This window comes from Lynx canadensis, chromosome B3 (assembly GCF_007474595.2).
Source record: "Lynx canadensis isolate LIC74 chromosome B3, mLynCan4.pri.v2, whole genome shotgun sequence".
Taxonomy (NCBI): domain Eukaryota; kingdom Metazoa; phylum Chordata; class Mammalia; order Carnivora; family Felidae; genus Lynx; species Lynx canadensis.
In genome coordinates, this window is record NC_044308.2 from 70924583 (window position 1) to 70988094 (window position 63512).

General features: G+C 37.2%; 4 protein-coding genes and 2 pseudogenes across 4 annotated transcripts in view; 3 read left to right on the top strand and 3 right to left on the bottom strand.

Annotated features, from left to right (window-relative positions):
* Positions 1 to 137, top strand: part of LOC115517033 (olfactory receptor 11G2-like) — a 954-nt gene extending 817 nt beyond the window's left edge. Inside the window, exon 1 of the mRNA XM_030320209.1 lies at positions 1 to 137. This exon is cut by the window's left edge and continues 817 nt beyond it. Within this exon, the coding sequence (XP_030176069.1) occupies positions 1 to 137 (137 nt within the window).
* A 21300-nt stretch (positions 138 to 21437) lies between these two features.
* Positions 21438 to 22406, top strand: LOC115517188 (olfactory receptor 11G2-like). The gene has a single exon (XM_030320309.1). It carries the CDS (start codon positions 21438 to 21440, stop codon positions 22404 to 22406), a length of 969 nt encoding a protein of 322 aa, XP_030176169.1.
* A 7858-nt stretch (positions 22407 to 30264) lies between these two features.
* On the bottom strand, positions 30265 to 32435 carry LOC115517034 (annotated as a pseudogene).
* A 7822-nt stretch (positions 32436 to 40257) lies between these two features.
* On the bottom strand, positions 40258 to 41196 carry LOC115517035 (olfactory receptor 11H6-like). Its single transcript, XM_030320211.1, has one exon. The coding sequence runs from the start codon at positions 41194 to 41196 to the stop codon at positions 40258 to 40260; it is 939 nt and encodes a 312-aa protein (XP_030176071.1).
* Positions 41197 to 56986: 15790 nt separating this feature from the next.
* LOC115517036 (olfactory receptor 11H6-like) lies at positions 56987 to 57928 on the top strand. The gene has a single exon (XM_030320212.1). The coding sequence runs from the start codon at positions 56987 to 56989 to the stop codon at positions 57926 to 57928; it is 942 nt and encodes a 313-aa protein (XP_030176072.1).
* Positions 57929 to 62498: 4570 nt separating this feature from the next.
* Positions 62499 to 62657, bottom strand: LOC115517306 (annotated as a pseudogene).
* Positions 62658 to 63512: the final 855 nt, after the last annotated feature.

The following is a 63512-nucleotide window of genomic DNA, read 5'->3' on the forward strand; positions in this document are numbered from 1 at the left end:
TGCAGAAAATTGTGACCTTGTTTTATTCTGTGATAACACCCCTCTGTAATCCTCTAATTTACAGCCTAAGGAACAAGGAAATGAAGACTGCCCTAAGGAAAGTCTTTAGGACTGAAATACCTGCTCATAAAATATAAATCAGAAGTCACAGTGAACTATGTTCCTACTGCAACCTATCTTAATAAGATATTAACAAGATACTTTTCTAGAGAATTCATTAATTTTGGTTAGGGAATTGTTACAATAAAGCCCACCATGATCTTTTTTTTAACTTTTTAAAAAAATTATTATTTTGAGAGAGGCAGAGACAGGTGAGTAGGGGAGGAGCAGAGAGAAAGGGAGAGAGAGAATCCCAAGCAAGCTCCACACAGTGAGCACAGAGCCTGAAGGGGGACTTGAACTTATGAAACTGTAAGATCATTACCTGAGCCAAAACCAAGAGTCAGATGCTTAACCAATTGAGCCACCCAGGTACCCCAAGCCCATCATCATCATAAATAACCCTCACTACATCATGGGATAGTTTTAAGAAATTAAATTGTTTTAGAAAAAACTGAACTCTTTTTATATAACTGAGTTTCTTAGGAAGTATAAATCTACTTTGTACTTCAGAACTGCAGCACAATAAAAGGGTATAACATGGTCATAAATTTCTTTGGGAGTTAACACTATAAACAAATTCTTCTCCACTGGTAGTTACTGAATAAAAGGAAGGATATCTGTATGAGAAAGTCAAACTTTGCAGGTGTGATCTTATCACTCCACCTCCAAAGAATTATGCATGCTTTTACTTAAGGATTTTTTTCTAAGATTTAATTTAAATTCAAGTTAGTTAACATATATGTAGTATTGGTATCAGGAGTAGACCCTAGTGAGTCATCACTTACATATAACACTCAGGGATCATCCCAACACGTGCCCTCCTTAATGCCCATCACCCATTTATCCCATCTCGCCACCCACCTCCCCCCCAGCAACTCTTAGTTTGTTCTCTATCATTAAGAGTCTCTTATGGTTTGCCTCCCTCTCTGTTTATATCTTATTGTATTTTTCCTTCCCTTCCCCTATGTTCATCTGTTTCATTTCGTAAATTCCACATATAAGTGACATCATATATTTCTTTCTCTGACTTATTTTCCATAACAATATACTCTAGCTTCATCCATGTAATTTCAAATAGCAAGATTTTATTCTTTTTGATGGCTGAGTAATATTCCATTCCACACACATTCCACACACACATATACACCACCTCTTTATATATTCATCATTCTATGGGAATTTGGTTTCTTTCCATAATTTGGCTATTGTTGATAGTGCTGCTATAAACATTGGGGTGCATATGCGCCTTTGAATCAGTATTTTTGTATCCTTTGGAAAATACCTAGTAGTGCAATTGCTGGGACATTGGGTAGTTCCATCTTTAACTTTCTGAGGCACCTCTACACTGTTTTCCAGTGTGGCTGCATCAGTTTTCCTTCCCACCAACAGTGTAGGAAGGTTCCCCTTTCTCCACATCCTCCCCACATCTTTTGTTTCTTGAATTGCTCATTTTATCCATTCTGACAGGTGTGAGGTGATATCTCACTGTGGTTTTGATTTGTATTATCTGATGATGAATGATGTTGAGCAACTCTTCATGTGTTTGTTGGCCATTTGTATGTCTTCTTTGGAGAAGTATCTATTCATGTCTTCTGCCAGTCTCTTAACTGGATTATTTATTTTCTGCGTGTTGTGTTTGATAAGTTCTTTATAGATTTTCGATATTAACCCTTTATCCAATGTATCATTTGCACATATCTTCATCCATCCCATAGGCTGCCTTAAAGTTTTGTTGATTGTTTCCTTCACTGTGCAGAAGATGTTTATCTTGATGAAGTCCCAATAGTCCATATTTGTTTTTATTTCCCTTGCCTCTGGAGAGAAGTCTAATAAGAAGTTGCTATAGCCAAGGTCAGGAGGTTGCTGCTATGTTCTCCTCTAGGATTCTGATGGCTTCCTGCCTCATATTTAGGTGTATCACCAATTTTTGAATTTATTTTTGTGTATGGTGTAAGAAAGTGGTCCAGTTTCATTCTTCTGCATGTTGCTTTCCAGTTCTCTCAACACGATTTGTTGAAGAGACTGTCTTTTTACTATTGGATATGCTTTCCTTCTTTGTCAAAGATTAGTTGGCCATATAGTTGTGGGCCCATTTCTGGGTTCTCTATTCTGTTCCATTGATGTGTCTGTTTTTGTGCCAGTACCATACTGTCTTGATGAAGTCCAGAATTGTGGCACCTCCCACTTTGCTTTTCTTTTTCAACATTACTTTGGCCTTTTGGGATCTCTTCTGGTTCCATACAAACTTTTGAATTATTTGTTCTAGTTCTCTGAAAAATCCTAGTGTTATTTTGATAGGGATTACATTGAATGTGTAGATTGCTTTCAGTAATATAGACATTTTAACATTATTTGTTCCTCCAATCCATGAGCATGGAATGCTTTTCCATTTGCGTCTTCTTCAATTTCTTTCACAAGTGTTCTATAGTTCACACAGTACAAATCTTTTACCTCTTTGGTTAGGTTTATTCCTAGGTATATTATGGGTTTTGGTGCAATTGTAAATGGGATCGATTCCTTGATTTCTTTTTCTGCTGCTTCATTATTGGTATATAGAAATGCAATCGATTTTTGTATATTGATTTTACATCCTGTGGCTTTTCTGAGTTTATGTATCATTCTAGCAATTTTTTGCTAGTGTCTTTCGGGTTTTCCATGTAGAGTATCATGTCATCTGAGAAGAGTGAAAATTTGATTTCTTCCTTACCAATTTGGATGCCTTTTATTTCTTTTGTTGTGTGATTGCTGAGGCTAAGACTTCCAGCATTATGTTGGACAACAGTGGTGAGAATGAACATCCATGTCATCTTCCTTAGGGGAAAATCTCTCAGTTTTTTCCCATTGAGGAAGATATTAGCTATGGGTCTTTCATATATGGCTTTATTTTGTTGAGGTATGTTCCTTTTACCCCTACTTTCTTGAGGGTTCTTAACAAGAAAGGATAATACTCTTTTTCAAATGCTTCTTCTACACCTGTTGAGAGGATCGTATGGTTCTTATCCTTTCTTTTATTAATGTGGTGTATCCCATTGATTGATTTGCAGAAACTGAACCACCCCTGCAGCCCAGGAATAAATTCCACTTGATCATGGTGAATAATTCTTTTAAAGTACTATTGGATTCAATTTGCTAGTATCTTTCTTGTTGAGAATTTTTTGCATCCATGTTCATCTGGGATACTGGTCTGTAATTCTTTTTAGTGGGACCTTTGGTCATGACACAATAGCCTTAGCTGGGTAGTAAGTAGTCAATCAGAGAACACTTAAAATAAGAATTAGGAATTTTGTGACTATTGCTTATCTCTGGTAGGATTAATATAGATGCTAAATGTAAAGAGCCAGGCAGTAGCCAGGATTTAACTTCCTTTCCTGAAAATCTAGTGTGAATTGACTATTTTTAGAACCACATTTTATTTCACTATTTTTTCTGTGTGACATATTTAAGTATTACCCAAAATGCCTCTAAAGATCATCTAGTCTTTAAAATATATAATCACAATTGTTGGTTTTAATATACATTTTATTTTAACCATTAGCCATCTATTTTTTTTTCTGGTGTAACTCTCTAAAATGTAATAAAAGGCAATAGGAAAATAAGATGCAATATACAGAGCCACATTTACAACCTTCAGAAAGAGATCCCTTCCACAACGTGAAAATGTAACTGTAACTGGATGTCCTTTAGGAAAGAACCGAGGATTTGAGGTTGTCTGGACCTAGAGCAGGAGGATTTCTGAGGGTTTAATAACAAAAGAGAGGTTTTCTTTGTTCTATTTCACAAAAGCAAAGTGAGTTGAATGACTGACAGTTGCCTGGACATATTACTAATATAAGCAATAAACCTTAATTAAGAACTCATTCTAAAATATCTTTAATATAGTTCTATGATGGTAATACTTTTTTGATTATTTTAATTATGATTCCCCTCCAGGGCTTATGGTTTATTCACTCTACGGTCATCAACATTTCTTAGCAGATTGAAAAAGAGATGAAACTGTGTGGTAATTAATAAAATGTGCTGTTGGTTCTTTCTAAATGTGTGTGGTTTGTGCACTTATAACCAACTTTGATGTAATAATTAACTAAGCTTTACAATCAGACTTCCCAAATCCCAGGAACACTTTCACCTAATATTTCAAGTTGCTGCCACTTATGGAATGAAATCCAACTTATTTAGTAAATTTTGCTGAATTTAGGATTTTATAAATTAAGAACATAGAGATAAAAAATTTGAAATTTTTGTCTAATTTTTCTAATTTAGTTTAATAGATGAACTATTTATAAAGAGACAAAGTCTATCCTACTCAATATATGATTTCTTGTCTTCATAATTTCCCTCACACACCTCAACCACTACCAAAGAGTTGCATTATTTTCAAACCATACAATAAATTCTTACCTCCTCAAATACAGAGGATAACCTTGCAGCCTCCTTCATTTATTTCAATAATACGCACTAATATTTGAGCATTTATAGCTGCTAATCACAGAGATAAACCACATATATATTATCTTCAAATTTTCCAAAATATATTTTTTTTGGTCCCAGAACCTCTTTTTTTTTTAGTATGAAATTTATTGTCAAATTGGTTTCCATACAACACCCAGTGTTCATCCTAACAGGTGCCCTCCTCAATGCCCATCACCCACCCCCCCACCCTCCCACCCCCTACCAACCCTCAGTTTAGTCTCAGTTTTTAAGAGTCTCTTATGGTTTGACTCCCTCCCTTTTTTTTCATCCAAAATATTTTAAGCGAATAATCCATGTGAAATTAATAGAAAAGAGTGGGAAGGAGTCTTCTCAATTAAAAAAAAAAGTCCTATATTTAAATAAAGCAAATAATGGCTTACAACAAACTAAGCCAATCTGTGAAGTCTTCAAGAACATCATAAGTATTATAAATCCCCAAAATAAATATTTTAGGATGGAGCTATATCCACTTGTGACAGGATAACTTCCTTTCCCCCCAAATCACTCATTAGACTATTTCACTAATTATTTTTGAAAACAGTCACTTTACCTATTATATGCAACAACCCTCTAGAGCAGGTTATGCTCTATGCTTTGGCAGGTTATCCATGCCAAATTTTAAAGATTGGAAAACTGCAAATGTAAAGACATACCATGTTCATGGATTGGAAGAATTAATATTGTTAAAATGCCCATGCTATCCAAAGTAATCTAAAAATTCAGTGCAAATCCTGTCAACATCACAACAGCATTTTTCACAAAACTAGAGCAAATAATTCTAAAATTTGCATGAAATCATAAAATACTTTGAATAACCAAAGAAATCTTAAAAATAACAAAAGTGGTGGTATCACAATCCCAGACTTCAAAATATACTACAAAACTATAGTAATCAAAACAGTATGGTACTGGCACAAAAATAGACACTTAAATCGATGGAATAGAATAAACAGAAAAGAAAATGAACCCACACTTATGGGGTCAATCTATAAGAAAGGAGGCACAAAAATACAGTGAGAAAAACAGCTTTTTCTATAAGCGGTGCTGGGAAAACTGGACAGTTACATCCAAAAAAATGAAACTGGACCACTTTCTTGCACCATACACAAAATCAAAATGTATTAAAGACCTAAATGTGAGAGCTAAATCCATAAAACTCCTAAAAGAAAATATAGGCAGTAATTTCTTTGACATCAGCGTTAGCAACATTTTTCTAGATAGGTCTCCACAAGCAAGGGAAACAAAAACAAAAATAAACTTCTGGGCCTAGACCAAAATAAAAATCTTATTCACAGCACCAGAAACCATCAGCAAAGTGAAAAGGCAACCTAGTCAACTGAAGATATTTGCAAATGATACATTCAATAAGGAGTTAATATCCAAAATAAAGAACTCATACAACTCATACCAAAAAAAAAATCCAATTTAAAAATGGACATAGACCTAAGTAGACATTTTTCCAAAGAAGACATACAAATGGCCACTAGAAACATGAAAACATGCTCAGCATCACTATCAGGGAAATGCAAATCAAAATCACAATTAGATTTCACCTTACACCTGTCAGAGTGGCTAAAATCAAAAAGTGTTGGTGAGGATGTGGAGAAAAAGGAACACTCATTCAGTGTTAGTACAGGCACTGTGAAAAATAATATGTATTTTCCTCAGAAAAGTAATAATAGAAATACCATATGATTCAGTAATTCCACTACTGGGTATTTATCCAAAGAAAGTGAAAATGCTAATTCAAAAAGTATATGTACCCCTATATCTATTGCAGCATTATTTACAGAAGCCAAGATATAGAAGCAACTTATGTGTCCAACGATAGACAAATGGAAAAGGAAGATGTGGTATAACAATGGAGTATTATGTAGCCATAAACAGAATGAGATCGTGCCATTTCTGATGACAACATGGATGGACCTAGAGGGTATTATGCTAGCTAAAATAAGTCAGAATGAAAAAGACAAATGCCATATGATTTCATTTATATGTGGAATCTAAAATAAACAAAAAAACAAAAAACCAAATGAGACCTATAAATACAGTGAACGAGCTGATGGTTGCCAGAGTGGGGTGGGATGATGGGAAAAATTGGTGAAGGGAAGTGGGATATACAGGCTTCCAGTTATGTAATGAAAAAGTCACAGGACTCAAAGGCACAGCATAAGAAATACAGTCAAGAGTATTGTAATAGTGTTGCATGGTGACAGATGTTAGCTACATTTCTGGTGAGCACAGAATCACATATAGACTTGTCAAATCACTATGTTGTATATCCCAAACTAATGTAATAATGGGTGTCATCTATACTCAAATTTAAAAAAAGAAAAAGAAAAAAACTAATTCAATTATGAAATTACCAAGTGTGTATATTTGGCCACTTCTCTCTCTTTCACCCAAATTTCACAGGGAACATAGCACTGTTCAGAGTCTTTACATATGGCCTCTGGAAGGCTGACAAAGATAGGAACCTAAATATCCTGGGCCATACTGCCTAAAGTAGAGTCCATCCAACAGCCATTGGGGTTTAGCTACCATACCTTTAACAACATCTTGGCTAACAAAAAGAGGGCCTGAGAAGATCAGATTTAACCCAGGTACACCACTTCCTGACAATACCTTTCAGGTCTAGAGCTGATTGCTTTCCAGAGTTTGAATCCACACACCTAATCAGGACCTGGTGTCCCTTGGGTACTCATAACTTAAGCAATTACTTTCAGGCCCAAAGTATATTTTCTCTTCAGCAGCAAAATGGCCTGTTCGGCTTCTGTTTAGCTTTATCCTGGGATATCCAAACTGGTATTACAGCTCTGAGATATCCAAACCCTGGGCTTTACTGTATGGGCTCAGCTACATACTGATAGGCTAAATAAGACAAGTGAGGCAATGGAGCTCACTGGCAATATCACAGAACCTCAGTTGCCTTGGCACCAATTCTAGGAAGAAAACACAAAGAAAGGAAAGCAGAAAACAAAAAGAAGGGTGCCTGGGTGGCTCAGTTGGTTAAGCATCTGAATTTGGTTCAGGTCATGATCTCATGATTCATGAGCTCGAGCCCCACATCAGGCTCTGTGCTGACAGCTCAGAACCTGGAGCCTGCTTTGGATTCTGTGTCTCTCTCTCTCCCTCTGACAATCCCACCCCCACCCCACTTGCACTCTGTCTCTCAGAAATGAATAAACATTAAAAAAAAAAAAAGAAAATGGAAAGAGTCAAAAGCATAATAATAGAAAAACATATGGGTTCAAGAGTGATAGAAAAACATATGGGTTCAAGTTTACATTTGAAGAATTTATCTAAAATTGAAACATCTAGAAAATTTCAGTTTTTTTTTTCAGAATGGCTGTCTCTTTTGGGGGAAGTGACATATCAGAGAAGACTGGTTTATGAGGTACTTCTGAAATTAAAAAGGGAAAGAACTAATTTGGAAAGTTACATACTAATGGGATACAACACAAATATTACTAATCACAAAATATTTTTAAAAGATTGTACCAAAAATTACATACTGTATTATTCCATTTATATAATATTCTTGAAATGACAAAGTTCTGGAAATGGAGAACAGCTTAGTGGTTGCCCAGGGATTAAGAAGGAGATGGGACCAGAGGGAAGTGAGTATGGCCATACAAGGAAAACACCAGGGATCCTCGTAGTGATAGAAATGTTTTTATCTTTCCTCTTACCAATGTCAATATCTTGTCTATGATATAGTACTATAGTTTTGCAAGCTGTTGCTATTGGTGAAAACTGGATAAAGGGTGCATTGATTTCTCTGTGTTATTTCTTACAACTGAATGTGAGTCTACAATTACCTCCAAATAAAAAGTTTAATTAAAAAAATTAAACAGATGAACATGGGGGACATAAAAGAGAGGTAAATAGAAAACAGACTCAACTATGGAGAACAAACTGAGGCTTGCTGGGCAGGAGATCAGTGGGTATTAAGGAGTGCATTTGTCATGATGAGCACTAGAAGTTGTAAGTGATGAATCACTAAATTCTACACCTGAAACTAGTATTACACTGTATGTTAATCAACTGGAATTTAAATAAAAACTTTAAAAAGGTGGGGGCGGGGAGAGAAGAGTTAAAATGGCAGAGTAGGAGGAGGATCCTGGCTAGTCTCACTCCTCCAACACAGCTAGATCAACATCAAATCATTTTGAACACCTGGGAAATTGATGAGGCTTAAGAGAACAATCTGCATAATTTGAGGGAGAGAACGTGGCAGGCATGTGGTGCAGAGAGGGAAACTGGGGGAGAGAAAAGCTGTGGTGCTGAGGGGTGGGAGCCTCTTCATGGAGAGAAAAAGACAGGGAGAGAGAGAGCAGTGTGTTGGGTTCGTGCAAGAAAAGTACTCCCCCAAAACCACTGACGAGTAACGGACTATAGAAAATTTTTGCAAACAATTGAGCTGAAATTCTGAGTTTTGGGAAATCTGGAGTAGGGCCGGCAACAATGCACCTGGGGAGAAGGGGGGTGGGGGCCTGAATGGACAGCCAACAGTGTAGGGCATCCCCTGGGCCACACTGGTAGAGAATGTTCCTCTCCCTGGAATGCATTGGGAAGAAAGTATATTGCCTCTCCAAGGACAAAAGCACCCAGTTGGTGCCTTTGAGCAGCCAATTAACAGCAGGGGACAGAAGCACATGTAGAGGGCAGCTATAGTGGTCGCAGCTTTTCCCTGTGCATCACCATAAGCTCTAGGCACCTGCACTGCTGTGCGACTACTTTTCTGGGACAGAACAGTGCCAGGCATAGCACTGCAGGGCTCTCTTCTGGAGGAGGGAAGCAGGTATGCCTGTTACCCAGTCCTGTAAGATTTGCACCGGAGATAAAACACAGGAGAGCTGTGGCACCCGGCACAGAAAGGTTGAGAGGAGGGATCTGACAGAAGCCTGGGACAGAGGAGGGAAGAGTGTTTGCCTGTCTGTGAGGGCTACCTGAAGAGAGGTGCCAGCTCCCTTACCTGGGACCAGAGAGCGGTGTGATGCCATCTTGCCCGGCACACCAGCTTAGTCGGCCTTCAGCGAGCAACACAGCGCCCCCAGTGGAGGGGGAGCTGCTTACACCAATCCCCACTCCCCTGCATCTTAAAGGGGCTACGCGAGGTCAGGTCTGGCTGTGAGCCAGCACAGCAGGCCTTTTTCCCTCAGAGGATGAGCATAACCTCCCTGTCCCCGACTCCCCCACATGCACCAAATTAACTGATCATAGAGTGCTCCAAAGCATCAGCTTCAGTTTTTCAGTTTTGATGGAAATACGAACAGGTTTTTTTTTGTGTTTTTTTTTTAAATCAGGCTGATATTTTTTGTCTATTTGCTTTTTATTTTCTTTTCCCGTTTTATGGGTCAGGCTTCTTTTTCTTTCGTTCTTTTTCTTCTTTTTTTCTTTATTTTTCTTTGGAATCAGGCTTATAGTCTTCTGTTTGTCTATTTGGAGATTTTTGTTCTTTTCCTTTTATTTTGCTTCAGATCTTTTGTTGTTGTTTTAAACCAGGCTTATTTTAACAAACAAATCAAAACATACCAGTTGAAGGTCCAAACACTCCCCACTACAAGCAAAGGGGAACTCTGCAGGGGACTGACCTGGGGAAAAGAGCAGCCAAATCACAACAGCAGAGTGCACACAGCATGTACCAGAAACACTTCCTGAAGCACCAGGCTCTGGGAAGTGTATAACCCCTTCTTCATATAGCATTACCCTCAGGAGCAGGAAACAGAACACGCTTTCATAACACACACAAACCAGAAATCTAGACGAAATGACAAGATGGAGGAATTCTCCCCCAAAGAAAGATCACAAAGAAACCACAGCCAGGGATTTGCTCAAAAGAGATATAACTAATATATAAGAACAAGAATTTAGAACAACAGTCATAAAAATACTAGCTGGGCTTGAAAATAAAAAGCAAAAAGACACCAGAGAAATCCTTCCTGCAGAGATAAAAGTCTTAAAAACTAGTCAGGCTGAAATTAAAAAATACTATAATGGAGATGCAAAACCAACTGGATGTAATCACAATGAGGATGGAAAAAGCAGAGGATTGAGTAAGTGATATAGTAGATAAAACTGTGGAAAATAATGAAGCTAAAAAGTAAAGGGAAAGAAAACTATTAGATCATGAATATAGACTTAGGGAAATCCACAATTCCAGAAAGTACAATAATATCCATATCATCAGAGTCCCAGGAGAAAAGCAGGAAAAAGGAACAGAAGGTTTATTTAGACAAATTATAGCTGAAAGCATCACTAATCTGGGGAAGATAACAGACATCCAAGTCCAAGAGGCACAGAGAACTCCCCTAAAAATCAACAAAAACAGATCAATACCAAGACATACCATAGTGAAACTCGCAAAATACAAAGATAAAGAGAATTCTGAAAGCAGCTAGGGACAAAAGGACCTTAATATACAAGGGTAGACACACAAGGTTAGCAGCAGACACTTGGCAGGCCAGAAGGGAGTGGCATGATATATTCAATGTGCTAAACATGAAAAATACACAAGCAAAAATACTTTATCCAACAAGGCTGTCATTCAGAACATAAGGAGAGAGAAAGAGTTTCCAAGACAAGCAAAAACTGAGAGTTTGTGAACACTAAACCAGCTCTGCAAGAATTATTAAAGGGTACACTTTGAGTTGGAAAGAGAGACCAAAAGCAACAAAGACTGGAAAGGAACAGAGACAATCTACAAGAACAGTGATTTTACAGGCAATACAATGGCATTAAATTCATATTGATCAATAATTACTCTGAATGTAAATGGACTAAATGTGCCAATGAAAAGACAGAAGGTATCAGAATAGCTTTAAAAAAAAATGAGACCCATAATATGTTGCTTACAAGAGACTCATTTTAGAACCCAAAGACACTTCTGGGTAGAAACTGAGGGGGCGGAGACCCATCATGCTAACAGACATCAAAAGAAACTTGGAGTAGCCATACACATATCAGATAAACTAGATTTTAAAACAAAGACTTTAATAAGAGATGAAGAAGAGCACTGTATCATAATAAAGGGGTCTATCCAACAATATCTGACAATTATAAATATTTATGTCCCAAATTTGGAACGCCCAAACATATAAATCAACTAATAACAAACTTAAAGAAATGCATTTGATAATAATACATTAATAGTAGGGAACTTTAACACCCCACTTATAGCAATGGACAGATCATGTAAGCAGAAGATCAACAACGAAACAATGGCTTTGAATGACACATTGGACCCAATGGAATTAACAGATATATTTAGAGCATTTCACCCTAAAGCAACAGAATAAACATTCTTTTTGAGTGCACATAGAACATTCTCCAGAAAAGACCACATACAGGGTCACAAATAAGGCCTCGGCCAGTAAAAAAAAAAAAAAAAAAAAAAAAAAAAAAAAAAAAAAAAGATTGAGATAAGGCCATGCATATTTTCGGACCACAACATCACGAAACTTGAAGTCAACCACAAAAAGAAAGACTGCAAATAATGGAAGTTCAATAACACCCTATTAAAGAATTAAAGGGTTAACTAGTAAACTAAAGAATAAATTAAAAATACATGGAAGTCAATGAAAATGAAAACATGACAGTCCAAAACTTTTGGCATGCAGTAAAAGCAGTCATAAGAGGGAGTATATGGCAATCTGGGTTTTCCTCAAGAAGTAAGAAAATTCTAAAATACACAACCTAACACTAAACTTAAAGGAGCTGGAAAAATAACAGCAAATAAAGCCTAAAACCAGCATATGGAGGGAAATAATAAAGATTAGACCAGAAATAAATGATATAGAAATTTAAAAAACAGAACAGATCAACAAAACTAGGAGCTGATTCTTTGAAAGATTAACAAAACTGATAAACTCCTACCCAGACTTATCATAAAGAAAAGAGAAATGACCCAAGTAAATAAAAACACAAATGAAAGAGGAGAGATCACAATCTCTCCTGAAATGGAGAGATTCCAATCTACTGAAATGGAATCAGTAATCAGAAATTTCCCAACAACAAAAGTCCAGGGCCAGATGGCTTCCCTGGGGAATTCTACCAAACATTTAAAAAAGAATTAATACCTATTCTTCTTAAACTGTTCCAAAAAATAGAAATGGAAGGAAAACTTCCAAACTCATCTATGAGGACAACATTACCTTGATTCCAAAAACAGACAAAGAACCCCTAAGAAGGAGAATTACACACCAATTGTCAGAGTGGTTCAATATTCACAAATCAATCAACATGATACACCACACTTGGTGGATAAGAACCATGTGATCCTCTCAATAGATGCAAAAAAAGCATTTACAAAATACAACATCCTTTCTTGATAAAAACCCTCAAGAAAGTGGGATAGAAGGAATCTACCTCAACATCATAAAATCCATATATGAAAGACCCACAGCTAATACCATTCTCAATGGGGAAAAATTGAGAGCTTTTCTCCTAAGGTCAGGAACATGACACCACTGTTGTTCAACATAGTACTGGAAGTCCTAGCCTCACAATCACACAACAAAAAGAAATAGAAGGCATACAGATTGGCAGGGAAGAAGTCAAACTTTCACTCTTCTCAGATGACATGATACTCTTCATGGAAAATCTAGGAGACTCCACCAGTATATTGCTGGAACAGATACATGAGTTGAGTAAAATTGCAGAATACATAAACAACATACAGAAACATCTTGCATTTCTACACACCAATAATGAAGCAGTAGAAAAGTAATCAAAGAATCGATCCTATATACAATTGCACAAAATCCATAAGATACTTATGAATAAACCTAACAAAAGAGGTAAAAGATCTATACTCTGTAAACTCTAGAACACTTATGAAACAAATTAAAAAAGACACAAAGAAATGAAAAAATATTCCATGCTCCTGGACTAGAAGAACAAATATTGTTGAAATGTCTATACCACCCAAAGCAATCTGCATATTCAATGTAATCCGTATCAAAATACCACGAGCATTTTTGCACAGCTAGAACAAACAGTTCTAAAATTTGTGTGGAACCAGAAAAGACCCCAAAAGGCCAAAGTAATGTTGAAAACCAAAACCAAAGCTGGAGGCGTCACAATTCTGGACTTCAAGCTGTATTACAAAGCTGTAATCATCCAGAGAGTATGGTATTGGCACAAAAACAGACACATACATCAATGGAATAGAATAGAGAACACAGAAGTAGACCCACAACTATATGGCCAACTAATCTTTGACAAAGCAGGAAAGCATATCCAATGGAAAAAAAAAAGTCTCTTCAACAAATGGTTCTGGGAAAACTGGAAAGCAACATGCAGAAGAATGAAACTGGACCACTTTCTTACACCATACACAAAATAAATTCAAAATTGGTGAGACACCTAATTATGAGGCATAAATCATCAAGATCTAGAGGAGAACACAGGCAGCAGCCTCCTGACCTTGTCTGTAGCAACTTATTAGACACATCTCCAGAGGCAAGGGAAATAAAAACAAATATGAACTATTGGGACTTAATCAAGATAAAAATCTTCTGCACAGTGAGGGAAACAATCGACAAAACTAAAAGGCAGCCTATGGAATGAATGAAGATATGTGCAAATGATACATTGGGTAAAGGGTTAGTATCGAAAATCTATAAGGAACTTATCAAACTGAACATGCAAAAAATAAATAATCCAGGGGCGCCTGGGTGGCTCAGTCGGTTAAGCGTCCGACTTTGGCTCAGGTCATGATCTCACAATCCGTGGGTTCGAGCCCCGCGTCGGGCTCTGTGCTGGCAGCTCAGAGCCTGGAGCCTGTTTCAGATTCTGTGTCTCCCTCTTTCTCTGACCCTCCCCTGTTCATGCTCTGTTTCTCTCTGTCTCAAAAATAAATAAATGTTAAAAAAATTTTTTTAAATAAATAATCCAGTTAAGAAACTGGCAGAAGACATGAATAGACACTTCTCCAAAGAAGACATGCAAATGGCCAACAAACACATGAAAAGATGCTCAAAATCATTCATCATCAGAAAATACAAATCAAAACCACAGTGAGATATCACCTCACACCTGTCAGAATGGATAAAATGAATAACTCAAGAAACAAAAATGTGGGGAGGATGTGGAGAAAGGGGAACCTTCCTACACTGTTGGTGGGAAGGAAAACTGATGCAGCCACACTGGAAAACAGTGTAGAGGTGCCTCAGAAAATTAAAGATGGAACTACCCAATGTCCCAGCAATTGCACTACTAGGTATTTTCCAGAGGATTCAAAAATACTGATTCAAAGGGGCATATGCACCCCAATGTTTATAGCAGCATTATCAACAGTAGCCAAATTATGGAAAGAGCACAACTGTTCATCAACTGATGAATGGATAAAGAAGTGGTATGCATATACTATGGAATATTACTCAGCCACCAAAACAATAAAATCTGGCCATTTACAATGATGTGGATAGAACTAGAGTGTATTATGCTAAGCAAAATAAGTCAGAGAAAGACAAATACCATATGATTTCACTCATGTGGAATTTAAGAAATAAAACAGATGAACATAGGGGAAGGCACAGAAAAATAAAACAAGACATAGACAGAGAAGGAGGCAAACCATAAGAGACTCTTAAAGATAGAGAACAAACTGAGGGTTGCTGGAGGGGAGGTGGGTGGGAACATGGGCTAAACGGGTGATGGACATTAAGAAGAGCAGTTGTTGTGATGAGCCCGAGGTGTTGTATATAGGGGATGAATCACTAAATTCCTCCTGAAACCAATACTACACGATATGTTAAACTGGAGGGATCACTAAATTCTACTCCTGAAACCAATACTATACTATATGTTAAATGAAATCTTGGAGGGAAAAAAAAGAAAAAATTTCTCAGATTGGTATGCTGGTGTAATGAACTGATTGTGGGTCAGGCTGGCCTCTTGTGTCAATAAAACATTTCTCTCTTCTCTTTTTTCCTTTATCTCATTAGCTCTTTAATAAATACCTATTGAGGGGCGCCTGGGTGGCGCAGTCGGTTAAGCGTCCGACTTCAGCCAGGTCACGATCTCGCGGTCCGCGAGTTCGAGCCCCGCGTCGGGCTCTGGGCTGATGGCTCAGAGCCTGGAGCCTGTTTCCGATTCTGTGTCTCCCTCTCTCTCTGCCCCTTCCCCGTTCATGCTCTGTCTCTCTCTGTCCCAAAAATAAATAAATGTTGAAAAAAAAATTTAAAAAAAAAATAAAAATAAAAAAAAATAAATACCTATTGCATATACACAAACAGAAAGAATAAAAATAAATTAAAAATAAAGATTGTACCAAAGAATTTAGACCTCCATCATCAAAGTGACAAAGACTCAATACATTTTCAAAAGCAAGTCATTGAGGGCAGAAGTTAAGGAGGTTAAAAAGGAGTGTCCAAGTGCAATATGAAAGCATTAATGGGTTGAAAACTTCCAGAAACATCAATCGTACTTCCAAAATGGAAAAATTAGAGTATCCTTAATTAGCACCAGAAGAAAAAAGAGGAATTAGGGCCAGCAGTTAATGTTACTCAGAAATATTTGTCCCAAGTTACTTTCTGCAGGAACTGTTAGACAGTGAACAGAGTGAGTAGGCTGTTTCCACTCTTGCTTTCTCAGCTTGGATTAGAGACATTCTGGCTGGTTCCTGCCACTTCATACCTGTGTGCTAAAATGACTAAAACTTAGCGAAGAGAGAAGGAGCCTAACATGAGTTAGTGTCTGATAGAAGAAGGTGACATCTGAAACAGGTCTGACTCCCACCTTCCTATGAACCATGCCCAAGAAGTCAAATATACCTCACTGTCAGTGTAAGACTACTATGTATCTGTTTAAGCAGCAAAGAATGAAAAGAATATAAAGTTTTCCCCTTGTACAGGGTTCTTTGCTGAAACTTTTGCCAAAGTACCTTATTACCCTAAAAACTCTCTGTGGGAAATGACTGCTTTGAATAAATCTTTGTTCACAATGGGCACTCATTTTTCAATGAAAATTTTTGTACCAAGGTGAGCAGCAAGTAAAACCATAGACAGCAGCTTCTGAACAACCTGATCAAGTTAGTGTTGAAGTAAAAATATTTTAAAAATAAAGGAAGCAGAAAATAATAATAAAAATAATTATTATATTATTTATATTTATTATATTTATTATTTATTATTTAAATAATATAAGTATAAGATTATCTTATTAATATTATATTATATCTATTATAATTATAATATATAATATTATATATAAATTATAATATATTATTATATTATATTATATTATATTATATATTATATTATATTATACATTATTATTATATTATTATAATATATTATTATATATAAATATAATATATAATATTATATATAAATTATAATTATAATATATAATATTATTATTATTTATATTTAATATATTTATATTATAATAATAAAAATAATAATTAATAGAACAATGACCAAGAAAGAATAGACAGGTTGAAGCTATAGGCAGATTAAATATAATTTTTCACTACAAGACTTTTATTTGTGGAAAGTAAATAAACCAAGTTGAATTACAGCCAAATATAAACTCTTACTCTCTATATGCTTCTATTTAATCATTTTAACTGGTAAGACTATCTTCAAAAAAATTTATGAGTATTATATATCAGATAATACACGTGAAATCTGTTGACATAGTAATCGGCACATAGCAGGTACTAAAAGCTATCGTCCAAACATGATATAAATCTAGAAAGAGTATTTATATCCATTGGAGGAAGATAATTTTAAAATATAAAGAGACATAGAATCCTTGGGGTTGAGGCAGGCTGTGAGAGAGACTCTAAATGTTAAATGAAACCAGGTTTTTCTACTCTTAAAGCCTGAAAGCCACTGGATAGTTCCAGCAGGTGTCAGTTCTGGTTGCCAGGGGGCTGCAGGAGGAGTAGAATTTTCAAACAACACTACACTGAGTGATGAAGATTGGTGGGGAAATTTCTCTTAGTGGACAATTGGGGAGATACTCAGGATTTGGGGATTTGTTGAAGTGAACTTAAGTGCACATGTGAGGGAAAGGGAACTCCAGGAGCTTTGAAGCAACTGGTGACATCCAATGAGGCTGGTTTTTAAAATCCAGAACCAGTCTGGAGGTGTAAGGTAAGCAGCAGAGCAGAGGGGCCATTATTAGGTGACAGTCTCACCAATGGATTCAGGGAGGCCCTTTCGCCTTTGAGTTCATGACTGGAAGTAAAACACACTCGGGGGTTGATTGATGCACTGTGATTGTCCCTGCTGCTCCTGAGGGGTGGCCTCCAGGGACAATATGTGGCCAGAAAGGGATGCATAATAAAACGAATGGAGAGTTCCCTGACACTCTATTCCTTTTTGTGTAACAAAGAGAATCCTTTGTGAGGCTCAAACTGTGAGAGAGAGCCACCAGGAATCCAAAATCCTGCACACCTAGACCCTCAAAGAGGGCACAGGTGGGAGCCCCTCAACTGCTACTGAAAATATTGCTACAGAAAAAAATTGTAATATTGCTACAGAAAAAAGGGCTGTGAATTTTCTTTTGTACTTTTAATCTATGAATATGTCTTATATTTTAGAGAAAGTATGTAAAATAATACATAATGTTTTTTAACAAAGCCTTCATTCTTCCTTGCAGGGCACCTCAAATGTCTATCCAGAATATATCTGTTTAAAAATCTCATCAGGAAAACCTGAGCTGACACTTCTGCTTTGCATTATCTTCCAGATAAAAGATGAGGGAAGGCAGTGGGTCTCATATCACTTCAGAGGACATAAAATATTTGTAAGTAATGGGTATTGATTTTCATTACGTATTATAAAGATTTAAGAACTCCTTTGGGGCCTGGGTGGCTCAGTGGGTTAAGTGTCCAACTTCGGCTCAGGTCATGATCTCACGGTTTGAGTTCTAGCCCCATATTGGGCTTTGTGCTGACAGTTCAGAGCCTTGAGCCTGCTTTAGGTTCTGTGTCTCCCTCTCTCTCTGTGACTCATCTCTCTCTCTCTCCCTCCCTCTCTCTCTCTCTCTCTCTCTCAAAATAAATAAACATTACAAAAAAAGACTTAATAACTCCTCTATCTGCAGTGAAAGGAAAGATCAACATGTGGTCACAGGTAGAACCCACAGTGACCCCCAGGCAGGGAGAGAAGGACTTAGAACAGTGAGGCAGGAACAGAGGGATTCTCAAAGACCAAGAAGTCTGCTCCTGAATTGAGAAAGGAAGGGAGAGAACTCACAACACTCCCAAGTTTTATTACAGATAAGAATTTGAAAGGAAATCTGCTTCTGTCTGGATGTTTTTTTCTTCTCTCTTTAACAACCGTTCGTTCATTTAAGATCCACCCTCAAAATATTGAAGACTTCTTCTCGAGGGCTCCTTATGCTTTCCTTAAATAAATCTAACCAAAAGTGAAAGGAATGTTTCTCATTCAAATAAAACCACCCCAAAACATACTTTCCTTCCACTCTTGTTCTTACCATGTTTCTTTGCCCCGTTCACATGCAGTCCCACCCACCATTGTCAGTTCCACTGTGTAAGTAAAACTATGGCCACAGAAAAGAGTGTGGGAGCACTATGTACTTTAGTTAAATTATAGAAAATTTAGGTTGTCTAGTTCTGGGCTAAAGCATCTTATCCTTCCTTACAATCACTGAGTTTCCAGCCCAAAGCCTCCTTCAATGAGCCCACAATCTTGGATTTATGGTTTATAGCTTTCCCAATTTCAGCTCACCAGTCTGTTTGTATGCCATGTTTGCTCTCTGAAGGAACACAATAATCTTCTCATACTTGGTCACCCTTTGGTATTTAATGGAAACTGCTGTCCTCAAGATACCTGCTCACTATCTTAGCTAACATACCTGAAGTCAACTATATAGAAAGACTATGAGAAATATATACATAATCTTTTCTTACGGTATATGGCCTCAGTTCCTAACACAGCTTTCCTGAGGTTAACCTTCCATATTCACAAGTGTAAATTTGAATAACCAAGTTGCACGTGAATAAATTGAATCAAAAACAATGAGGAAACAGCTAATATATACATAGCTGACAGCCATGTAGAAAAAATAAGTTGGGTTTTAGAATCAACATACTCAGAGGGAAATGAAACTCAATGCTACATTTAGAAATGTGGAAGTGCTTGTCTGTCTCGTTTGTTTGTTTGTTTGTTTGTTTGTTTGTTTTAAGGCTCTAGAACTAGAGATTTTTGAAAGAAGAGTAGAATTTAATGAAATAATGAACATTAAGTGACTGCCACAATAAATATTTAATACATGACAGTGGTTGGCATTATACTTACTATTTTATTTTTTTTTTTTTTTTTTTAATTTTTTTTTTTCAACGTTTATTTATTTTTGGGACAGAGAGAGACAGAGCATGAACGGGGGAGGGGCAGAGAGAGAGGGAGACACAGAATCGGAAACAGGCTCCAGGCTCCGAGCCATCAGCCCAGAGCCTGACGCGGGGCTCGAACTCACGGACCGCGAGATCGCGACCTGGCTGAAGTCGGACGCTTAACCGACTGCGCCACCCAGGCGCCCCAATATACTTACTATTTTAGGAGTCAATGTGTTTTAAAGAAAGTGTCCAAAAGTGTGTTCGTGTCATTAAAGGTTCCCAGAATTAGGACACAGGGCAGGTCAAAGATGAATGAAGGATATAAGATAGTGATTCCCAGCTTTGGTGAGTAGCTTTATTAAAGTCCTTATTTATTATAAATAAGAATCTGGTTCAAAGGAGGGAAAGTTATAATACATGCACAATATTTTACAGCCATCTGAGAAAAATAGGGTCCATGATAACAAGGTTTATGGGAAAATGTCTGAACTGAATGTCCAAACGCCTAAGTTTTAGACCTGTTTCCTCCACCAAAAGCGAACATGACCTTGGATTAGTCTAACCTCTCTGGTTTCAGTTTCTGTGATAAGAAGAATTAAGCTCGATAATCTCTGAGGTCCCTTCTGCCACTAACACTCTACACTGGTATATTTCTCTCACAGTTTTAGAGTTAAATATATGCTTTTGTTTCTTTTTTATTGTTTTTTTATATAGGATAATTCATCACCATGCAGCAAAAAGATGATGAAGCATCTGAGCTAAGAGACAGGTGTTCCTCTATTTGCCTCTATCTATTTTTCTATTTGAGAACCAGAATCTCCTAATAAAGGAGTGAAGCCAACTAGGGTACTTTTGGCATCAAATTAGCTGTTGCTCAGCAAGTAGAAGTTAAATACAGGTATAAGAAGCTAATAGGTATGTTAACTAACTGGGATTAAAATTAAAACTTTTTTAAAAAGAAGCTAACAAGTACTCGCTAAAATGGAATTTGTGGCACTGTCTTCAGCACCCTGCTTTAGTCAACAGAGCTATTCCAGACAGATCTCCTGACAATACCATGTTACTGACAACGAAGTAAGTAAGATGCTCTTTTTGTACTGACCTGGTTCAATTTCAGGTTATATTTAAACTTTGATTTTTCTTAAAATTTTCCAAAATGCTATACAAAATTTTCTTTTCAACAAGAATAAAAGTTCTTTTCAACAAAAATATGAATATATTATAGAACAATACATCAAAAAAGAATTGATTTAAGTGCAAACAGAGAAAACAATTTGGATTCTATTGGGCCAATGAAATTTATACTCTGAAAATGGAGATTGATAGAGTAGGGGCTGTGGGAGCATACAAGTTTCTCCCAGAACGCTGATCTCACTGGGCGAAGCCAGATCCTGGGAAATGAGTTACTGACTTCAAAACCATACAGAGCCTGTTCATGAAAGTGCATTAAAGGAGTATATAAGAGTCAGAAGAAATAAAAATAACTTTTAAAGAGAGGGCAAATGACTCATATAATGCTTATTGCTCATTCCCTTCACAGATTAGAATGAGTATGTCAGAAGCCAACAATATCTCTGGGTCTGTGAGTGAGTTCATCCTCCTGGGCTTCCCATGCCGCAGGGAGATCCAGATCCTCCTCTTTGTCATCTTCTCCCTCATCTACCTTCTGACTCTCATGGGGAACACATCCATCATCTGTGCCGTGTGGTCAAGCCGGAAACTCCACACACCCATGTACATCCTCCTGGCCAACTTCTCCTTCCTGGAGATCTGCTATGTCAGTTCTGATGTGCCCAAAATGTTGGCCAACATCATCTCCCAGACTAAGAGTATCTCCTATGCTGGCTGCCTGCTTCAGTTCTACTTTTTCTTTTCTATGTGTGCTGCTGAAGGCTACTTTCTGTCTGCAATGTCCTTTGATCGGTTCCTTGCTATCTGTCGACCTCTACGTTACCCCACCATCATGACTTACCATCTATGTGCCCGATTAGTGGTTTTCTGCTGGGTAGGTGGCTTTCTATCCATACTCATGCCTGCAGTTCTCATGTCTCAGGTGCCCTTCTGTGGCCCTAACATCATTGACCATTTTTTCTGTGACCTGGGACCATTGCTAGCCCTGTCCTGTGCTCCAGTTCCCAAAACTACTCTAACTTGTGCCACTGTAAGTTCTCTTATCATCTTTATCACCTTCCTCTACATTCTAGGGTCCTATAGCTTAGTTTTGCGTGCTGTACTTCGGGTCCCAGCTGGCTCAGGTAGGAACAAAGCCTTTTCTACATGTGCCTCACATTTCTTGGTGGTTTCCCTGTTCTATGGATCAGTCATGGTGATGTATGTGAGTCCAGGTTCCAGGAGCCATCCTGGAACACAGAAATTTGTGACCCTGTTTTACTGCATGGCAACCCCATTCTTTAATCCTTTGATTTACAGTCTTCGGAACAAAGATATGAAAGATGCACTCAAGAAAGTCCTGGGAGCACCATCAAAAGAAATTACTAAAAATAAAGAGAAATGATATAAATTTTCGTATAATTCTCTCAGAAAATAGAATTTCTCTCACTGGGAGAAAAACTATCTTCTGGGCATGTCTGAGTGTTCAATTCCTTACTCCTATGACAATGTGACTCGTTATACACAAAGAATTCTCATCCTGTCTCAAAAGCAAATATCCACAGTCTTAAAGGTCTATTGTAGAAAATTCTGTACAATTTTCATGCATCAATGTATCATTCTCTGTTTTGTCATTTTTTGAAGCCCTAAAACAAATCTAATCAAGTTGAGAAGTACAAAGCTAACGCTTATGCTTCCTACTTGTATCTTGGCGTTTATCCTAGTACTATTTTTTTGTGTTTCAAATGTATCACTATTTTTCTCCTTTCCAATTACAGGTTTTTCTATAATGAAATGTAGCATCTACTCATTGCACTAACAAAAATTCAATTGCTTTATTTATAAGATCAATAACCCAATATCTGTCAATGAAATCTGTTTTTCATCTGTGTTTTCTTTCTTCTGTGTTGGTAAAGTGTCCAGTTTACATAGCAATGGAAACGGGAAATGATATGGTTGCTTCTTATGGAAACTTCTTAGTCCAGTTTTGAAGAGAATGCACAAAAGGATACATTCACATATGCCAAATCATTAAGTATTCCTTACCCAAACCTGGGTTTCAGCACCTTCTAAGTTTTTAGTTGAAGAACATGTACTGTTACAGAAAATAGGCATGAGAAACCAGGGAATAAATTCTGTCAGCCAAAATATAAGATACTGTCAGGAAATTGGCACTTAATATTAAACTTTTGACCTGGCCTGATCATCTTCCCATCCTTGGAAATGTTCATATTTTAAACTATGGCACAAAATTCCCTTTTTCTGGGGTCAGTTTGTGAAGTTGTCTCCTAATGTTGAAAAAAAAAAATGGTTTGACTGACAACATCCAACCCAGACCAGACCTCAATTTAGTTTTTCATGCAAAAAATAGATATTTTAAAGTCTTCTTTCAAGTTATTTTGGCTTTGGGGATATTTCTGTAACAAAATATGCTGAGTGATGAAGCTTCCTAGACCACCAAGGGAAAATTCAAGACAACCTACAGTACTGAAAGGTTAGTGTCTCCTTGTCTGATTACCGGGACTGCACCTACCTGAGGTAACGCTACACTTATGTAATTATAACAGGGTTCTTACTTGCATGCAACAGAAACTAACTCTGGCTGATTAAGCACGACAATGGGAAAGATTTATTGATGGGGTATCAGGAATTTCACAGAATCAAATGAAAGCTGAAGAACCAGAGTTGAGGCTCAGATTCAAAGACCAGTGTACAAACTACCCGGCAGAACTGGTCTGATGAACAATCACCATCACTAGAGCCACACCTGTGGCCATGTGCTACCAGATGCCACTGTTTCAACCATTGCCATTCTGTCCTTCTTGCAATCACTGGGCTACCTGCTTCATTGCTGATTTTAATGCTAATATTTCAACATTGCTTCCCCCTACCCTACTTCTGCTTCTTGCATCACTAGCTCCTGAATCAAAATCTGGTTTAGCTGTATCTGCTTGGTGGAACCAAAAGTACATCCCTGTACTGTAGCTCCAAGAGAGGCTAAGAGAACTAATATCTGGCAATAAAAAAAAAAATCCACTTATGCAGAGATAAGCTCCATGCCTGCTAATATTGTGATTCTCCCACCCATAAAAAAGGATTGAGATACTAGGGAGCCAAAACAAACAAACAAAAATACTAACTATAATAATCCATTTATTTGGACTCCCCAAGATATCCCTGAGCCATATCCCTCTAGAAGTTACACAGGGTAGGACGTAACTAAATGATCCATCTATATAATAGCAGTGAAGTAGAAGCAGGATGAGAAAGGGGAAATAAATTTCCCTATGGGTAGTTGAGGGCTTGTCTATCTCATGATGAGTGCTGTTAGAATACAGTCTGATACTTTTAAGTTATGGCTGGATTATCTGCAGTCCTGAGAAACAAGTTCAAGTAAAGGGAAAAAAAACATCATCCACCATGTAGGAAAGACTCCATTAGCTTCCGTGAGATTTAGTGCTGCCTACTCACCTTTCTTAGAATTGGTAAAGAGTGAATAAGGAAGATTCTTCACTTGACTCCTTCACCTTAAGCCAAAAACTTTTTGCCTGGGGGATAAATGGACCACAATTAACCAAATAACTGAGATCTTTATATCTGGGTTTTCACAGAGTCTAAAAAGGAGATTAATATTTTAAAATAAAATATTTAAAATTAAATATTTTTTGTTTTGGTCTAAATGTTATATTCATATATCTTTCAATAACCCGGGCTTAACTACACAGAGATGAATAATATTCTACTTTCTCTATTTACTTTTCAATTATGCAATACATTTTAAAATGAATAAATTTTCATTATAAAAGCCAAATAGTACAAAATAATGAAAATCCTCAGATCTCCATACTTACACACACACACACACACACACACACACACACACACACCTGTCTCTGTAGCAATGTGTTCAGTTTGTGTTCACTTATGCTTCTAGACCTTTTTCTGTGCATTTATATATTGAAATATAATTTCTTGGTTTTGAATGACTATGTAACTTGGATTATACTTAAAAATTGCTCTACAGGGGCGCCTGGGTGGCTCAGTCGGTTGGGCGACCGACTTCGGCTCAGGTCATGATCTCGCACTCCGTGAGTTCGAGCCCCGCATCGGGCTCTGTGCTGACAGCTCGGAGCCTGGAGCCTGTTTCAGATTCTGTGTCTCCCTCTCTCTCTGACCCTCCCCCGTTCATGCTCTCTCTCTGTCTCAAAAATAAATAAACATTTTTTAAAAAATTGCTCTACAACTGACTGGCTCTTACCCCCACCCCCTATACTCATCTAAAAAGCAATGTCTGAGGGGAAATTTCATCCAGCTTCTGAAAGGGCTTCTAACTATTGGTCTGGGACACATTAGGACAATGAGGCTGAAGATGCAATTCTTCAGGAAAGACCCATTCTCAGGAGGCAGTTCATGGATGTGTGAGCCCACTACATCCGTGACACAGTGAACTCAGGATGTTCTTCTGCCACCAGATCCAGATTAAAATTAAGAAAACCTGTGACACAGGAGTATGCTTGTTCCCTCTAGGCAAAGAAACTATATTCTGAAAAATAAAGAAAATTCAGTTATTTGATTAACCTCAACATCTTTAAGCTCTCTATTCAGTCCTCAGACTTCTCTATACCTGCACTATCCAACACAATAACCATTACCCACATGGGACTACGGACCAGTTGAAATGTGACCAGTTCTTACAGCCACTCTGGAAAACAGTATGGAGCTCCCTCAAAAAGTTAAAAATATAATTACCCTATGACCCAGCAATCGCACTACTAGGTGTTTACCCAAAGGATACAAAACTACAGATTCAGAGGGTCACATGCACTGCAATGTTTATAGCAGCATTATCAACAATAGTCAAATTATGGAAAGAGCCCAAATGTCTATGGACTGATGAATGGATAAAGAGGATGTGAGATAGATATAGGTATAGATGATATAGATATAGATATAGATTAGATATAGATATAGATATAGAAATATTAATCAGCCATCAAAAACAGTGAAATCTTGCCATTTGCAATGACATGGATGGAACTAGAGTATATTATGCTAAGCAAAATAAATCAGTCAGAGAAAGACAAATACCATATGATTTCACTCATGTGGAATTTAAGAAACAAAACAGATGAACATAAGGGAAGGGTAAAAGAGGGAGAGGGATGCAAACCACAAAAGACTCTTAACTATAGAGAACAAACTGAAATTAATTAATTAAAAATATACATATTGTATTGTATATATTTATTTCTCTATCTTTATTTCCGTCTCCTCATACTAGAATATGAACCTCATGAGAACTAGATATCATACTCTACCCTCAATTCCTGGAGAAATGGCTAACACACTGTTGCAACTCAATAAATGTTTGTTGAATGAACCTGTAAATGAAATAAACAATTATTTGAGTTCCTACTATTAAAGAAGTCATTCTGGAACAGTGAAAAGATAGTATAACTTATATTCCCTGCTTCCAGGAAACTTACAATGTAACTGATAGGAAAGTAAAAAGTAACACAAATGAGAGGTACCTGGGTGGCTCAGTCAGTTAAGCCTCTGACTTCGGCTCAGGTCATGATCTTTCGGTTTGTGAGTTCAAGCCCTGTGTCGGGCTCTCGGCAGACAGCTCAGAGCCTGGAGCCTGCCTTGGATTCTGTGTCTCCCTGTCTTTCCCTGTTCCTCCCCCCATTTGCATTCTTTCACTCTCACTCTCAAAAATAAATAAAGATTAAAAATTTTAAAAAAAAGTAACACAAATGATATTGCAACAGATACATAAAAGGCAATCTGATTACAAGTAAATATTCAACAAACCTCAAAAACGCTATGAATTTAGAAAAGAATATTGGGCCCCTGGGTGGCTCAGTCGGTTAAGCATCTGACTTCGGCTCAGGTCATGATCTTATAGTTTATGGGTTAGAGTCCCATGTCAGGCTCTGTGCTGACAGCTCAGAGCCTGGAGCCTGCTTCAATTCTGTTGAATTGAATCCAATTCTGCTTCCTTCTTTCTCTGCCCCTACCCTGCTCATACTGTTTCTCACAAATGAATAAATGTTTAAAAAAATGTTTTTAATTGCTTTAAGAAAAGAATATTATGGTGAGGTATAGTGGACAAGAAACGTTTTTTAAGGAGAGCATGACTGGTGCCTGAAAATGGGCAAGTTATTAGTAAAACAATTGTAAGCTCAGATTGTAAAACAAAGATTATACTATATTAATTAGGGAAAGTAAGTCAAACAGGAGTACTGGGACACATATTTACTAAGGTTCTAGTTTGAGGACAAGTTGAATTACACACAAACTAAACAATCTAGACACAACTAATCACATGTGACTTTTGCTAGCATAATCTCGTCTAACTGCTGACCCTTTCTCTCTAGGGTGGCACCTCTCATAGGTAGCTGCTCAGAATCAGTCTTCATACTTTTCTGAATTCCTTTCACACTGGTGTTGTTCTCTGCTTTGGTGCCACTTGATTTCTGTTCCTTTTCTCAAGTGTCACATCTTCTCCAACTCACCATGCATTAAGATCGTTGTAACAGGGTAAAGATTTGCCACCCTTTTTACAAACAGTCATCTATTATTACTATTCATGCTGTTTTCTATGCACTCCACAGGTCTGAAGGCTCATTACTCCATATTTGACCTTAATTTTCTTGGGCTCTTTTCTTGTGAGTTCTTGTACTGTTTTTAGGGCCAGGATTTCCTTTTGGCGACCTATGCCAATGGCTGCTTTTAGGAGTTCTGAAACTGCTAAGACAATGGTTTTTCAAACTTTTCTGAACACAACCCACAGAAATAAATTTATTTTACATTGTGCCCATTACATACATACATATACAACTGAAACAGAAATTTCTTTAAAAAATACCACCTGTATCACAAATAATGCATTTCTATCCTATCCTATTTCATTCCATTTCTAAGGACACATCTCACAAAGCCCCAAGATGAATGACTGGTGGGGTGATTCACTTCCTCTTGGTAGGCTGACAGTATCTGTGGTCTCTGTAATTTAATCTCCTTCTAATCAACAGACTGAAAACTATTATTTATATATTCCTTGAGGGAAGATGGTTAAATTAAAGACGCCAATTGAAAGATTAGATTCACAGAAAACTACAACTCAAAACAGTCTTTTTCTCTTTAGTCTTTTTAATTGTTTTCCTCATCATGGAACTCAAAAGTGCCCTTTCATTGCCAAATGCTATTTGCTCAATATTATTATGATTGTCGTTAGAAAAACTCATTATTATTCAAATTTGGTTGTACCAATTGTTTACAAAAATATCATTTATTATGATCAACAAAAAGTGATTTCAAGTGGTTAGTCCACAGTTCTGTCTTATTTTCCTCCAGTCAGATTTATAAACATAGTGGCTTCTGGAAAGTTTGTATGCTCATCTTCCTTAGCTTTTTCGTATTTGTCAAAGGTCAGTGTTATCAGTTGTTGAGTTTCATGAAGTCTAAAGTGATTAGAGAAGCTCTCTAGATCCATCTTGTGCCAGGGACTACTGTCACCCACCCAAAGTTCATCGCCCTTTTCCATAACTAAAAGAAGCCTGACTTTGTTCAGAGTAGCAATGAGTCCAGCTAAAAACGTTTGCTTTTTCAGCTTCCTTGCAGCTAGTTTGGTCATGTGACATGATTCTGGCCAATGAGAATTAGACTGGGGGTTTCTGAGGGGGCTTCTGCTTTCTGGGAACTAGAAGCTGCTGTTTCAAGCTCCTCCACCCTGGAATGGGGAAAAACCTGGATGTTTAGTGCCATCTTATAACTAAGTAACAAGTAGCAAAATGAGGACGATAAGTTAGATGTCACAGATCAGACACAGAGCAGTATATAAATGTAACTATATATGTGTATGTATATATATTTATTTTTATATATTTGTTTATTTGAAATTTTATTTTTTAGAGTTGTTTGAGGTTCACAGTGATTTCCCATATGTCCCCTAACTGCGCACATACATAACCTCCCCCGTTATCAACACCCCCCACCAGAGTGGTATATTTATTACAACTGATGAACATACATTGACAAAGAATCATCACCCAGTGTCCATAGTCTACATTAGGGTTCACTCTTGGTGTTGTATATTCTTCTGGTTTGAACAAATTTATGATGACATAAAACCACCAAACAAAACAGAACAGAAGAATTTGGGATTTGTCTCCAAAGTTTGTATAAGTAGAAGGGAGATAAGTGTAAGGACTGATGGAAAAGAAGTTTAAGTTATGCCTTTAAAGGCATGGAGTGCTAGAACCTAGACAAAAATGAAGGAGGACAACAAAGGATCACAGGGAAGATGCCACAGAACTTAATGACATTAAGATTGGGAATGAAAAGGTAAGGGATTTATGAAGGTTAAGATTTTAGGTTCAGGTTATAGATCAGTGGAGCCATTGACAAATAAGTATAGCTAGGGCTAATTTAAAAGGAGGTTATCAAATTTAGGATCAGACATTTGAATTAGGAGTGGACTTTCATGAAAAAAGTATATATCCATTAGACCTACCTCCTAAAATGAAAGCACTGGCAAAATGTGGGAGTCAAGCAAGTCAATATAATCTTACCGAGGATGCTTGTTGGTGCCCAAAACTATACTTAGAATTATGGAATATGTAAAAGTAGTGCTTTAAAACTGTTCCTGAAGGGCACCTGGGTGGCTCAGTTGGTTGAGCATCTGACTTCAGCTCAGGTCATGATCTCATGGATCATGAGATCAAGCCCCACATTGGGCTCAGTGCTGTCAGTGCAGAGCCTGCTTCAGATCCTCTGACACTCTCTCTCTCTCTTCCCCTCCCACACTTGCGCTCTCCCAAAAATTAATGAAATCTTTTTTTTTTAAGAAAGTTTAAAATTGTCCCCGATATTGAGGGTTTTTTTAAAAAACTGGTTAATTATGTGTGTGATTGCAATACATTCAACATTCGTTATTCTCTGAAAAGAACAACTGGCTCTGATGAAAGCAGAATTTGAAAATGTTGAAAGACATCAAGTAGTATTTAATTAAAACCAAAAGAAACTAAAAAACTCAATTATAGAGGAATACATGAAAATCTTACCAAGTTGTATTTCAACTAACTGTATCTAAGGTAACTGTAACATAAGAATAATAACTTCCTAAGACTTAAATCATGAGTCTAGTGAATTTTTAAAAATCATCCTCCCAATATATTAAAATAAAATAAAATGAAGGGAAAAAACCATAATCTCATTTTTGTTACCTTCCATCCTCCTAGACTTGCCGTATACTAAATTCAACTTTTGAATCCTTTAGAGATTTCCCATAATAACACATTCAGAATTTTCTTGAGTGCCTCTTTCATATCTTTGTTCCAGAAGTTGTAAATCAAGGGATTAAAGAGTGGGGTTGTGAAAGCATAGAACAAGGTCACAAATTTCTGCATCCCAGGATAGTCCCCAGAACCTGGGCTGATGTACATCACCATGACTGAACCATAGAACAGACACACCACAGCAAGGTGGGAGGCACAAGTAAAGAAAGCCTTATGCCTTCCTGAGCCTGGGGGCACCTATAACACCACACTCAAGACACAGAAGTAAGTGCCATGTACAGGAAAGTGAGAAAGATGATGAGAGAGCTATTGATACCACAGATTTGAGTAATTTCACATACTGGAGCACAGGACAATGCCAGCAAAAGTGCAAGATCACAGAGAAGATGGTCAGTGGTGTTTGGACCACAGAAAGGCACCTGAGATATTAGAGTCAAAGGAGTCAGTAACCAGAGAAAGCCCCTACCCAGCAGAAGACCACTAACTGAGTGCATAGGCGGTGGGTCATTATGGTAGGATAGCGGAAAGGTCTACAAATGGCAAGTAATCAATCAAAAGACATCACTGACAGAAATAAGCCCTCAGCGGCACACATGGAAAAGAAGTAGAACTGGAGCAGGCAGCCAGCATAGGAAATACTCTTAGTCTGGGAGATGATGTTGGCCAACATTTTGGGCACATCAGAACTGACATAGCAGATCTCCAGGAAGGAGAAGTTGGCCAGGAGGATGTACATGGGTGCGTGGAGTTTCCGGCTTGACCACACGGCACAGATGATGGATGTGTTCCCCATGAGAGTCAGAAGGTAGATGAGGGAGAAGATGACAAAGAGGAGGATCTGGATCTCCCTGCGGCATGGGAAGCCCAGGAGGATGAACTCACTCACAGACCCAGAGATGGTAGTAGTCTCCACAGTCCTTATTAGTGTGACCTGTGGAAGTGACAGAAGACTGTAAGAACCACAGAAATATTAACACTATTTTTCTTCTTTCTTTGTCCTGGTGAAGAGATACATGCTTGTTTTCCTCAATTCAGGCTTGTGATATTACTAACTTCCCTTTGGAAGGGTTAGTTCTTTCCTTTTCATCTCCTTCCCTCTCTCATTTATTCAATAAACATTTATTATGTACATATTATTGCCAGGCACTGTTCTTGGAGATAGCAAAAAGTGATGAATAAAAATGCAGAGTCCCTGCTCTTTTGTAACTTATGTTAAATATATTTTGTTCAAAGCAACTTCAAACAATACATTCATGGCTCCAGAATTTCTACATAAAAGGAGATTAGGAGCCTAAATCTGATTGGAAGAGATCTGAGGAGATTGACCTTGGAATCACATTTGCATAGAAAGGAAATTGTTTTTACTTAGACTATGTTTATTTTGGGGAAATTCATAGGGAGCCCCATACATCCCTCCACCTATATCACGGTGCTGCCACTGACACTGTAACAGCATATGACAAATCAGAACAAAATATTTTCTCGTCATGAGACATGATTATACTCAGTTGGAAAAAATAAGGAAAGGCTTTAGCAAAAGGTCAGTGACGGAGGCAGAACATTAATAGCATATACTAATGATAATGTGAAAAGATTTGGCTATAAGATGTTGTGTTTAGAGAAAAGCCCAAAAGAGTGAAAATTAGAGTACTTGTTAAGGAACAGTGGGATACAATTTTCACAGATTGGGCCACATGGCAGAGGACTCACTCACTGCCAGTCTAATTCAGGCTTCATTTGCTAGTCGATGGAAAACAATTGGAGCTAGACTAGTACAAGAACACAAGGATCAAAGGTTTATGGAAGCTACATTTGCAAGACAATTAGAGGGTAATGAATTTGCAGTAAACTATTAGAAAGCAGTTTCAGTAGCCCAAAGAAAAAGCCTGAAGAGCCTGACTTAGGGTAATGTATAAGCAAAAAGATACCAGGAATGGATTCAAGAGACATGCAATGATAGACACCTAACCTCCTAGGCTTTAAAATCAGTACAGGTAATGAAATGCTCCTCAGGAGCTGAGAAGACACAGAAAAGAGACCTCACGTTCCATTTGCCACAGTAATACTCTTTAGATCTCTTCTGATTGTTCTCTCACCTGGGATGCCTCACAGGAGAGAGCCACTCTGAACATCCTGGCTCCTTCTGTTCCCACACGTCAACATGCTGAAGACAAGTGTTCCTTTCCTTGCCTTTCCTCGCCTTTGGGTCTCTCTCTGAGCCCACTTCATTCCCCAGTCCCCTGTTTTCTTTTGACTCCTTTGAATCTGAGTATTATACCTCATTAAATAAATTAGCTTCCACTTACAAAGTTTTCCTCTCCTACAAGCCACACATAATGGGTGTTGATCTGCTATGTTGTCACTCATATGAAAGAGAACAGTAAACAAGAGAGTCATCTAAATTGTTGCCAGTGTTTTAAAGAAAAATTGATCCCTTTTCCTGTTGGCTAAGAATACAGTCCTTTTCAACACATGAATAGAGGGGAAAGAAAAAAGAGAGAGAGAGGCAAACTATAAAAAACTCTTAATAATAAAGAACAGACTGAGGGTTGGTGGAGGGAGGTGGGTGGGGAATGGGCTAAATGGGTGATGGGTACTGAGGAGAGCACTTGTGATGAGCACTGGATGTTATGTGTAAGTGATGAATCACTAAATTCTACTTCTAAAACCAACATTATACCATATGTTAACTAACTAGAATTTAAATAAAAACTTGAAACATTTTTTAAAAAGGTAAAAAAAATGAACTATTTCCATATAAGAAGAAAAGAAAAAGAAACTAGAAACTTAGAAAAACCTCCTACCCTCAAAGAACAGTTCTTTTGAAGGTGACCTGCAAAGACAGAATGATAACTTAATGAAAACATTTCTTTAATCCCATGTCTAATATGGTTTGTATAAGAGGAATGGTGTTTGCAAAGGAAAATAATCATGAAAATTTTGCTCCATTTTCTTATCAATAGATAAAACAAAATGGACATTGAGACACAGGAAAGAAGTTATTGTTCCATGTGCCCAGACCTACTTATCCCAGCGCAGCCCAGAAGTCAGAGATATCAGCTCCTTGGTAGGACGCTTTTTGGTTCCTTTCTTTACAAAGATCCCTTTCAGGTTTTACTCAGAGAATAAAACAAGCCATAAATCTTTCCATTCCCCATTACTGATCCTTTCCAGACTCTGAAGCCTGTCTCTGGAGACCTCAACCCCAGGAGCAATGGAGGCAATTAACGTGCATCATACAGACTTGAGCATGTTTCACCCTCAGTGATTATCATATCGAGGATGAGAACTACACGAGTGTGCACACATTCATAGGTGCACTCACAAGTACACACACGTATGCACATATACACACATATTCCAAGCTAACATAGTATTATTCCTTCCAGGGTTTCCTCTCCTAACCTTAAGAAACTACTTTTTTTTTTAAAATTTTTGTTTATTTTTGAGAGCCAGAGCGCAAGAGAGCGTGTATGAGCAGGAGAGGGGCCGGGAGTGACAGAGAATCCCAAGCAGGCTCCATGCTGTCAGTGCAGAGCCCAACGCAGGGTTTGAATTTAGGAACTGTGAGATCATGATCCAGGCAGAAATCAAGAGTCAAATGCTTAACCAACTGAGCCACCTAGGCACCCCCTTAATAAATTACATCTTAGCTAAAAAATTTGTTTGACATGAGATGCTTTCATGTCATTACTTTCAAGGTTTGTTAGACCTAGAGTCTCCCATTCCTGTTGTCCAAATGACAGTTTAAAGATCCTGTCCACTATATCCTGAATGAGCCTATTAAACATCTACAGCATCTCCATACTTTTCAAACTGCTTATCCCTACATGTAGATCACATAGGATGGATGTTGGTCAACTAAGAAGTTAAGACACTGACAGAGACAAATTCATTTCCTCTTCTTCAAGTCAATAATATATTTTTTAAGGCTTCCTTGGAGATATGTATGCTCATGTAACTGAGTTCTAGTTAGTAGAATGTAATTAAAACTGATGTGTAACACTTGAAGCTTTATCCAGGCATCATCCTTGATGATCTTGGATATAATTAAGTATGTTGACCTAGGAAGCTAAGTTTTGAAGATGATGAAGGCAAGGATGGAAAATACCTTGAATTCCAGAATCATCATTTGAAAAACAATCATCTGTCAATCAGGAACACCCATCTGGATTTTAAGTAACCAGTGAACATGTTTCATATTTGTTTTTACAATTTTTTAAGTTTAATTTATTTTGAGAGAGAGCATGACAGAGACAGAGAGAGAGAGAATATGAACGCTGACAGTGCAGAGCTCCATGCAGGGCTTGATTTCACAACGGTAAGATCGTGACCTGAGCCAAAATCAAGAGCTGGACACTTAACCAACTGAGCCACGCAGGTGCCCCAAAACTTTTCATATTTGATCCACTAAAAAATAAGGTTGTTTGGAGAATAATGTGACTAATTGAATTAAATATTTACTTTTTGATAAATATATGAAGAAAACAATCTGTGGTTGACTATATTAAAATGTATATATTTGTGGGCTTATTCCCTTCAATTTTCTAATTCTAAAATGGCACAATTTAAAAAAACAATGTTTATGAAGGATAAATTCTGAGAAATAAAAATTGTGAGTCATAAAGTGAGAGCATTTTAGATTTAGGTCAATGTAGCCACATTTCCCTCCAAAGACATTTCAGAGCTTTCTTCAGCACTATTACTTTTCTCTCTGTCCTTAGCAGCAAGACCTAGCTTTTCATACTGTGCTGCTGGCCTAGTTCTGCAAACTGGGCATTATAAATGAAGATAGCAACACTATTTTATACCTCCATTATGATGATGTATGTCAATATCAACTGAAAGAATATGGAACATATCCTTAAGACTTTTTTCATCCAAGGTGACCCAGTGTCTACCCTTCAAACCTACAATGTACATCCTCAAGAACACAAAGCTAATCACCACACTAAACAAAAACCTGGGGAATTGTATTAACTGCCCACACACCATTATAAAACCAACCTAGCTCTCTTGCTATTTTAATAGCACATACAAGGGATGTAAGATTCTTCAGAACTCGCTAGATCTGTTACTAAACCAGGTTATTACTCTTAGAACTCTCACAAATCTTACACATCATACATTTGTTGGAGAATTTTTTTTAATTTTTTTTTATATTTCGGAATTTAGTTTTGAGAGAGAAAGAGTGCAATCAGGGGAGGGGCAGAGAAAGAGGGAGACACAAAATCTTAAGCAGGCTCCAGGCTCTGAGCTGTCAGCACAGAGCCCAATGCAGGGCTTGAACCCATGAACAGTGAGGTCATAACCTGAGCCGAAGTCGGACACTTAACCAACTGAGCCACACAGGCACCCCAAGAATTGTTATATTGTAATCTCTTAAGATAGGTTCCCATATTCTAGAACATAGCTTTTTAACCTCTTTACAAAGAGTAGTTTCAGGGCGCCTGGGTGGCTCAGTTGGTTGAGCATCTGACTTTGGCTCTCAGGTCATGATCTCACAGTTTGTGAGTTCAAGCCCTGCGTCGGGCTCTGTGCTGACAGCTCGGAGCCTGGAGCCTGCTTCAGGTTCTGTGTCTCCCTCTCTCTCTGCCCCTCCCCAGCTCGCAATCTCTCTCTCCCTCTCTTTCTCATAAATAAACATTTTTAAAAAAAATTTTTAAAGAGTAGTTTCTGCTGGCTCATAACAGCTGTAAAACACTTAACACAGACTTTGTCATAACTTCAATATGCAAGAGCAAAAAGCCTCCATGGAAATATGCTACAAAACATAGGGCTTGAGGTAACGTAAAGGAGTTGCTGTTGTTATTATCATTGTTACCCTTCCTTTTTAAATGGTTCTCAGATGGCAAGTCAAATATGTGGTCAAAGCCCAGAGATCTTTCCACTGTTTAGAGTCTATGGTGAATGAAAGGCTCAGAATTTCCATTTGGGCATGTTCAATTAGGAATGAAATATGATTTTAATTGAACACCTTCCCAACTGCAATTTCAAACTACTAACCTTAAACTCTGACAATGTTAATATAAAACAGAGATTTCCCACCTTGACTGTAAGACTCTGAGATGTCAGCTATGTTTTCAAGAGGAATTGTGAAATTCTCAAAAGATTGAGTCAATACCATTAATTTGAATTCATCTTCTCCTTAAAGTTAATTGGATTGCTTACACTGTTTGATGAAAGATGGAGCTATACTGTGGCACTCAGTGACACAGAATCTAAACAAAGATGCCAAATTTTCAAAAATGCATGTCTGATTATATCATTCTTTTGCTTTCAATTCTTAAATATTTCCTTCTCCCCTACAGGATCAAGTTCAACCTCTTTAGTGTCTCTAAGTTCCTGCCTCCCTAAGTTCATCTCCTTTCAGGACTCCCCCATTCATTCTAAACTCAGCAATACATGTGCTATATACTACTCCTTCTGCTTGTAATGTCATCATTCACCTTCCTCCCTCCCTTCTATCCAAAGAACTTCCAGCTTGTCATTCAAGATTCAGATGATTTATCAGGTTCTCTGTGAACTCTTCTTTGACACTTCCCACCTACACTTTCCTAACCTATACTTAGTCCAACACTCTTCTATGTTCCTCTAGCACCCTATGCATTCCTCTCTCTTAGCATTTTTCATTGGAATTAACACATCTATGCCCACATAAGTCAAGAATTCCTCAAGAACAAGGATCCTATCATATGTATCCATGTTTTGCCAATACCAAGTGTGCTGCTTGGAAGACTTTGTAGGCCCCAGAGTTCCATGTGTAAGACCACACATCCTCTGGCCTCCACACCACCATCAGCAATACTAAAGAGAAGCAGCAAAGCTCTACCGTCTCCTGGTAAAGTTACCCTCATCTCCCTCCCCATCAACCTTTCTACACTGTCTGCTGTGAAGACAGCATCAGTACATTGCCTTCTCCCAAAATGGTTATGATCTCACTCCACTAGTAACAAAGAGAGTCTTCCTTGTCTCTTTTGCTGCTTCCAGGTTTTTATCCCTCCTTCCTCTCTAAAAGCTATGTTTTAAAGTTCAATCTCCCTTTAGAGGAAGAGGACAAAGAGGAACGGAGACAGAATAAAGAAAAGACAAGAAGTCATTTATCTAAGGTTACTTACTGAAAGCTCCCAATCTACTAACCATAATCCACCCCATCCACACCCACTCTCATTACAAAGGAGAACATAAGAAGCCACAGAACAGCACTGTCCATTATGGTAACCACTAGCTAGCTGTGGCTACTGGCACTCAAAATATGACTGGTCCATATTGAGATGTACTGTAAGTATGAAATTCAGCCCCATTCTCAAGACTTAGTATACAAAAAACTAATACAAAATATCTGGTTAATAATTTTATATTGATTACAAGTTAAAACATTTTTATATTGAACTAATGGGTCATTAAAATTAATTTCACTGTTTCTTTTCACTTTTTGTGTGGTAGAAAATTTTACATTATACATGTTGCTTGCATGTGTCGCTCATCTATTTCTGGGATGGGTATATAAGATCAAGTCCACCTGAGGTGTGCAGTGCTAGACAGAGAGAGAAAGACAGATACCATATTATTTCATTCATATGTGGAATTTAAGAAACAAAACAGATGAACATAGGGAAAGGAGGAAAAAGAGAGGCAAACAAACCACAAGAGACTCTTAATCATAGAGAACAAACTGAGGGTTGATGGAGGGAGGTGGGTGATGGATGGGCTAATGGGTTTTGGGTACTCAGGAGGGCACTTGTGATGAGCACTGGGTGTTATATGTAAGTGATGAATCACTAAATTCTACTCCTGAAACCAATATTATACTATATGTTAACTAACTAGAATTTAAATAAAAACTTGAAAAAAGAGAAAAGCATACAGACAGAGGATGAGCTCTCTTCCTCCTGGAGGTCAGGCACATCACAACTCTGGCTCACAGTGGGGGAGGAATTTGACACCAGGCAGAAGCCAGTCAGCTCAGCTAGGAGGTACTTCAGAGCCTCAGGAGAGGTTCTGCTATGTGATCTAAAGACTTGGCAACACTGAGCAGCCTCAGAGCAAATTTCTCCATGTGCCAAGGGTTTGCACACCTCAGGCCAGAACCAAAATTATTCCTTTCTTTAATTTTATCCCTGGTGATAATGCAGTTTCTAACAATCATGAGCACTAGGGTAGAAGAAACTCCCTGAGGTGAAAGTCTGCCCTTGGGGGGGGGGGGGGGGGGGTGGCTGCCTCCTTGAGACCACTCTCTGTGTCCTCAAAGAGCAAAACAAAGGGGGCAGGCACCTTGGGGGGCAGAGCAATGATAGAGTTGGGGAGTGGAGAAATATTCGTGACCTGAAGGGAAAAAATCCTATCCTATCTGTAGTTTCAATTACTGAGAAAAAGCTGTAACAGCAACATCACAAGATGGAAAGAAAATGCACACACAGACAAGACTGCAGCAGCAGGTGTTGCTGGAAAAGAATATAATGAAAATGCTAACATTATAACAACCAAAAAAAAACAAAAACAAAAACAAAACTGACATTGGTAATGCGCTTTACATTTCAAAATTATTTTTAATTGTGGTAAAGTATATATCACATGACATTTAACAAATCTTAATATTTTAAGTGCACAGTTCAGTGGCATTAAGCACGTTCACATTGTTGAGCAACCATTACCACCACTGGTCTCCAGAATTCTTCATCTTCCAAAACAGGAAATGTGTATCCATTAAACAATTATTCTCCATCCCCCTTCCCCAGCCCCTGGCAACCACCATTCTACTTCCTATCTCTATGAATTTGACTGCTCTAGGAACCTTATAAAAGTGAGATTATACAGTCTTTTGTCATTTTGTGAGAAGCTGGTGCATTCATGTTTCAGAATTTTCTTTCTTTTTTTTAACGTTTTATTTTTGAGAGAGAGAAATCAGAGCACAAGTGGGGGAGGGGCAGAGAGAGAGGGAGACACAGAATTTGAAGCAGGCTCCAGACTCTGAGCTGTCAGCACAGAGCCCGACACAGGGCTCAAACTCATGAACCTTGAAATCATGACCTTAGCCGAAGTCAGACGCTTAACCGACTAAGCCACACAGGTGCCCCAGAATTTCCCTTCTTTTTATAAGGCTGAATAATATTACAGTGTTTGTATATATCACATTTTGTTGATCCATTCATCTGTAGATGGACATTTGACTGCTTTCATCTTTTGACTGTACTTTGCATTTTACAAATACTTTTATACGTGATTGATCATTTGATCCACATAAAACCTCCAAAGTGTCCTTTTTAAAAATTGGGAATGAAGGCTTTGATTCACTGAGGTGGAACCAGAACACAGTCTTCATCAATCTTTGTCCAACAAATCATTGTCATCATCTTCATAACACGAAGAAATGTGGGGAGGAGGTGGAGCAAAAATTATTCTTGTTTTGGTTTGTATTTATATAGACCTCCTTCAAGAAACAAAACTTTTTTTCCTTAAAAATAGACTGTTTTTTTCTTTATATAAATATGATTATCATTTCACAGTTTGACAAAAGAAACTGCTGAAGCTCTTACTTGACAATGATAGCTAATGATAATAAATTTGGATATAATTGTTATTAATAATAATATATTATCATATCATATAATATTTATTGAGAGCCAGGCTCTATTTTAAATGATTCCATATAGTAAGTCATTTAATCTCAAACACTCTATAATATAGATATGATTACTAAGGTCATCTCCAGTTAAAATTGGAAAAACAGATAACTCAAATAACAGATACTCAAATAACAATTTGAGTAACTTGACCATACTCAATCAATACAGAAGGCAAACAAGCTTGGAATTTTAAGGAATTCTCATGTGGACACATTTATTCTAGATCTAGCTCCTTTTCCTACTTTTAAGTATAATTTTTCTATATTCTTTATAACAGAACTCAAAAGGAATTTATTGCACTATGCCATCTCCCATTCAGGAATTATTTCTAAACTTTACACATAACTTTCCTCAGGGCAACTTTCATCTCCTTATTCCTGAGGCTGTAGATCAGAGGGTTTAAAAGTGGAGTTGCAATTGAATATAACATGGTCAAGAACTTCTGCATACCAGGCTGATTGGCTGCCCCTGGGCTTACATACATCACCATGACTGAGCCATAAAATAGGGACACCACTATCAGGTGGGAGGCACACGTGGAGAAGGCTTTTTTCCTACCTGAACCTTCGGGAACCTGAACCACAGCTTGAAGGACCAGTGTGTAGGACACAAGGATATAGAACAAAGTAATGAATGTTATCACAGCACTGAAAATGCTACAAGTCAGAGTTGTCTTGGGGACAGGTAAACATGATATGGCCAGCATTGCCCCAAGATCACACAGGTAGTGGTCAATGACGTTTGAACCACAAAATGGAACTTGGGAGATAAGTATGGCTGGGGTCACCAACCAGAGAAAGCCACCCACCCAGCAAGCAGACACAAGGGTTCCACAGACTTTCCCAGTCATTATGGTAGAATAGTGCAGTGGGTGGCAGATGGCAACATACCTATCTAATGCCATGAGGGCCAGAAAGAAGAGTTCTGTAGCACAAAGAGAGAGGAAGATGTAGAACTGTAAGATGCAGCCATTATAAGAGATGGTCTTGGTCTTGGATAGGAAGTTGAGCAACATGTTGGGTACATTGGAACTGACGTAGCAGATCTCCAGGAAAGAGAAGTTGGCCAATAAAGTATACATAGGGGTGTGGAGTTGCTGGTTCCACCACACAGCACAGATAATAGCACTGTTGCCCAACAAGGTCAAGATGTAGATGACAGAGAACAAAACAAAAAGGAGAACTTCTACTTCTTGACTACACGAGAAACCCAGGAGGCTGAATTCATGAATGACAGCAGTGACATTATTGTTAGGCAAAACATACATTTCTTTGCAACCTAGAATGTGCACAGATGTAATCAGAACTACATAATAAGAATCTCCTATTTTATTCAGCCCTCCATACCTCAACTTCTCATCAGAACCAGGCAGTATTTTAAGTAGAGAAAAAATGGAATATTAATATTTAGTCAACATGAAGAATTTGTATCAAAATAGCTCTGTTATAAGACAAATAGAAAAAACACCACTGGTAATGTTACTTTAAATATTACTTTACTTTAAATGTTTTCTCTAGAGCTTTTTCTTCCAATTTTAGCCTATACACTTCAACTGCTCACTTTATTTAACTCAAGTATAGCTAATAAGCTTTAGGAAGGAATTTATGCCCTCAAACTGCACTGAAATATTTTATTGCCAACATATCATTTCAATCAACATCACAAGATCCATAAATTCTCCCTATTTATCTACATTATTATAGAAGCTTTGTACATCACAATAAAAATACACATCCATAAATGAATACATTAATTCATTAATTACTTTCCATTAAAGACTTGCATCCCCAGATGATTCTAGTGTGACAAAAACAATGCTCAGCTTTTGAGAACTACTATTTTACCATATGGGTGCCAGAGAAGTTTGAATTCAGGGAAGATTGTTTTAGAAGATTTGAATGGAGAGCAATGAAAGTAAAATATAGAGCTTAGACTACCGACTTAGAAGCACAATATGTAAGATAAAAGAGGGTTCATAAATAACTGAATGATAATTCAACAATTCCCAGTCTAACTTAGGAATGTAGCATGTACTTTAAAAACAATTAAATTAATTTATTTTAATTTGATTCAAATTATCCAATGTGGAATCCCTTTTATTCATGTTAGCTATATAGTATTTCAGTCCCTTTGCAAAATTTGCCAGTTTACTATTTTTTAAAATGATATCACATACTTTACTTTTTAGTTGAAACAGGTTTTCCACCCATTTTTATTTTCTATGTATTTTATATAATTTTCCCTCAATTTTCATTTTAAATATATAGAGCTTTGTGAAAAAACAAAAAGCTTGACACCTTAATGTTTTCTAAGTAGAAAGTCAAAGTGTTTAAGAATGAGGTGTCATGCAAACTGGTGCAGCTGCTCTAGAAAACAGTGGGGAGGTTCCTCAAAAAATTAAAAATAGAACTGCTCTATGACCCAGCAATAACACTGCTAGGAATTTACCCAAGGGGAGAGGGGAAAGTGAGTGATGGCCATTGAGGAGGGCACTTGTTGGGATGAACACTGGGTGTTGTATGGAAACCAATTTGACAATAAATTATATTTTTTTAAAAAATGAGCTAAACTTAAAAAAAAATAATGAGGTGTCAGTTTTACCATAATTAGAAATGGGTTTTTTTTTTGTTTTAAAGGAAAATAAAGGTCAGAATTCAGAAAGACTTAACTGAAATTCTAGCCCTTTTTAATATAAGATTTATGACCTGCAACAAGTGACTTTCTCTTTCTCTGAGTTTCAATTTCTTTATCTGCAAAATCAGGGTAATAGTACCTACTGTTAACAAAATATAATCATGTTCATGAAGCATCTAACACAGTGCTTACCATAAAGTAAATGTTCAGTGTGGAAGGGCTCATTTTATTGCCATTTTATTTATTTATTACCATAAGCAAAATATGAGCTGGCTCTTCCTAAAAAGTATTTGTTTGAACCTAAAAAGAAAAAGAATATTCAGCTTTCATACACATTCTTCTCCTTTTGCATATTCAATCTTAGGAATGATATGAGATTAATGCACTTCCATGCCACTAACATTTGAAAACATGTTCTAAAATTGCATTTGGACCTCAGAATAAATCTCTCGATAAAAACATTATACCTTCATTACAGAATGGCCCAAAGAAGCCCAATTTGATCATTGCAATCACTTTAATTACTCCTTACTTCTTGAATTGAGCCCCTTTTGACATTATTCTATACAATTTTCCTTTCTCTGATTCCAACTTGTTGGCTTATATTCTGCTTTCAGTCCCTTTCACACAACACTTCAACTACAGATTTTGTTACAGATTTTCGTGGGTTTCCCGAAATGAATGATTATTAGGAAAATTCTTCTTGGGGGGAAAAATCCATTTTAATTAAACTTATGAGTCCAGGCACAACTCTCTCCTCTACTGACTTACATACGTGAAAGCTGGGAGGGCAGAAGTGAAATTGTGTCCCTAGGTCTGGACTGATAAAACTTTTTTTTTATCCAGAGAAAAACTTCAAGATTTTAGAAATATTCAATAGTTTCCTGTGTCAAAGGGTAATAAATCAAAGAGACAAGACTTGAACCCAGGTTTGTATGATCCCAAAGTCCATGATCAATATAACCCAAATAGATTGCTAGGTAAAGAAGCATAGAGAGAGTTTGATCAACTTAGTAATGTCAGGAGGTCTGTCCCCTCCTCTGCCGGCTACAGGATACTGCATCGCCTGTGGTCTCCCCTCTCACTCTGACCTAAGACGAATAGGAACTAGTAACATGGAACACCCTCCCACCACCCTGTCCCATCTCAGCATCTTTTTCAGCATCCACCTGGATGAGCATGTTTTAAGCAAAGCAAACAATAAGCAGGACAGAACACTATATAATACAAAGACCCTGATCACTGAGGTGATTGTGATTATAAGAAAAAAACAGCAAGGTGATTTGGAGAGAGTGGGAAGCAATTTGGAGTGATTGTGGAGAAAGTTACCATACTGAAGCTCTGTTACAAGGTGGATAATTATATGATCAGAAGAGATAATAAAATTATGAGACCTATCAAAGAAGGTTGAGTTTTTCATAATACAAATAACTAAAACTTGGTTTAGAAATTTTTAAGAGGCAATAAGACCCTTAAGCTTGAAACATGTGAAAAATTTCACCAGGATTTGTTTTCTTGTATGTGAGGAATTTTACAGAGAGTAATGTTCATTTTCACAGGAATTCTATCAAAGAGAAAACTCATGGTGCCCATCCCATCTGGCCACTTTGCATAGGTGATATATCATCTGGTGAAATTCTCAATTAAGTGACTTCCTAAAGACATCTATCTATTCATTCATTTAGCACATATATATTAGTCATCCATTGTGTGGAAGATAAAATAAAATAGGGATTCATTAACACTCACTCTAGTGAGATATGTCTAACCTCCAGTGAAATCCAAGGGTCCCACCTGCAGGAGAAAGTATCAGTTTCTAGCATTCAACTACTTCTGGCTCTGATAGGATTATTATTTAAGGAAAGGATATCTCTTTGTCTCTCCTCACTTCAGTTTGTTTGCTTTATCCTGAGGACCCACCCAAAAGGAACAATGGGAGATGTCCTAATTGCCCTCTAGGGCACAATTTTTTTTTTGGGGGGGGTCATAAGAAGGAGGCAACTTGGATGCACAATCTCTGACTTGCTGGAAGTATATACCTGCTGTCTTCTTAGACTTCTTGAGGAACATTTAGAACCTAAAAAGCTTCACTCTATCCACTGTGGAAGCTTCTCTCAGAACCACTGAGTCAGATAAGAACAGATACAATTTGGTCAGATCAATTTCCTCTTACACTCACAAAATGGCATTTTAAATTATTATCACAACAGATAAGATACAAAGACATAAGCAATATATTCCATAGCAGGTGCCCCTCCTTTCTTCCTTTTCTTGACCTTTTGGTGACTCAACTGGCTGTCGATTTTCAGAGTGAAATAAGTGATACCATAGCTATTTCCAGTATTTTAGACTTTGTGATAAAGATTGATGTCTAAGACATTAATGAAAGAAATTAAAGCAGATACAAGTAAATGGAAAGATATTCTAAGTTCATGGATTAGAAGTATTAATATTGTTAAAATGTCCATACTACCCAAAGCAATCTACAAATTCAATAAGATTCCTATCAAAATTCCAATCGTATTTTTCACAGACTAAGAAAAAACAATCATAAAACTTATATGGAACCACAGAAATGGGAGACTGAGTGGCTCAGTCAGTTAGGTGTTCAACTTCAGGTCAGGTCATGATCTCACAGTATGAGGGTCTGAGTCCCATCAGGCTCTGAGCTGTCAGCACAGAGCCTGCTTCCTATCATCTGTCTGTCTCTGTCTCTGTCTCTCTCTGTCTCTCTCTCTCTCTCTCTCTGTCTCTCTCTCAAAAATAAACATTAAGAAAAAAATTTTTAATTATTAAAAAAATAAAACACAGAGGACTCCAAAGCAATCTTGAGAAATAAAAACAAATCTAGAGGTATCAAAATCTTCTGATATCAAATGAATTTACAAAACTATAGTAATAACGATAGTATGGTATTGCCACAAAAACAGGTGCATAGACCAATGGAACAACTCAGGAGCCCAGAAATGAACCCATGCATTTATGGTTAACTATATTTGACAAGGGGGCGAAGAATACTCATTGGAGAAAAGACAGTCTCTTCAATAAATAGTGCTGGGAAAACTGGATATTCACATATAAAAGAATGAAATTAGACCTCTATCTTACACAACTCACAAAAATTAACTTGAAATGAGTTAAAGACGTAACTGTAAGATCTAAAACCATAAAATTCCTTAAAAAAAATAAAGAAGCCCTTTGACATATATCTTGGCAATGACTTTTTTAATAAACACACAAAGCACAAGCAACAAAACAAAAAACCAACAAGTGGGACTATATCAAATTAAAAGTCTTCTTCACAGTAAAAGAAATAACCAACATAATGAAAAGACAAACTATAGAATGGGAAAAAAATGTTCGCAAACCATGTATCTGATAAGTGGTTAATATCCAATATATATAAAGAATTTATACAACTCCACAGCTAAATAAATAAATAAATAAATAAATAAATAAATAAATAAATGTAACAGACCAGGATAGAGATTTTTTCCAAAGAAGACATACAGATTAATTTAAAAAAAAAAAAAGAAGAAGACATACAGAAGGCCAACAGACACATAAAAAGATGCTCAACATTACTCATCATTAGGAAAATGCAGATCTGAACTACAATGGGATAGATATCACCTCACACCTGTCAGGATGGCTATCATCAAAAAGACAAGAGATAGCAAATCCTGGCAAGGGTTTGGAGAAAAGGGAACCTTTGAGCATGGTTAATGTGACTGTATATTGGTACAGCCAGTGTGGAAAACAGTATGGAGGTTCCTCAAAAAATTAAAAATAGAACTATCATATGATTCAGCAATTCCACTTCTGGGAATATAGCTGAAGGAAACAAAAACACTATATTGAAGAGATAACTGCACAACCCTGTTCAAAGCAGCATTATTTACAATAGCCAAAACATAGAAACAACCTAAGTGTCCATCATTGGATAAATGGATAAAGTAGTTGTGGCATATATATACAATGGAGTATTACTCAACTATTTAAAAGCAGGGAACCCTGCCATTTGCAACAGAATGGATGGGCTTTGAGGGCATTATGCTAAGTGAAATAAGTCAGATAAAGACAAATACTGCATAATCTTACTTATAGGTACAATCTTAAAAAAAAAAACTCAGAATATGTGATCAGATTTGTGATTATCAGAGGCAGGGAATAGGTGAAGAGGAAATTGGATAAAGGTGGTCAAAACGTACAAATTTCCAGTTAAAAGATAAATAGTAGGGACGAAATGTACAATATAATAACTATAGTTAACACTGTCCTATAATATATATAAAAGTTGTTAAGAGAGTAAATCCTAAGAGTTCACATAGCAAAAGAATTTTTTTCTTATTTTTGTATCTATATGAGATGATGGATGGTAACTAAACTTACTGTGGTGATCATTTCACAATATATGTAAATCAAATCATTATGCTGTATATCATAAGCTTATACAGTGTTGTATGTTAATTATATCTCAATAAAACTGGATAAAAATGACAAAACTAGAAGCCCAAAAAAATGCAACTATAAAAATGAGACATGAATGTTTTTCTTCAATCAATATAGAGATAATTTTTTTAATACCATCCATATCCAATAAGGATTCCAGAAGATGGCATCCTCATCAACACATCTTTTGAGAATATATTTTGGAAGGTGATTTGGCAATATGTGTTGTGAGCATTAAATTATATAAATCCTTTTTTAAAATGTATTTCTTTTGAGAAAGAAAGTGCACAAGCACACATGGCAAGGGAGTAGGGGAAAGGCAGAGAGCGTGGAGCCCTACACAGGGCTGAACCCACAAACCAAACCCTGAGATCATGACCTGAGCCAAAAGCAAGACTCAGACACTTAAACACTGAGACACCCAGGCACCCCAAATTATATATATCTTTTAAAAACTATATATATCTTTTGACATAATTTTCTTTGAAACAATCTATTCCAGGGAAATATTCTAAAACTCTAAGCAACATTAAAACCCAAAGATTTTTATTGCATTATTTTAAGATTGGAAAATTCAAAATAGCCTAAATACACTCAGGAAATGTTATAAAAATAACACTCACTACTATGTAGCATTTAAGAGTTTTAATTACATTTTAAAAATGCTTATATAAGCAGGATATAATTATAAATGCTATATAACCTCATATGTATAAAGAAAAAATTTTAGAACAAAACAGAGAAGAGGAAATATGCCAAATTTTTATCTGAATTTATGTCTACTTGATAAAATTATTAGTAATTTTATAGCTCTTTAAACTCTTCTGAATCTTCCAAATTTTTATTTAAACACATATTACTTCATTAGTCAGAATTTTTTAAAATTGCAACAGAGTGTTGCAAAGATTAAATAAAATTACATTTTTATAAGATTTTGTCACATTGCCTGGCATGAAATGAGTTATCAGTAAGCATTGTTTTCCTTCCCTCCCAAGTGATGATGCAGGGTAAATAGGTTAGTATTTAAAAACTCAGGCTCTGTTCTCAGAGACAACTAAATTCAGATATTGGCATTCCCATTTATTAGATGAAAAAAACTTGAACAAATTAATACATGTTGGATTCTTATGGGAGTTAAATGAACTTATTCAAAAAAGTTACTCATTTTACTGCCTTGCACAAAGGAAGCTTTCAATAAATATCAACTGCTAATATTTGATGGCAAAGGAAATGGGAAGGTACAGGCTTGGATTGACTTTTGGATTCAGGTAATGAATTTAAAAATGAATAATCGAAATAAGTGTCCCTTTAATCTGAGAAAGAGGCTCAGAACTGCATGTCAAATGGACAGTGCAAACAGATGGAGTAGACTCACTGGTCCAATATGAGAAAAGGAATATCAGACGTTTGGAAAAAGAATCATCAAAACATGGGTCCTTGGGGTAATGTTCATCCAGCTGAGGGAATCTCAGCAAAGAATCCCTTTAGGGAAGCTGGCTTTGGCCCAGCAATAGTTTCACGGGACAAGTGGAGAAGCCAAGTTTTCATTCTCATCACTGCTGGGAGGGGAAAAATACTCATTTTTTCCAACTTCAAAAAAAAAAAAATTTCCCCAAATGCACTGAAATTGAAAGCTCAAGGGATAGAACTCAGATCCAGGTTAAGGCTTAACTGCAGACTCTGTTTCCTATTCTCAATCAGTTCTTGAATCAATTCCTTCAACAAAGGGCTGGTGCCTATACTGCATGATTGTGGGACAGAGAAAAATATGTGTTATATTTTGAGTGTGGAAATCTGAGTTTGAGAAACTACATTTCTAGTTGAATATGAAACCATTACTTTCAAAAGTTGTCAACTGGAAAGGCAAAAGAAAAATAAAAGAAATAAATAAAAGAAAGGTAATTATATTGCCTTCATTTACTCTGTTCTACTATCATCACAGTATTTGTGACCTTATTCTAAACGACAGCATTCTCCATAAAGTTTATTGAAGAAAAGTAAAACCCAGAACGGAAACTAATATCAATTTCCTTTCTGTTGCTTTTAGGGAAGAAAAGTAGACTGAAGATAAGATATGACTTTTTCTAATGAGAGAGAAGTAACAGTACAAATCCTCTCCAGAAGCTGAAGGTTATCATTTCTCACAATGTTGCACTCAATTTTTTTAATTTAACTTCTTATCCCTGCCCTAGGCTTATGAAATGATATAGGTGACCCAAAAGTAAAATGTAACCTCAGGATGCCCTGTTGGGAACCTTCCCTTTCTCCTCAACCCTGGCACAGTGGCTGACCTGAGTGGCTTTAAATCCAAGCAGCAAGTGAAGGGGAGACGACATCCTACATGGTAAGTCAAACATGACACAAATTGCGGACTCCCTAGCACATTTCAGGAATAACAAAGGTCATAAAAAGTGCTCAGAGAAGGTAGAAGGTCCAGAAGAGTAAGTACCTTCAAAAACAATATTTTATAATAATTATCTTTCAGATTGTAAAGTGATACATATTACTCATAAAAAGTTAAGAAATATAGATATGTATAAAGGAAAACAATTATGTAACCTATCATTTGACCTTGAAAAAGTTACCACTATTAAGTTTTATTTCTTCACAGGAATTTTTCTATTCCTTTGTATTTTTTACTTTCTTTACAGAAATGTATATAAAGAACTACATAAACCCTTGCTATACAAAGAACTCTGGAAAGAACTTTACAAACCTTTACTACTCAAAGAATCAGCATTACCCTATTGCTTTTTTAAAACCTCTTTTTCATTTGTGTATAGTTGATACTAGTTACCTCATGTTACATTAGTTACACAATGTTACACTAGTCTCAGGTATACAGCATAGTGATTCAAATTCTCCACATTAAAAATTTAGAATCTCGAGCCACATCTTTTCCTTTTGAGTCAGTCTGTATTTTAACATGAGCCCCAGAAATTTTTAGGCACTGCTACAATGAACTTACTTATTAGTAATTTTTTCCACATCTCTGATTTTTATTTAATAGGCACACAGGTTTTTAAAGCTCTAGCGCTTCCAAATTGCCTGTCAGAAAAAAAATTTACAAGTTTATATTCCCTCCACAAGTTCTTCTGAATGTCATTGCATTGCACCTTCACCAACACTGGTATCATGGTTATTCACCTACGCTAATGTGAAAAGCAAAAGAAAAATGATTTTTTCAGCTCAAATTACCAGCCTTCATCTAGAATGGTGGGAAGTTAACTTCCACAACTTATCCTGAAATTTCATTTTCACTTCTTTAAATGTCCCTTTTATTGAAAAAAATATTTATAATTTTTAAGACATTTCACCATGCAGGAATATAAAGACACTTCCCAAAACAGCCCTTGCATTGAAAATTATACAAGAATTTAGTAGGCACTTAGTAAAATTTTGTTGTGTTATTGAAATCATTTAGGATAGGGATCAGCTATAAAGTCAAAAGAAGTTTAGAAAATAAGCTTGAAAGGCCTGTACCGTAGCACATAAATGTTCGATAAGTAGTAGCAAAGTAACAGCAAATAGAAAATGAACTAAAGTTCGTGATGGACAGCAGTCAAGAAGTTGATTCTGTTATTTAAAAATATTTTAGGGGCGCCTGGGTGGTGCAGTCAGTTAAGCGTCCGACTTTAGCCAGGTCACGATCTCGCGGTCCCTGAGTTCGAGCCCGGCGTCAGGCTTTGGGCTGATGGCTCAGAGCCTGGAGCCTGTTTCCAATTCTGTGTCTCCCTCTCTCTCTGCCCCTCCCCCATTCATGCTCTGTCTCTCTCTGTCCCAAAAATAAATAAACGTTGAAAAAAAAAATATTTTACTAAAAAAATGAAAAACAAAAATATTTTACTGAAAATGGTATGAAGTACTATTATTTACTTATACAAGTAAATAACTATAAGAAGATGGGTAGTATTACAGCCAGTTCTTAAATTTGCCAGAGGCAGAAATCCCAAGTCATACTGTCATCTTAGAAGTAACTCTATGGAAAAGAAAAATAAAGTAATAAATGGAGTGAGAGAAAGAAAGAGACAGAAACGACTACAGAGAGACCGGTAAAATAAAGTGATTATAAAGAAAGCATGGGTTTCTCTAAGGAATTTAGTGAGCTTTTCACTGGATTAAGACCTCAATGAGAACACAACTTCCAACACAAGCTGATAGCACTATAATGAGAGGGTCTCCTTGCTTGCAAGGTTTATGAGATTCAAAAAAAAAAAAAAAAAAAAAAGCCTGGGCCATCTCCTGCCCTCTGGAGAAAGGCATGGCACCCATCAATCTAAATTAAATTAAAATATGGTCAGCTCCAAAAAATGATCTTCTTTCCAAAGAATGGAGAACACATGTATAAAAGAGAATTGACAGGAAAATTAAGTGAAACAGCACTCAGTAACTATTAATAAGCTTAATTTCTCAGACCTAGACAAATTATATCCCAGGATACAGAAAGAATTTACAGGTGTGATTTCAAAACCACTATTACTGTATTTAGAAGATTCTGGAGAATGAAAGAAAAATTTTAAACAACTGAAATTGAATGAGGGTACCAGTATAATGTCTAAAATTTGTGAAATCTTGCCATTTGCAACTATGTAGATGGAACTAGAGGGTATTATGCAAAGCAAAATTAGTCAGAGAAAGACAAATATATGACTTAACTCATATGAGGACTTTAAGATACAAAACAGATGAACATAAGGTAAGGGAAGCAAAAATAATATAAAAACAAGGAGGGGGACAAAACATGAAACTCTGAAATATGGAGAACAAACAGAGGGTTACTGGAGGGGTTGTGGGAGGGGGGATGGGCTAAATGGGTAAGGGGCATTAAGGAATCTACTCCTGAAATCATTGTTGCACTATATGCTAACTTGGATGTAAATTAAAAAAATAAAATAAAATAAAATAAAATAAAATAAAATAAAATAAAATAAAATAAAAAAACAAAAACAAAAAAGTCTAAACTTTCCTTCTAAAAACTTTTCATAAACCATCCAATTATATATGCCAGAATGTCTTCCAGAGATACAATGTCATTTTCACCACCTTTGTACTATTTATCTATTTTTAGCTTAGCCATCTATCAACAATTGTTGATAATAGATGTTAAGCTAGAAAAAGTTTTAAGTAAAAAAAGGACTTTCTCATGTTGTATATAATATTTTAATCAGACATAGGTGAAACAAAAGAAATTTTATCAAATTCTAGGCAATAAAAATAGAAAAGAAAGCTAGTATTTGATAGTCTTAAGATCTTAATTGACTGAAACACTTAGTGAAATTCAGTAATTAACCTCCCTTGTTTAGAAAACTCAATGACACAAGCATCAGATGGGGCCAATCTGGCTTTAAAGAAGTTCTTGTGAATGAACTCTAAGGACTTTGGTAAAATGAAAATTCAATAAAAGTCTAAAATATAAAATTACTGCCCAAAAAAGCTAACGTCAACCTAAGTCTGCATGAGTCTAGAACAAAAGAGATCACGGCACACTGTGCTCTGTGTCAGTCACACAGCACAAAGGACACTCTGTTTGGTTTCAGTAAGATCATATCTTCTGAAAGGTATGAACAATCAAAAGGCAGCGAGGATGGTGAGCACCCTAGAAATTACGTCAAATTTAAAGAACCCAAGAGTGCTTAGTATGAATAGAGAAGATTCAAAGAAGACATGAGTCCCTTCCTCAGATATTCTAAATACTGCTGCGTAGACTTATTCTGAGCATCAGCATAATGTAATGAAATAATACAATCTGCCCAGCACCACCACTTACTGTCTTCTTGTGGCCCAGTTACTACTTCTATAGTTGTTGAAAGACCAAGAAGGATAATGCGTGGTCAAAATCTTAACAGAGTGTGTGTGTATGATGGGCACATAATGTTAACCCTCCTTCCCTGAGGCAGAAGTGAGACCAAGATGGCACATCAAGATGGGAACGTGACTCAGGAACGTAAGAGAGAACAAGGAAGTTTATTACAATCTCTAAGACTGAAAGCTGTTCTGCAGTTCATTGAGCTATTTGTCATGGATTATTCCAACAGAAGCTAGATGACCAACCAGCAAGAAAGCAGAAGAAAGGGGTTCTTACTGCTGGTAGGAAGACAGACTAGAGAATCCCTAAAGTCTCTCCCAGCTCCAAGATTCAGTAAATTCAGATCAATAAGAAAATGTGACTTTGTAAATCCCTTTAAACCCATGATGTCTCTGAGGCCAGTGAATATGAGCAATACGTTATTCCAAGAAACAGAAGGCCAGACTTGACAGTTTATTTCCTCCAGAGTACAAGGAACAGAATCCAGCTATTCACTTAAGTGAGTCCTTGGACATAGCACATTGAATCAGTTGTCCTTTATGCTGCAAAGATAACTGGGAAACAGAGACTCAGGCAGGCACTGGTAGAAACAGGGTAACATTATCTAATTGGTGAAAAAAAGTTTAAATAATAAAAGTAGTAATAAGTCAAAAGCTGCGACAAATAGAATTATAACACCCCAAACTGCAAAGAAACATGCCTGTAGGTCCCTTAGATGCCTCCTCACTGTCTATTGTTGCTTAATATCGTCTCTTTAAAAAACAAAACAAAACAAACTTCCATTACTTCTTTAAGATAATCATTTATCTTAATTTTGTATAGATGGATGAGAGTTGCCCTGCCTCTTCACTGTAGAGAAGTTGAACACTGCATATCAGAAAAGTCAGGTAAGAGTAAAATAACTACCACACTCAGTATAGTATTTGTGTGTCTGAACTTACTACAAAAAACAAAAAAGAAAAAAAAATGAGCTAGCCATGTAAAAATGAAAAATAAAAGGAAAAAAAAACCCACAATTCCACCTAGGTGGTATAATTTAAGGGATGCTTGGGAGATGCCACCCCTCTTCCCTTGGATGATGTGATGATGTCTATAGCACCAACAGTTGCTCATTTTATTAATTTGATACACTTTTTTCCCTGGGATGAGTGACATTTTAGACACATCTACTCTGAAGGTCCTCTAACATGGTGAGGAAATAGCAAAATAGGAGCTAGAAAGCAAAGACTCGTGTCCTGACCCTGTCACTTACTGGTTTGGAATTTCAGGCATTTGATCTCTGAATCTTTATCTCCTCATACATGAAATGGAAGCAATAACCCTTGCTATGGCTCCCCTATAGAGTAATTAAGAAAGCCCTCCAAAAAACCCATAAGGGTTACATCTAACCCTTATGGCAGACATAAGGGTTAACTTGTTCAAACAAATTTCTTTCAAGCCACCCTCCCAAAGAGTAAATTGCCTCCTGTGACATTCCATGGAAATGAAGCATCAATTGCCCAGTGCTTAATGCAATGACTTTCTCCTTCACATGGCTGAGGGGGGGAATCCTCTGTTAACTTGTCATAGCCTAGAGCTGCAACTGCAAAGTTTGAATTGACTTCAGCCCCCAATCACACCAGGAGAAATGCTGGCAGCCCTCTCCCCCAGCCCCAAAACCTGATTCTCGAAATAGGACCAGAACCAAATTTTCTTCATGTTGATGTTATATACTGGCCCTAATCACATCAGGGGAGGGGTTAGCACTTCCCTAATCACACAGCTAAAAAACAAAACCCTCAGGCCTTAAAAGTTCAGGTGGCTTCTTAAAACGTAATATCCTAGATTTCTGTGTGCCACTGTGCTTATAATGAGCAAAACAAAAGGGGACTGCAGGCCTGTGACTGATGCTGGGTCTGCAAGTTTCTCCCAATAAATGCTGCTCCACTGTATCTGGTGTGTGTGCCAGCTGGTCATGTGCCCTTGTGTACATAATGTGGAAAATGAAAACTGCTAAGTCTTCACAGACACTGAGGTTCAGTTTATGCAGGAGTTTATTGGATTTTTCCCCAAAGAACTGGTGTTGCCAAGAAAAGATAAATAGAGCATTTGAGTTCTGAGCTTCTAAAATGGGAAAGGAGGAAAAAGGCAAAACAGAGATGATATACCCATATTCCAAACTTCTTCTGGGTTCAACTTAGGCTTAGGTCAAGGCTGAAATTTAGATAAGCTTCTCTCTGCCCCCCTGTATCAGAGAGAGAGAGAGAGAGAGAGAGAGAGCGCGCCAGGCTTGCAGGGCTGAATAAACCACAAAACTAAAGAATGCCAGAGGGAGAAAGGTTCTATCAAAACCCTGATTTCCATGTCTGACTATTTTGAAATAGTATTTGTTGTTGCTCTTCTGTTGTGATCATTTGAATAAACGTTGATGCTTATTTCCCAGGAAATCCCACAAAGGAGCCAGGCATGGGTAGGAGCAGTGGGGGAAGAAATCACACAGGAAGTTTTGTGGCTTCAAAAGTAGGTGGCTTTAATACAAACTACAGTGTAGCCATCAGGAAAATGATCCTATTGTTTATGGTTGCAGTGGTAACCTTACCAAGGAAAACAGTCTATTAAGAAAAAAATGAGAGCTCTGATATGTTTGATAGGCAAAAAAAGGGTCTTCAAAGGTGCTTTATAGGTATGTTTGATAAGCAAAAAAGGGTGCTTATAGGGGCACCTGGGTGGCTTAGTGGGTTAAGTGTCCAACTCTTGGTTTCAGCCCAGGTCATGATCTCCCAGGAGCCTGGTTAGGATTCTCTCTCCCTCTCTCTCTGCCCCTCCCCCACCCATGCTGTCTCTGTCTCTCTCAAAATAAATAAACTTAAAAAAAAAAGAGGCTTATAAGGGAGTTTCATTCAGTGTACTCTGAAACGACTGAGAAGCACTTTCTTTTTCATACACACACACGTGTGTACATGCACACAAACACACACAACATGGACTATGCCTGTCACATGGCTAAAATTCCACAGGAAAACACATTCTTTTGCATTTTAAAATCAATTTAATTTATATGGAAACCAATTTGACAATAAATTTCATATATTGAAAAAAAGAAAAAAAGAAAGTAGATCTTTAAGTCAAAAAAATAAAAAAATAAAAAATAAAATACAAAAAAAAATTTTTTAAATAAAATAAATAAATAAAATCAATTTAATTTATAAGGTTAACAAAGGAGTGTAATGTTTAGCATAACAAGCCCTGAACAGTTTACCAAAGTTTATATTTCTGTAGCACTGTATAATTTTAAACGGCTTTTGCATACATTATTCTATGCAATTTTCATGCCATCCTTACTGTGGAGGTATGACTGTTCATAATTTACAGAGAAAGAAACATAGTCTCAAAGGTCAAATTCTTGCCTGAGGAAATGCTCCTCAGGAAGTGGCAGAGCCCAGAACTGTCATGTCTCCAGAGCTTGTGCTCTGACACACACCAGTGGATCCCAAACCCAGGCGGAGCCCAGGAATCTACACCTTTCAAAGGCTCCCCCATGTGTTGCTAATAATATCAGAGTCTGGAGCCCTTGTACCACAGCATCCTACAGATAGAGAAGAGACACTAATAATGGCCTATAAATGGTTACTTAGTGTGCTAAAATGCAACTTGCTTAAAGTCACTCTGGTTATTTTCATACCTGGCTTCAAAGCCTCATGTTCTCTCCTTTATATCACTTATCTGATTGTACTGTTTTGTTTGGTAAAACTGTCAATTCTAATTTTTTTTTATGGATGAATTGCCAATGTCAATGTTTATATCTCAATTTAGCTTCAGCCAGCCACCTATGTATATTGTCTAGACCAATGTTCTCCAAAGTTGGGTGCACCGGACAACTCAATGAGAGATGCAGAAAGGAAATACCTGAATTTCTACTTTTATTTTAAGAAAACTTTTTTCAAAATATTTACCAATATTTACTATATTGATTGACAGTGGGCTGTATAAAGTTTAAAAGTGAAGAGTCATATATAGAAAAGTATACTCAACAAGTATATTGTTGAAGTGCCCAATCAAAAATAGGAACTCCTGGTCTAGGTCTCCCCTATGATCAGGAAAATGTGTTCTCTCCTGGGGAGGAATCAGGAGACATGACTCCTTTTGTAATGTAACTTCTGCTGCAATCCTCACAGGATAGAAGGAAATGACTTCGGAGGCCAGAAATATTTCTCACACTGTGAGTGAGTTCATCCTCTTGGGCTTTCCTTGCCGTTGGGAAATGCAGATCCTCCTCTTTTCCATATTCTTTGTGACTTACATCATGACGCTCCTTGGAAACATGGCCATTGTGTGTGTGGTACACTGGGACCGCCGGCTCCACACCCCCATGTATATTCTGCTGGCCAACTTCTCCTTCCTGGAAATCTGCTATGTTAACTCTGATGTGCCCAACATGCTGGCCAACTTCCTCTCCCAGACCAAAACCATCTCCTTTGCTTGGTGCCTCCTCCAGTTGTACTTCTTCTTCTCACTAGGCACAACTGAATGCTTATTTCTGTCCATCATGGCCTATGACCGGTTCCTGGCAATCTGTCACCCCCTGCATTACCCCACCATCATGACTGTGAAGTTCTGTTGCAGCCTGGTCATCTTTTGCTGGGTCTATGGTTTTCTCTGGTTTCTGATCCCAGTGATACTTGTTACCCAGCTACCATTTTGTGGCCCAAATGTGATTGATGACTTCCTGTGTGACCTGGGTCCTCTGCTGGCCTTGGCTTCAGCCTGTGTCCCAATCCCAGGGACTATTCTCATATGTGGCACCATGAGCTCACTCCTCATCTTTGCCACCTTTTTCTACATTACTGGCTCCTATACCCTGGTGTTGAGGGCTGTAGTGCAGGTGCCCTCAGTTGCTGGCCGGAAGAAGGCCTTTTCTACGTGCTCCTCACATCTGGCTGTTGTGTTTCTATTCTATGGCTCTGTCATGATGACATATGTGAGCCCGGGGTCAGGACAAGCAGAGGGAATGCAGAAGTTCACAACTCTATTCTACTCAGTTCTGACCCCTTTTTTTAACCCCATGATCTACAGCCTCCGGAATAAAGAAATGAAGGATGCCTTGAAGAAAGTTCTAGGAGGTTTCTAAAATTGGTCTGTGATGTTAGTATGTTATTCCTGGATGAGTTCCAACCGTGAGCCTCCTGACAGTGAATAGTTGAGAACTGGCCAACAACCAGTGAACATTTTGAAGAAGTCATTTCAAAATTCTAAATACCAGGTCATCAATGGAACCTTTCCCCAGGTGGAATTAACTGCCTCTTCCATAGCACGTTGTGTGTACTTCTACTGCACATGTCATTCATTTATTTCTTGTGTGATAGTTAGCTGTTCACAAATCTGTCCTACATGCCTCCCCATCCTTAACAGATTGTCAAATTTTTTTAAGTTTATTTATTTTGAGAGAGATAGAGAGCATGAGCATGAGAAAAAGAGGGGCAGAGAGAGAGGGAGAGAGAAAATCCCAACCAGGATCCATGCTGTCAGCCCCGAGCCCAATTTGGGGCTCAATCCCATGAACCATGAGATCATGACCTGAGCCAAAATCAAGAGTGGGACGCTTAACCAACTGAGCGACCCAGGTGCCCCTAAACTGTCAAATTTTAAGAACAGGGACTATGCTTATTAATTTCTGTAATTCCAGAACTCAATATCATGTCTAGCACAAAAATGTCAATAATGTCAATTTAAATAAAACAAATATATTTGTTCATATTTCCTCACTAGATTCTATCATCCTGGCAAATCAGGACAATATCTAAAGAAATTATGCAAAGTCCCTAACAATCCAAATTTTCATCCTATGGCCAAAATGGAAAAACTTCTAGAAAACGTGAAATTCATCTAAAGTGGTTGGACCAATCATTAAATGATAATCAAATCAATGGAAAAGCTCACCAAGATGAAAGTTAATGTCTTAAGCAATTACCTGCTTCCTTCCCTTCATCAAGCTCTTTGTCTAAGTATGCAACTGCTTTATTTCATTTTCTTTATTACATTTTCTTATTAACCATGCTTTCACTCCTTTGAAAATGTATTATACAACCCTTACCACTGACAATGTGGATTGGGGACTGTTAGCTGGGCATCACTGGGGAGCTTCTTGGAAGGTAGGATTTCAGGTCCTAGCTCAGCCCTATAAAGTAGAATCTGCATTTTATCCTCATGGGTTATTACATACGTTAAAGTTGGAAAACCAGTGCTTTACAACAGTTTCTCTGTTGCCTCACTGTAATCACAACCACATGCAGTCCTATTGACACCTACCTCCACCCAAGCAGTGGTTCTCAACTGAGTGACTCATGATGGGGGGTGCAGGTGGTACAGGTATTCTGAAAAGCCCCCCAGGAAATTGTAATACACAAAAAGCACTGGGAACCACTGCATTCCAATCCAGGGACTTATAAACTCCACAATAACACATAACGAGACTACATCCACATTCCTTTTCTTTTCAAAAGCCACCCTGGTGCAAATCAACCAAACTGATTATTAGATAGCAATACGACATGTTATAACACAAGTATAATAATCATTGTTTTGCCCCCCCAAAATTTTATATTCAAGTTAGGTAAGTCTCTTTTGAATATTTTTACCTGGGGATATATGTATATTGGGATATATGTATATTAAATGGGATATATGTATATTAAAAAGAATAGCGAATATGAAAAACCATCCTGGCATTGTACTAGCCTTTGGAGTAATGCTGATTAGCAATATTTCTTTCCTGTCCTCAGAAAGACCACACCCAGCAATGGAAATAAACTTTTCTAACTTTTTTTGTTTTGGTTTATAATAGTTTGATTGAAATACAGTTTACATACCATAAAAATTCACCCTTTTAAAAAGGGACAATTCAGTGCTCTTAGTTTATTCACATAGCTGTGCAACAATCACCACTAACAAATTTTACAATATTTTCATAACCTCAAAAAGAAATCCCATACCCATTAGCAGTCATTCCCTACTTCCCTCTCCATCAGACCCTGGAAACCACTAATCTACTTTATGTTCCTTGGGGCGCCTGGGTGGCGCAGTCGGTTAAGCGTCCGACTTCAGCCAGGTCACGATCTCGCGGTCCGGGAGTTCGAGCCCCGCGTCAGGCTCTGGGCTGATGGCTCAGAGCCTGGAGCCTGTTTCCGATTCTGTGTCTCCCTCTCTCTCTGCCCCTCCCCCGTTCATGCTCTGTCTCTCTCTGTCCCAAAAATAAATAAACGTTGAAAAAAAATTAAAAAAAAAAAAAGTTTTGGGTAGGATAGTGAGTAATTTAGATGACATGGCTCGAGAGTGCCTTTGTTAGGAGGTGATATTTCAAAGTCATAAAATATGCTATGCAAAGTTCTAGGGGAACCAAATCCCATGTAAGTATAGGTTAAAGTTTGTGGTTTTCAAAGAATATTAAATAATTTATTTGGCTACCCAAAATGAAGATGGTATAGGAGGCTAGAGAGACAGGCAGGATCAGATCATCTAGAACCTTCTAAAACACAATAGTGTTTTATCTGAACTCCTGGGAAAGCCTGCTTAATACCATAGAGGAAGGCTTAATAAAAATTCCAGCTTAATAAAATCCTTTCCACTTCAGAAGCTCTTCTGATCTTGGAACTATTTATTTAGTTACATGTTTATTTATATGTGCCTTTATTATACAATATTCCACCTTGTTACATTAAGGATCTGATGTACTGAAAGAAAAGTGCAATGAAACAAAAAATAAGAGAAATATCAACTTAGAAAGAAAAAAATAGAATGACAATTTTTGGATAAGATTTTATGTTTGTATTAAAGCAAGCCACTAAATATGTTATGAACTCCCTTTAAAACAAAGTGAAGAGGGGCGCCTGGGTGGCGCAGTCGGTTAAGCGTCTGACTTCAGCCCGGTCACGATCTCGCGGTCCGGGAGTTTGAGCCCCGCGTCGGGCTCTGGGCTGATGGCTCAGAGCCTGGAGCCTGTTTCCGATTCTGTGTCTCCCTCTCTCTCTGCCCCTCCCCCATTCATGCTCTGTCTCTCTCTGTCCCAAAAATAAATAAACGTTGGAAAAAAAAAATTTTTTTAAACAAAGTGAAGAATGGGGAAACATTATTTGCTGTATGATTTTTATTAACTATGAGAAGAAAACACGTGGGTTCAGGGAAAGCTAAATTAATGGCTCTTAATGCTGTAACAATTTCTTTCATGGGGATTCATACTAAGGAAACTAAGAAATACAGTGAATATTGACCCTCCAAAGTATCTGATATAGATGATGATAGATAAATAGACGGACACAGATATACATAGATATAATCTGGTTCTATATACCTGCTTCTCATAACATTTCTCAGTAAGATTCAAAGGCATTATATAGAAGAAAAGCAATTCTTCCCAGATCTAAGAATTTTGATACAAATATTAGCTTTCTGATGTTCTGCCTTACTCCAGAAGTCTGGCCCAGAATACACTAAGAATAAAATTTAGAGCTAACTGCATGTTCACCCAAGTCAAAGATTAATAACCCCTTATTTGGATACCAAAGTTCTCTTCTATAATGTATAAGTTGACTTAGGAGGAGTATTCATAAGAATGGAAGGAACTGTTACTATCACGATATATGCCTTACGAAGTTTATTAACTTCTTTCTGCACTGGAAGTAATTCACCTGTACAGAGCTGTCACACCTGCCATCCAAAGAAAAGTGAGGAGTTGAAGGAAAGGGTGACTGAAAACTGAAAAAGAAACGGGAAGTTTGGGAAAGAGTTAGTCCTGGCATGACTGAAATGCAGGGGAGGGGTTTATTCATGGGAAGTAGTACATGAATTCAGTAAACTATATTAGTCAAAAAAACTTTTAAGTAAATGTTTTAATTATCTTGAAATAAGATACTTGTATTCTGAAGACATGCTTTTTTCTTTGATTTTGTTCTCTTTTACTCAGAAATTTTCCTCTTAAATGTATAAAATAATATGCTGGCTTAAATAAGGAGAGAGGGAATTTTATTTCTATAACTTGATCTTAATACGATAGTGAGTGGAATTTGTAGGACACTAGAGAGCAGATTTTGAGGTGAGTGGCAGTGAGAGCAAAATGCCTTCAGGATCCTGGCAGCAGAAAGAGAGAAATTAAAACAGTATATGGATATTCAGCAGCCATGAGGACCAATTACTTCCCACTTGTGGTTTTCTCTTACACAGTTTGATGGGAACAAGTCACCCTCTAGAGCAGAGAGTAGCCTCTACCAGTGAACAGAAATCTGTGAGATGGAGAGTCACCTTGGCAAACAACTAACTTCAGATCACATGCCATAGGCTACTAAGGGCTGCATTGATGAAGCTTATAGATTCATTCCCTGTGTTTTTCTAAGGAAATACTCATATTCCATTTGCATCACTAGTGTATGCTGCCATGAAAACACCAGATGCGGAGAAACAGTTTTTATTTTGTCAGGCCCTTTGTAGGGCTTAATTATTGATGATGTTTACATGATAATTCCTTAAAAAAGGAAACATTAGTATAGCAAACTCTCAACTAACAAATGGAATGTAAGTTAAGGGCAAAACTTTTCTCAGAACCAGGTTGCTTGAAATTTGGCATTAGTTTTCCCATTTAAACCCTGTTAGATGATGTAAATGCCCAAGTTGGCACATAAGAATCTAAGTTATACATAATATACCTGCACATATTAAAATACATTCTAACCAACATCCCTTCTTGATAAAAGTTCTTAGCGAACTGTGATTCATCAAAAACATCTTTGATCTATGAAAATCTTTCAATTAGCAATAATCACACTTCAGATAAGCCTCATTGGCTACGATACTGCCACTGTGGCAAAGTTTGAAGCATTTTTGATCTGTAAAGAACATTTCAAAAACTTATTCATCTGGCATGAATACTTGATGGTGAAAGTGAATGCTTTCCCTCTAAAATCAGAAACAAAACAAGAATTCTACTCTTACATTGGATATTCTTTCTTGCTTTGTCAAAAATGAGTTAACCATAGAGTTGTGGGTCCGTTTCTGGGTTTTATATTCTGTTCCATTCATCTGTCTGTTTTTGTGCAGGTACCATATTGCCTTGATGACTACAGCTTTGTAATATAGGTTGAAATCCAGAATCATGATGCCTCAAATTTTGTTTTTCTTTTTCAGGATTGCTTTGGCTATTCAGGGGCTTTTGTGGTTCCATACAAATTTTAACACTGATCTAGCGCTGTGAAGAATGCTGATGGTATTTTGATAGGGATTGCATTAAATGTGTAGATTACTTTGGGTAATAAAGGCATTTTAACAATGTTTATTCTTCCAATCCATGAGCATGAAATGTTTTTCCATTTCTTTGTGTTTCTTCAATTTTTTTCATAAGTTTTCAGGGTACAGATGTTTTACCTCTTTAGCTGGATTTACTCCTAGGTAACATTGTTTTTGGTGCAATTGTAAATGGAATTGATTCCTTGGTTTTTCTGCTGCTTTGTTATTGGTGTATAGAAATGCAACAGATTTCCACAAGTTGATTTTGTATCCTGCAACTTTGCTGAATTTATGTATTAGTTCCAGCAATTTTGGGGTGGACTCTTTTGAGTTTTCTACATAGAGGATCATATCGTCTGCAAATAGCAAATGTGTGACTTCTTCCTTACCACTTTGTATTCCCTTTATTTCTTTTCGTTGTCTGCTAAGGCTGAGACTTCCAA

Coding starts and splice junctions, on each gene's coding strand:
- LOC115517035 (XM_030320211.1), bottom strand. CDS start 41,196: ATGTATGTTTTGCCTAACAATAATGTCACTGCTGTCATTCATGAATTC.
- LOC115517036 (XM_030320212.1), top strand. CDS start 56,987: ATGACTTCGGAGGCCAGAAATATTTCTCACACTGTGAGTGAGTTCATC.
- LOC115517188 (XM_030320309.1), top strand. CDS start 21,438: ATGAGTATGTCAGAAGCCAACAATATCTCTGGGTCTGTGAGTGAGTTC.